The 66,315-nt window shown below is 44.9% G+C and overlaps 3 protein-coding genes, 1 long non-coding RNA gene and 1 pseudogene across 4 annotated transcripts; 3 read left to right on the forward strand and 2 right to left on the reverse strand.

Annotated features, from left to right (window-relative positions):
* Positions 1-29,669: 29,669 nt before the first annotated feature.
* Positions 29,670-31,268, forward strand: LOC120681844 (annotated as a pseudogene).
* A 700-nt stretch (positions 31,269-31,968) lies between these two features.
* Positions 31,969-35,617, forward strand: LOC120681845 (DNA-directed RNA polymerases II, IV and V subunit 9A-like). The gene is made up of 5 exons (XM_039963481.1): positions 31,969-32,272; positions 33,783-33,840; positions 33,942-34,017; positions 34,713-34,871; positions 35,306-35,617. Exons 2-5 carry the CDS (start codon positions 33,812-33,814, stop codon positions 35,384-35,386), a joined length of 345 nt encoding a protein of 114 aa, XP_039819415.1. The 5' UTR covers positions 31,969-32,272; positions 33,783-33,811; the 3' UTR covers positions 35,387-35,617.
* Positions 35,618-38,753: 3,136 nt separating this feature from the next.
* On the reverse strand, positions 38,754-39,296 carry LOC120680999 (vegetative cell wall protein gp1-like). The gene has a single exon (XM_039962560.1). The coding sequence runs from the start codon at positions 39,294-39,296 to the stop codon at positions 38,754-38,756; it is 543 nt and encodes a 180-aa protein (XP_039818494.1).
* Positions 39,297-39,613: 317 nt separating this feature from the next.
* LOC120681843 (transketolase, chloroplastic-like) lies at positions 39,614-43,407 on the forward strand. Its single transcript, XM_039963480.1, has 7 exons — positions 39,614-40,082; positions 40,584-40,674; positions 40,769-40,874; positions 40,969-41,251; positions 41,336-41,484; positions 41,872-42,025; positions 42,133-43,407. The coding sequence occupies exons 1-7, from the start codon at positions 39,660-39,662 to the stop codon at positions 43,087-43,089; spliced, it is 2,163 nt and encodes a 720-aa protein (XP_039819414.1). The 5' UTR covers positions 39,614-39,659; the 3' UTR covers positions 43,090-43,407.
* Positions 43,408-45,570: 2,163 nt separating this feature from the next.
* Positions 45,571-46,880, reverse strand: LOC120682714. The gene is made up of 3 exons (XR_005678569.1): positions 46,534-46,880; positions 46,315-46,453; positions 45,571-45,720 (listed from the first exon to the last, which is right to left on the reverse strand). It is a non-coding gene; the product is annotated as an uncharacterized LOC120682714 (long non-coding RNA).
* Positions 46,881-66,315: the final 19,435 nt, after the last annotated feature.

Genomic DNA, 66,315 nt, shown 5'->3' on the forward strand with positions numbered 1-66,315 from the left:
TTGTTCTAGAAGTAATCTGTCATTTTTGGTCTTCATATTTGGATATGTTACTAGTTAGAATGAGAAATAGATATGGTAAAAGTTTCACATGCAGTACTGGTAATATTAAAGTCCAAATGAATATGCATGTTCATATATAGTTTAATGCATGAGTAATTCACTTTCTAGAAATAATGCCTAAAAATTTTACTGAAGCATTTTTAGTCCATGACTAGGCTCTGGTAAAAATTTAAGAACCAAATCCCTAGTATAAGTCTCTATAGAATTAATCTTATTTAATAGCTTGTTAAATTTGTTCATTTTGTCACCTCTGGTGTATAAGCATATAAAATCCGGAAAAATTACAGTACTGATTAGATGCTATGTAGATGCTCCCGTAAAATTTTTAGAACCATAAACCATGTCATACGTTCTGTGCAAAAAGGTGAAGCAACTAGAGTAATCTACTTACATGAATAGTTATGGTAAATTGCTTTATGGTTAGATGCTGAATTTTACACCATAGATGTTAAAGTTTGGGATCTGTGTTACTTTAGTTTTTCATCACTAGCTCATGAGTAGATTTGTTGTTACAAAATAGTGAAAGCATGCTATGTTTTAATGATAAAAATGAAAACCAAACCACACAGCTCTTTTATGAAATAAAGTGAATTTAAGAACTACTCTATAAACGATTGCCCAGAAAATAAAGTTAACTAAGACCACCACAACAAACACATGCTATACTGGACTACAACTTTATAGTGAAGGAAAGAAATATGTTTATATCATGTTGTAACAATATCATTTCTGCATGCATATAGAAACGGTAAATCTACTCGACGGTGATTACGAATTGGTGCCCGCGAATACTACCACTCCGGAGAGTGTCTCTCTTATTATACTGACTTGAATCAAGACCCGAACCAATGTTCGGAAGAGCCCAAGGCTACCTTTGAACAGTGCCCAAGAAGGCAAGCCCCGGTGCATAATCCCATTATTTTACACATTATATTCACCTTACTATTTGTATATGTTGTAATAATTTTTATTGCGCATTTACGTTTTCTAGGAGTTGATCGAAAATCTTAGGTGCATGATCCCTAGGTACCTGTGTTTGTTATCCGGATCTTTTTCTCGACTAGTTGCCCCGCTAACTAGGTACGGTAAAAGTCGAGAGGTTTCCTGCCCTTCGCGAGTTATAGGAATTTACTGACTTTAATTCCTGCTGAAATATAAGGACAACGGGCGGGGTTGTGTAGTTGTGATACCCCGCTGGTGTAGTCGAAAATGGTTAAGGTCGCGGTGTGTGGCTCATTTCGTTAAGCGTTTGAAAGTACTAGCCACATGCCGAGAAATATGGTAATCGGTAAGCTGAAGTACCTGATTGGACCGGCGAGTGGAACGACCTTTCACCCTCTTAGTAGAAGTAGATTTTATTTTTGTCCGGACGTATGGGTGCAGAGACGTCGAGCTCTGTAGTCGGGGAGGGTGATCCAGATCCACGGACTGGAAAGAAAGGGGAAATGTTGTGTGGGTGACTTGGTTCCCATACGTGTGGTCTAGGTTCCCCTGGCCAGGTTGAAATTCGATTCAGAATCGTCCGCCTCTCACGGCATGATACTGCTTAATGTTTTCGGTCACACAGAGTAACAAGTGGAACATGATGATGATAATACTGCTGGTTGATTAAATGATTGCTCTACCATATTTGTGTAGAGTTAGATGCAAACTTAGAATGGTTAATCCAACTGGAAGATGGCTAAATAAAATCTGAAAATAAGGATCAACCTTTAGTGGCGTTTTTGGCAAAACAAACCCCACCAACCAAAAAGCATTGCATGTCTAGTTATCGGACTATGTTATATCCAGTGACGGGTCAGTCTTGCTGAGTATTAGTATACTCAGCCTTGCTTGTGGCACTGTTTTTCAGGTACTAACTTCGAAGATCTGGTTGCAAGTCTTACTTGGCCGTGTACTTTGACTCCCGGCTGGTCTGTTGAGTGGGATGGTCCTTCAGCTGGTGCTGACCACCCTCCCGTTGAGTGACGCTTTCGTACGAGCTTTATCGATGCGTCATGTTTTTCGCTAGTTATCTTTAATGCTTCTGCTGAACAATGAGACTTGAATAATTTGAGTAGATGGAACTCTGTAGTACTTTACTATTCTGAACCCTGTTTGTAATAAATTCATCTTCTGCTGCAATCACTCTGAGATGTATGAAATATTCTGTGTTGTAATCTCTGGGCTCACCTTCGTGTGAGTGTTGTCTGCTGATCCTGGAATAGCGTGGCTTTAATCGAGGCTTCACTCGAGGAACTACCGGTGCGTGCCGATTTGGGTCAGAGTTGCCTAGCAACAAAGATCAGTGCACCCGGGCCCAGTTAGTTTGGGTGGTTCCGCCACAGCTGGCATCAAAGCTCGCAGATAGCCTACCAGAGATGACAGCCTCGGTTTTCAAAACAATAAATTAAAACTTGACTTCAAAACTACTAAAGTTTTTGAAAGAGTTTAGGATCTCCAAGGACAAGTCTAGGACGTAAAGCCCTAGGGGATCTTATGGGTATAATCAGGTGGCTTATATTGTATGGCTAACTTCCAGCACATTACTTTTTAGTATTTAAATTCTGCAACTACATCATCGCCGCAGAGGTATGCTTACTCAGTCAGCTGAGGGAGTCTGACCTTCCCGTCGGTGATGCGAGCCAAACGCTGGAGCTCAAGCAGTGGCCTACTTGAGCTACTGCCCATATACCAACTTTGATTGATTATATGGGGAGTAATGGTTCGAAATTGGAATTCAATTCCCCGTCAAGGACGGTACTCAGTCAATACGTTGTTTCGATAACGTATGCTTAACATTGTCCATACGGCGGTAATTGTATGGATGCCGGTTCTATAGTGATCGGTAATGAATGGGAACACTTTCGTGAGTGCTGGCACGGAAGGTTCAATTTATGTATTGTCAATTTTCTACAGGTACGCTAACTCGAAATCGAATCCTAGGATATCTAGCTATATCGAGTAGCTACATAGTGAGAGACGTAATATGTATGCCACCAAAGTCATTTGCGTAAGACCAAGGTTACTTGGCAATTCTTTTCTTTGGTGAGGACGAATATGTTCTGCATTCATTCTCAAATCATCAGCAAAGAAACCTTTGGAAGAAATCGTAATCAAAAAGGTTAAAACACAATCTCAAGGATCATCTAGACAGTCTGCAAATTCTGGAAAAATTTGGCTTTCTCGAATTTTTAAGATATGAAGATTTGCTCAAATCAAGTTGGGTCAGTAAGATGAAATGAATCTACCTAAATCAACAAACTACTGTAAAAATTTGAGAATTTTTGACCAAGTATATTGTCCTTGGTGAAGAAAACACTATCTCTCTATTTGCTGAATTTCTTGGACATCCAGTGAGGAAAACTTTTAAGGAAAAGACCATCATAAGGTTTTAATTAGACTTAGTCTTGACTAGAAAAGTTGTGTACAATTACTTAATACATGTCCTAGAAAAATTTCAAAAAAATTTGGACCCCTCAATTTAGAGTGATGAAACTCTAAACTTGCTTCCGGTACAATTGAACTCTCATTGTCTAGTTTATACCCTACGGATTATTGCTGAAATTTTCACCCTTATAGATGACTCTTCTTAGCTGTGAGTTGAATAACAAAGTGGTCACAAAATTTTATGACCTAAATTCTCACAAATTTTCAGCTTCTTAATATTAGTATACTCCAAGTTATAGGCAAAACACTATTGCCCGGCCTGCTGAAAACAGCCAGAATAGAGAAGCAAAGACCGAATATTTCAACCATCTTAACCATTGTTTTAGCCTTGGGGTTGAATACCAAAGTTGTTCCAAATTTCCAAAGCTACATGCATACAAAATTTCAACTTCATTAGATGTATATAGTCGGAGTTATGGCCTAAATACAGAGACTCTGTTCAGAAAACCAGAGGTGTAATAATGGACAATTTCGACCATCTTACTCTTAGAATTAGCCTCTGAGTTGACTACCAAAACTGTAGCACGTGAAATTATCTAGTTGCTGTCAAAATTTCAGAAAGTTTCGATGAACCAAAAGAAAGTTACGAATTTCTTTGTAACGACTAACGCTGCACAAACTGGTTACACAGCTTTTGTTGTGTTCTATTGTGTTGCACACTTGCTCATTGCATCTTGGAAGCTATACGAATCATATCGCTGATGCTTGAACTCATATATTTCAGATGGTGAGAGCAACCCATAGTACTCTAGATAATTTTAGGTGCCAATGGTAGCAGATCGCAGCCACCACCACCCAGCCTTGAGGAATTACTTGCCACCCAAAATGAGTTGCTTCGACAACTTGTTCAGGGACAGCAAGCGATTTCTCATTTTCTGCAGCAACAACACTTTCAACTAGATGGGCACAAGGTCCACCAATCTCTAGTTGTAGACTATCAAGAGCTCCAGGAAGAGACACAAGAAATAAAGGATGTTCACTCGGACTCCCTAATGCCGCCATCACAACTTCCGATGAAACTTAAGGATGACCAAGTAAAGTGTCTGACCCCCAAGCATGGCTCAAGCAATATGGACTTGACTGGATGGGAAATTACATGCACAAAATTCGTTCCCCATGGTAAAAGGCAAACCCGCAATGCTATTGCTGCCAACACAGTCCTAAGAGCAAGAACTCGCTCGCCTGTCCGTGAAACCATGGACCCAGCTAGGTGCACTATACCCGAGAATGGTTCAGTAGATATGCCAGTGATGATATCCTTACGATGTAAACAGCACGGTGGTCTGAGTGAGACAAACCATTGTTTCATCTGTAGAAGTCCTACCCACTTCGCTCGAAGATGCCCTCAAGCCACACAGCAAAATCAGGACCAAGGTTCTAGCCAAACAAATAAAAGCATGCGCAAAAGATTACGGGATGAGCGCAAGAAACAGGCTGATCAGGTCGAACAAGGAAGGATCAATTTCACCACTCTTGAAGAAATTCATGATGGTACCCGTCATACCTTCCCTATTTCCAAGTCACCTGGCTCTCTAGTTAGCAGATCAAGGATGAGTAATGTGTTGATTTGATTTCTAAATTTAGGTCAACAGAAATATAAAGAACTTGCATAACTTTCTTGGTCAGTACACTGCATTGCAACATGTGCAATGCATGCCCACGCACATACTCAGCACACTTGTGTGTACCACATTATGTGCATAAACCATGTGTACCATCACACCATGAACCGCACATCCACTAGCTTACCTCAGGACAAATGCACCAATCCGTGTGCATATTTCTTAGGAGTATGGGTTGTTGTATCCGTATATTACATCGACACAAACTTATCTCCCATGGGTGCTTTAACTCATTTAACCACATATCTGCATTGCTACATTGCAATCTCCATCCTAGAAAGCAGTCAGATGTAAGCGGACCAGCAGGTACAGAAGAGAAACCCCAATTTTTAGACCTGGCCAACTACCTCAAAATAAGTTGAGCCTGTGGAACAAAATGTAGTAAAACAATTCTCTTTACTGCCGTAAAAATATGAAAATTTTTAGAAAAGTGTAACCCACAAAATTCAGTCTTTTGGTAAACCCCTATAATTCTATCAACTTGTAGCAATCTGTCCATATGAATTGTTCGACCCACTTAAAAGCTTTTCCTGAGAAAATGTTCAACATGAATGTTGTGGATAACTGAGTCTAGAAGCTACTGAAAAATTTTGAGAATTTTTTTTAAGTGTTTTGGTAGTTAAAGTCAAAATACTAGCCCTCTGTTCAGTCTGAAATCTGGGTCAACCTTTAGGCAAACACTTAATGATTTGACTATCTTAAGCTCTGTTTCTGAGTTGGAGTTAACTAGGGTAAATGATCAAAATTATCTTAGGCACCCCCAGTAAAAATTTGAGAATTTTTCGACCTTGGATTCCTCAGTTATGATCAATTCTATCAACTACCCAGAATCTGTCCTGAGAAAATCGTCAAGCACAAGCTCTTCTAAATAATGGAGAAGCCTAAATGTTTTACTACGATAAGGATATAATTTTATCGTTCGAATCTCCATAGTGGATAAAATGAATCATGATCTCTGAAAACCAATTCTTGATAGATCATCTCTCTCCAAAGCTTTTCAATCACTTGGGTATTAACAAAGTATATCAAGACCCTAGGCAAATTTCTCGCTAAGTATATCTCATAATGCTATACCGAGACCACTTATAAATACCCGTTACATTCCAATTTTTGCCGATTATGGAATTCATGATTGGTTTGCCAAGCACCTCTCCAAGGCCTGATTCCATATGAATCATTATCGACAACCGACCTTTTCTTCAATTACACACTATTCATACTACCAAGAAGTGTACTGGTATTCCTCTTGATCATATTGTGGTCTACATATCATACCACATACAATTAAATTCAATAGTGGTGCTCAACTCCTAGCACACTTTTTGGGAAATCCCTTGCAATCTTCTCCCGGTACCAAACTGATCTGAAGTTCAACTTATCATCCTCGAACCGACAGCCCAACTGAAAAGTGGACCGAATCTTAAAAGACATGCTAAGATCTTACATCATTCTTTATGACAACCATGAAGACAATTGCCCATTTTTAGCAGAGTTCTCACCCAGCTATCAAGCAAGTTTAAAAATGGCACGAATTAAAGCATCGTATGATCAAAGGTGTCAAACTCCACTGAGTTTGTCACAAACCAAAGACCACTAAATATTTGGACCATACTTGATCATTCGGCAGAATAACAACCAAAGATAATACAAGAAAATCTTAGAGCTGACCACTCTAGCCAAATGAGTTATTTGAATAAAAAGAAGAAAATCTTTGCAACTCGAAGTCGGTAATAATGTCTACCTTCTGGCACACACACTGTCCACACTTAGCGTATTCCCCTGAATCTCGGGACGAGATTCTTTTTAAGGGGGGTAGGCTGTGACACCTCTGGCGTCAGTTTAACCAAAGACAGGCAATTAACATAACTTCAAACACAAATGAGCTAAGAAAACTTAAATAAGAACCCTATATCTAGTTTTTGAAAACTTGTGTGTAAATATATGTGTGCATGTGTTTGAGTGCAATACGCTTGAAAAACAATATTTGGTACACTTTTAAACTTGACTTGACATGTGTGGTAATAAGACACTAAAATACATCTTTCATAATGATCTATAAACTTTCTATGCAAATCAAATTTAAACTGGAAAATCATCAGTTGAAATGATTAATGGAACCATTCATGATTTGTGAAGAGCTACTAATTCAAACAAATTAAATCAACAAGAGTTCTATTTCTAGTGTTAAGGAAGTTAAAAATAACTTTCAAACCAATACACTTATGCATAGGAAAATGAATATACATATTCACCATGTCATGTTAAACAAAAACCTAGTTGAAGCCTAGGAGTAAAAGTGCCAAAATTCACATGAAATGATAAGTACTTTAAATGGTAGTTTTTGAAATAATTAAATAACTCTCAAACTATTGCTCTAATGAAAAAGTGCATTACACAAAAGTTGTAGATCTCGAAAAACTGAGCAAAAGTGGTATTCAACACTTTTTCATTTGGAGCCAAGAAGAGGGAGAAAATTTGAAATTACAGAACTGCTTTTGGAACTTCGGTTTATTTACGAGACTGCCCCTGACCGTTTCTCCTACCTTCCTCCTCCCTGCGCTCGGCCTACGGCGGCGCCGTACGCCGCCGGCGCCACCTGGCCGCCCACGCGTCGCGCCTCCACCCAAAACCAGCCCCGCGCCCCTGGTTTTCCCAAACCCGCTACCTTCTGGCGCTACCTGAGCTCGACACGCGCCCCGCCGCGTCCTCTGCTCGCCACGCCGACTGCCCTCGCCGATCACTGCGCGCCCCTGCCCGAGCTGCACCAGGCGGCCCTCCCCCAGCTAGCGTGCGCCTAGCTTCTCCCTCCCTCGCTGCAACTAAAAGGGCAGCGCCCCACCTCGCGCGCGAGTACCAACCGGCGACCTCCAGTAACACACCTCGCCGCCCGCCATTGACGCCAGCGACGCCCCTGCACGCCGAGCTCCTCCCTCCGCCTCCCCATTCCACAATCCAAGCAGCCCACAACATTCTCCACCTTCCGTTGACCCTCTACAACCCAACCCCCATTGCCCAGGACCATCAGAGAGGCCACTTTGGCCGCCACCATTGCCGGACGCCGCCGGAGCTCCGTGGAGCCACCATCCCGGCCCGTTCCTCCCCAAATCGAACCCTCCACGAGCTTGGCCTCTCCCCACCGAAGCACCTCGGTCCGACTTCGCCCTCCCAGCATCGCCGGAGAAGCGCCGCCGCCGCCCAGTCCCGCCGTCGTCCGCCCCTCGCCGTGGAGAGCCCAGCTCCGACCCCCTCCGCTCCTCCCACGACCACCCAAGGGTAGCTCTCGAGCCCCTCTCCATTTTCCCCCACTTTCCCCTCGCCGCCGGCCAACCTCCTCGCCGGGAAACGCCGCTTCCGTTCCCTGCTCTGTTCTGAACTTCCGACGGGGACCTACAGTTAAAAGAAACAAAACCTCCAGGGTCCTAAGTGCAAAATGTACATGAACCTCAAAACAACAAACTTCAAAAATGCCTAGAAAATCGTATAAAAATCAAAAAAATGCAAACTAAAATGTTTTGGAATCCTTAGAACAAGAACTACAACTTTTGTTACAGTCATATGTTCATATTTTGCTTATATTTTAATCTAAGAGAAAGACTAGTTTAAATGGCACATAAATGTTCTGGGAGTTTGGTTCAGTAACTATGCTTTATTTTTGGATATGTTGAACTTGGTACTTGTAGAAGAACCTGGTAAAATTTTGAATGACTTGTGACATCATTAACTAGGTCAAAGTTCCAAGATTCCTAAATCTACTAGTGTTGCTCATGTATTAATGCTGTCAGAAATAATGAGCTTCTGTGTATCAAACTTTTTCCTTGTATGAATTTCACTAAAACCTTACTGTTTCAAACGTTTGAGGAATTTTAGATCAGTCTAACTATATATTTCATTTAATGCTTGTTAAGTAAGCTTTAATTATGATAAATAGATACTTTGCTTAGAAAAATCTAATAATATTTGTGGAACTCTCTTTTAGTCGTATACTTATGTCTGTAAAGTTTCAGCTTCATGTGATGAACAGAACTGTAGATGTAAAATATGCATGTTGTATCATGCTTAGTTTTGCTATTTTTGTTCTAGAAGTAATCTGTCATTTTTGGTCTTCATCTTTGGATATGTTACTAGTTAGAATGCGAAATAGCTATGATAAAAGTTTCACATGCAGTACTGGTCATATTAAAGTCCAAATGAATATGCATGTTCATATATATTTTAATGCATGAGTAATTCATATTCTAGACATAATGCCTGAAAAATTTACTGAAGCATGTTTAGTACATGACTAGGCTCTGGTAAAAATTTAAGAACCATATACCTAGTATAACTCTCTATAGAATTAATCTTATTTAATAGCTTGTTAAATTTGTTCATTTTGTCACCTCTAGTGTATAAGCATATAAAATCTAGAAAAATTACAGTATTGAGTAGATGCTTTGTAGATACTTCTGTAAAATTTTTAGAACCAGAAACCATGTTATACGTTCTGTACAAAAAGGTGAAGCAACTAGAGTAATCTACTTACAAGAATAGTTATGGTAAATTGCTTTATGGTTAGATGCTGAATTTTACACCATAGATGTTAAAGTTTGGGATCTGTGTTACTTTAGTTTTTCATCACTAGCACATGAGTAGATTTGTTGTTATGAAATAGTGAAAGCATGCTATGTTTTAATGATAAAAATAAAAACCAAACCACACAGCTCTTTTATGAAGTAAAGTGAATTTAAGAACTACTCTATAAACGATTACCCAGAAAATAAAGTTAACTAAGACCACCACAACAAACACATGCTATACTGGACTACAACTTTATAGTGAAGGAAAGAAATATGTTTATATCATGTTGTAACAATATCATTTCTGCATGCATATAGAAACGGTAAATCTACTCGACGGTGATTACGAATTGGTGCCCGCGAATACTACCACTCCGGAGACTGTCTCTCTTATTTATACTGACTTGAATCAAGACCCGAACCAATGTTCGGAAGAGCCCAAGGCTACCTTTGAACAGTGCCCAAGAAGGCAAGCCCCGGTGCATAATCCCATTATTTTACACATTATATTCACCTTACTATTTGTATATGTTGTAATAATTTTTATTGCGCATTTACGTTTTCTAGGAGTTGATCGAAAATCTTAGGTGCATGATCCCTAGGTACCTATGTTTGTTATCCGGATCTTTTTCTCGACTAGTTGCCCCGTTAACTAGGTACGGTAAAAGTCGAGAGGTTTCCTGCCTTTCTCGAGTTATAGGAATTTACTGACTTTAATTCCTGCTGAAATATAAGGACAACGGGTGGGGTTGTGTAGTTGTGATACCCCGCTGGTGTAGTCGAAAATGGTTAAGGTCGCGGTGTGTGGCTCATTTCGTTAAGCGTTTGAAAGTACTAGCCACATGCCGAGAAATATGGTAATCGGTAAGCTGAAGTACCTAATTGGACCGGCGAGTGGAACGACCTTTCACCCTCTTAGTAGAAGTAGGTTTTATTTTTGTCCGGACGTACGGGTGTAGAGACGTCGGGCTCTGTAGTCGGGGAGGGTGACCCGGATCCACGGACTAGAAAGAAAGGGGAAATGTTGTGTGGGTGACTTGGTTCCCATACGTGTGGTCTAGGTTCCCCTGGCCAGGTTGAAATTCGATTCAGAATCGTCCGCATCTCACGGCATGAGACTGCTTAATGTTTTCGGTCACACAGAGTAACAAGTGGAACATGATGATGATAATACTGCTGGTTGATTAAATGATTGCTCTACCATGTTTGTGTAGAGTTAGATGCAAACTTAGAATGGTTAATCCAACTGGAAGATGGCTAAATAAAATCTGAAAATAAGGATCAGCATTTAGTGGCGTTTTTGGCAAAACAAACCCTACCAACCAAAAAGCCTTGCATGTCTAGTTATCGGACTATGTTATATCCAGTGACGGGTCAGTCTTGCTGAGTATTAGTATACTCAGCCTTGCTTGTGGCACTGTTTTTCAGGTACTAACTTCGAAGATCTGGTTGCAAGTCTTACTTGGCCGTGTACTTTGCCTTCGGGTTGGTCCGTTGAGTGGGATGGTCCTTCAGCTGGTGCTGACCACCCTCCCGCTGAGTGACGCTTTCGTACGGGCTTTATCGATGCGTCACGTTTTTCGCTAGTTATCTTTAATGCTTCCGCTGAACAATGAGACTTGAATAATTTGAGTAGATGGAACTCTGTAGTACTTTACTATTCTGAACCCGGTTTGTAATAAATTCATCTTCCGCTGCAATCACTCTGAGATGTATGAAATATTCTGTGTTGTAATCTCTGGGCTCACCTTCGTGTGAGTGTTGTCTGCTGATCCTGGAATAGCGTGGCTTTAATCGAGGCTTCACTCGAGGAACTACCGGTGCGTGCCGATTTGGATCAGAGTTGCCTAGCAACAAAGATCAGTGCACCCGGGCCCAATTAGTTTGGGTGGTTCCGCCACAAGTCTCGTAGCCATGGTTCGTGCACAGTCCTTCTCTGGAAAGAATGACGAGTGTCCTTATGCTCACTTGCAAATCTTTGAAGAGAATTGCTCTCTTTTGATTATACCCGGTATGTCCCAAAACACCTTACGGTGGAAGCTATTCCCGTTCTCTCTGACGGGGGAAGCCAAGTTCTGGTACAACCGGACAGCAATGAGAGTCGGAGGAGATTGGATACAGCTGAAGGATGAATTCTGCATGTTCTTCTATCCTATCTCCAAAGTGATTGCCCATCGGAAACAACTGATCTCATTCGAGCAAGGCGATGAATCACTTGGAGTAGCCTAGGCTAGATTCATGTATTTAGTAGACTCCGGGCCACCACATCAGATGCCGTAGGAAATACTTATGCAATACTTCTTCTATGGCCTTAAACCGGAAAGTGCACATTTTATGAATGTGGCCTCCGAGGGATCCGTCATGTACAGGATAGTAGCCGAAGTTAGAACTATCCTAGAGAAGGTTCTGAATAGCACCGACTACACCGGTATCTATGACGATCCACCAGAGCCTTTAGAACAGCCCAGTGAGACACAGCAACTTTGAATCCTCTCCACCTCCACCATACATAGAGGAAATAACCGAACCACCAAAGTCCACAGATCATGAACCCTTCATCGAAGATATGCCCATGTTCGTACCCGATCTCTTCACAGAGGAAGAGTATTTGGAACTCGGCAATGCTGCAAGCCTGCCGAAGGAACATAAGTGTATTTGCTCAAGATCTGAGGCATTCATTCCCGAAGTTTCATCGCAGATAGAGGGTTTTTCTGCGATTATAAGTAAGGTATGGACAGAGGAAGCTGAGGCCAGCAGTAGCATCATTCAGATCTACTGCAATCCTAGAGTACTCCTCTGCACTATTGGGGACGTTGGACCACAAGAAACTTTTTACGACCCGAAGGTCGGGATGAACGTGATGTCCAAAACCTTGGCAGATCACATTTCATCTGAGCCCCTGACCTTCTCTCGTAAGCACCTGAAGTTCGACGGCCAAATCGTGGAAAGTAAGGGAATTCTCCATGCTGTGCCCCTAAAGATGGGACGTAACAAGGTTTTCCAGAACTTCCACATCTTCGATATCCCGGAAGGTGAAGAGTTCATCTTGATCGGTCAGCCAATAGAGCCCCTTGTCAACCCAAATGGAGATCGAGAAATGCTCGAGGTCAAGGTTGGCAAAGAGAAAGTCCCGGACAGCCTAGTTCGCTCATGCAACACCATTGCTGAGGCTAGGCCGGAGCAAGACCCATTGGAGGACGCAGTGAACATCAGACAAGAAGAGCTAACTCAGCCCATTCTTGAGGAAGATATCTCACACTTCGCCCAGGAAACAGATCCGGCCGGCAAAAGTAAGCTTCACGGAGAGGAAATTCCACAACCTCCTCTACCTGAGCTGAAGCCGCTGCCCCCTGGTTTGAAGTATGCATTCCTCCATGACAACAGAGCCATGCCAGTTGTCATCAGCAACAAGCTGACAGAGAGTGAAACTCGGCGGCTCGTTGCAGTCTTAGAGAAGTATCGGTCCGTCATCGGATATTCTCTCCAAGACTTGAAGGGGATCAGCCCCAACCTATGCACCCATCTCATTCTAATGGAGCTAGAACATAAGCGGTCACGAGAACATCAACGACGGCTTAATGATGCGATGAGGGAGGTAGTCAAGAAAGAGGTACTTAAGCTACTACATGCGGGCATCATATACCCCGTGCAAGACAGCGAGTGGGTCAGCCCAGTTCAAGTAGTCCCAAAGAAGGGAGGCATGACGGTAGTCCGTAATGAGAGGAACAAACTCATACCTCAACGGACAGTGACCGGATGGAGAATGTGTATCGATTACCGGATGCTTAACAAGGCAACCCGGAAAGATCACTTCCCTCTTCCCTTCATTGACGAGATGCTTGAACGATTGGCAAAGCACTCGTACTTTTGCTACCTCGATGGATACTCTGGTTATCATCAGATTCCTATCCATCCCGATGACCAGAGCAAGACTACCTTCACCTACCCCTATGGTACGTTCGCCTATCGACGAATGTCTTTCGGTCAATGCAACGCACCAGCATCATTCCAAAGGTGCATGATGGCAATCTTCTCCGACCTGATTGAGCACATCATGGAAGTATTCATGGATGACTTTTCCGTCTATGGCAAAGACTTCACTCAATGCCTTGAGAACTTGGAAAAGGTTCTCAAGAGGTGCCAAGAGATACACCTAGTTCTCAACTGGGAAAAGTGACACTTTATGGTCAGAGAGGGAATTGTTCTCGGACATAGAGTGTCTGAGCGAGGGATAGAAGTGGATCGGGCGAAAATCGATGTTATCGAACAGTTGCCACCCCCGACCAATGTCAAGGGAGTCAGAAGTTTCTTGGGTCATGCTGGTTTCTACAGGAGATTCATTAAGGACTTCTCCCGTATAGCCAGACCCTTGACGAACCTGCTGGCAAAGGATGCCCCGTTCAACTTTGACGAGGAATGCCTCGTGGCCTTCTATACCCTCAAGAAGGCACTCGTATCCGCACCCATCATTCAGCCTCCCGATTGGAAACTTCCTTTTGAGATCATGTGCGATTCAAGTGACTACGCTGTAGGCGCATTGCTTGGTCAATGTATAAGCAACACTATGCTATATCCTACGCAAGTAAGACATTGACCGGACCCCAACTCAACTATGCCACAACGGAAAAGGAACTCCTGGCAGTAGTATTCGCCATGGATAAGTTTAGATCCTACTTGGTCGGTGCTAAGGTGATTGTGTACACGGACCACGCAGCACTAAAGTACCTTCTAACCAAGAAGGACGCCAAGCCATGACTTATCTGTTGGATTCTGCTCCTACAAGAATTTGATCTGGAAATAAGAGACAAGAAAGGAGCAGATAATTGTGTGGCAGACCATCTCTCAAGAATGCAAGTACAAGGATCGGATCTCCCGATCAATGATTACTTGAGAGATGACACTTTCCTGAAGGTCACTTCATCCAGTCCATGGTACGCAAACCTAGTGAATTTCATGGTGACTGGATATATACCTCCAGGAGAAGACAACAAGAAACTGATTCACCTCAGCAGATTCCATTTATGGGATGACCCATATCTGTTCAAAGTCTGTGCTAATGGTTTACTCCACCGTTGTATCCCGTTATGTGAGACCCGCAAGATTCTAGAGCATTGTCACTCCTCACCCTATGGAGGACATTACGGAGCCTTCCGAACCCATGCAAAAGTTTGGCAAAGTGGATTTTTTTGGCCAAACATGTATGGAGACGCGAAAGAATTTGTGCGGCGTTGCCCAAGATGTCAAAAACACGGGAATATCAATTCCCGAGACGCAATGCCACTAAAGAGCAATCTTCAAGTGGATATCTTCGACGTTTGGGGAGTCGACTTCATGGGTCCTTTCCCAATGTCGGAACAATGCGAATACATCTTGGTGGCAGTGGACTACGTGTCCAAATGGGTCGAAGCACTTCCTTGTGTTGCGGCCGATTCAAGGAGCTCCAAGAAAATGTTCCAAGAAATCATATTTCCTTGCTTTGGAGTTCCAAGAGTCGTGATCAGCGATGGAGGCTCACACTTCATCGACAGAACCTTCAGGAAGTGCCTCAGCGAGCTAGGAGTGGACCACCAGGTTGCAACACCATACCATCCCCAAACAAGTGGTCAGGCAGAGACGTCCAATAAGCAAATCAAGAACATCCTGCAAAAGACGGTCAATGCCATGGGGAAGGGTTGGAAGAGCAAACTACCCGAGGCACTTTGGGCTTATAGAACAGCTTACAAAACGCCGATTGGTATGACACCGTATCAACTAGTCTATGGCAAGACATGCCATTTGCCAGTTGAACTCGAGTATGTCCCATTGGGCTATTAAGAGCTAGAATATGGACCTCCAATCAACCGGAATCAAGCGACAAATCCAACTTGCTGAATTGGATGAATGGAGGGAGAAGACCTACCACAGCTCTAAACTCTACAAAGAGCGTACAAAAAGATGGTATGATAAGCGTGCCAAGATCAAACAGTTCAAAGCGGGAGATAAGGTACTCCTTTTCAACTCCTGTGTTCGTCTGTTTGGTCATGGTAAACTTAGAAGCAAGTGGGAAGGCCCCTTCTTAGTGTTGAACGCCGCTGACCACGGCGCCATAACCCTCCAGAACGATGACGGGAATGTTTTTAAGGCCAATGGCCAGAGATTGAAAATATTCCTCGAGCCCGAAATTCCCGAGCTCGAAGAAGTAGATGTCTACGAGCTTACCGAGATAGAATAATCATCTACGGTCGTCGCCATACCTAAAACGTGCCCTATCTTAGGTTAGATTTCTCTTTCTCTTTCTTTCCATTTCTGGACCAAACCACCTAAATACCCGAGCAAGGAAAGGATCGAGAGGAGCATCCAGAAGCCCAGGGCCCACACCTGACAAGATGGGGCCGGCTGGCCTACCCTAGGCCGGCCGGCCTCGCTCTACGGCCGTTCGGCCTTATCTTTTCGTGCGACATTCCCCTAGGTGTTCGGAGTTTGATGAGACGATTTAAACCGAAAGGCTCCCGTCTCTTCCTTAGTTCACAGCCATTCACCAGATCTCACCCCGAACTACATTCCTTTCTCCAAGATCACTACCATGGCCTCGCAAACCTCTCCTAGAACTCCCAAATCCGAAGCCATGGACACACCCACTCCCAAAGCACCCTCCAAATCCAACCAAACCAGGGCTTCATCAAGCAGCGTCAGGATTCTAGAGCCGATGGAGATTGCCGCTTTCTCGCCATCGCCGCCGGCTGGCCAGGGGTGCCAGCCCCAGGCCGGCCGGCCTATGGGGGGCCGACCGACCTCACCCCGAGACCGCCAGTCTCCCGGTTTGGTGGAGAGCTCGGTCCAGGGCCCGATGTCGAGGGCCCTCGTGCGCTCCCACACGCGCAGTTTGACGCGACCTACCACATGGGTTCTTTCCCCTAGGAAGGTCATAACAAAGCACGCAGGGACGTCGTTGAGAGGGGCATGTGTTGCGCAGGTCGCTGCACTACTAATGGTGCAGCAGGACCTGTCCACGTGCTCCCCAGAGTACACTCCCGCTAGCTCTGGCCCTCCACGCCATCGCATGACCGGGGCAAAGGTCGGCAGGGGGAAGGCACTCACCCCTCCGTTGGATCGTACTGGCACGGATCTTCCGCCAAGTTCGGTGCATCGCCACATCCGGCCGCCACCGATCCGTGGACCAATCGAGGTCCACGCCTACACCGACTCCGATGATGAGGAGGAGGAGGAAAAGGAGCCCAACGATGTCGCTTCACTCCGTGAGCAGCTCGCTGCTCTCCGGCTTTGCCTCAACAACATGGATGAGCGCGTAGCCGAGATGGAGATAGATAGGATGGAGTTGGGGGATAGGGTGGATACCCTTCGCAAGGTGGTCTGTTCGAAGATCAAACACCTTGCGAAGGCGACCGGGAACGAGGATCTCTATAGATCCCCGCATCCCAAGTAGGTGTAGGTTTAGATTAGTTTTAGTTTGGGTGCTTTTATTTCCTTCATTTATTTACTTTGTAATCAATAGCACCCCCATTTCCCTTTGAATAAAATAAAGTCTCAAGTTCATTCCTTTTAATGTTTATGTGGTTGGTGCACATGTGTGTGCCAACCACAACCCCCTGCTCTCACGATTCACTATTACGCAGCAAAATCAAACGAGAAAGGTGAACACAAGATGCTAGAAAAAATCAGACGAATTCCAGAGGAAAAGCAAGCCGGGCGGCTTAAACCAGGCCGGTCGGCCTGAGATTTTCGGAAAAATCACCAAAACATCCTCACTGGAGCAGAACAGACCAAGCCTGAACCTGTGCAAAAAGGGCCACCAATGATGGCCACAGGCCAAGGCCAGCCGGCCTCTCCTAGGCCGGCCGGCCCCACCTATTGGCCATTCCCCGGCCCCCTTCGCGTGCTCACAGTTTGCCACTTCTACTCTCTGTTCCTTCCTGGTTTCGTGCAAATCCATTCAAATTCATGCCAACTAAAATCAAATAAAGTATTTGAATGAAACGACTAGGAAGAGTTGAAATCTTTTCACAACCACGGTATGCTAAGATTTATTTCCTATGCAAGTACCGAAATGCCTTCAGAACTCATGTTTAGGATCACTTGATTGCTTGCTTATTGCTTTCTACGATATAATGACATGGAGTTATGTTAGATCTTGACTCAAGGTCTTGGATGTTTTCAATTTGAAAATACAAAACCAGGCAAAACTCATATGCCCAACTTTACCAGTACCCATTCCAGGGCCATACTTATGAAATCCAAACACATAGCTATCCTATGCAATGTTGCAAAACATGCTACACCCCCTAAAAAGAAAGAAAAGAATGAATGGCATTCATGCCTTGTCTCAAAAAGAGAGAGAGAGAGAGAGAGAGAGAGAGAGAGAGAGAGAGAGAGAGAGAGAGAGAGAAGAAGAAGAAGAAGAAGAAGAAGAAGAAGAAGAAGAAGAAGAAGAAGAAGAAGGGGGAGGTGTATAGTGCTTTACACAAAACAACCCATGGGACTATATCCTCATCTATCACTTGCACTTGACCCATGAGATGAGCATCTAGATTGCTAAGAGACACCAGATTTGATCTTGCAATATAAATGTTATGGATATGCAACATCCTTCACTTAGCTCCACATACTCTTTGGCAAAGCAAATTTTGGGAGGATTAATGATGTATGAACAAAATTGAGTGAATGAGTGACTTGAGCAAAAAGAGTATGCCTTGGATTTATTTAAAAACAAAAATCTTCCAAGTACTACGAGACAAGAGCTAGTCATTATCTTCATCGATTTATTCTGGGGATCAATAGGTGAACATGAAGGTGTTAGCCACCCAGAATCCAAGGTATGAAAAGAAAGCTCTGAAATAATTCTTATGCATACCTGCATTAGTGAACCCCAGACTTTGCTTGATCCTCAGGAATCTATATCGACTACTTTTGCTCGGGGACTACTTTTGCTCGGGACGAGCAAAGTCTAGGTGCGGGGGTGTGTTGGCGGTCGATTTCAATGATTTTTACCGCCAACATTCATTTGAATTTCATGCTTTTGGAACCATATTACTATAATTTTTACTAACATTAACAAGTTCCACAAGTTTTGATGATTGTTTGAAGCCAGGATCAGCATGTGCAAAATTGGGCCAAAAAGGGGTGAACCCCAGGCCGGCCGGCCTACCCCTACCACACTTTGCCATGAGACTTCGTGGAGAGTTACTTGAGCCCAAGGTCGAGTCATACCAAGGTGGGTTTGGCAAAACTGACAAGATAAAGTAGAAAGGCCTGAACCAAGCTAAGTTGAGGTCAAATCCAGTGACAACCCGAAGAACTAGATCCCAACGCAACTTGTGATGCATTGTAGGCCTGGAGGACAACATGTTGGTGCAACAGGAGGCTGAACCGAGCCAGAGCCAAGCCGGCCAGCCTAGTAGAGGCCGGCCGGCCTCTAACCATGATTGTTGAAGCTACGCAACTGCTACCGACCTCAGGAGGAGATCCAGAGTGTCCCTGCAAAAGGCGGTGGCCACGCGGCCACATCCCCAGGCCGGCCGGCCTCCCTAGGCCGGCCGGCCCCACCTGGCAGCCCCTGCTGCTCTCCCTTGGCGTGGAAGACAAGCTCAACGAACTTACCTGTGTGCAACTGACGCTCAGCCCATTACCGACCTCAGAGTAGTATAAATAGAGCACCACACCCCTCTTGTAACACACACCATTCCATAGAGAAGAGAGTCTCTTGTACACTTGTGTTGAGTAGAAAGAGAGCGGGGTGAGTGCTCTAGTGAAAGCCGAGCTGAAAGGAGCGGACTCGAGTTCTCTCGGTCTTACTCCACTATTGTATCCACCTCGGAGGAATTTATTCGAGTAAGTTCCTTGTCTCAACTTCAGTTTCTCGCTAGCTTTACTTTCTGTCTTAGTTACTTGTTAAGTACTTACTTTGATCTGCGGGATCCTGAGTCTGCATAAGTAGCAAGTTCTGCTTATTTAAGGTTGCTTTCTATCTAAGTACATGGTAGGAGCAAGTAGCTCGTGAGCTGTGGGCGTGGTGTCCAGGCTTGGTAGTTATCTTAGGTTGTGTTCCACCCCACGAAACCATTGTGGTAGTCAGTAGGTGGTGACAGCCCTATCCGTCCTTTGTAGTCCACCACGTTCGGGTGTTTTCATAGTAGTAGTGCAGGTTCCCGTTGGACTCCCCTCTCATCCCCTTCTGAAGTCCTTCCTCTTCCAGCCGCCGAAGCAGATCAAGTCAGTAGTTAGCTCGTCAACTAGTCAGAGTAGTAGGTTATCTGGAGTTAGGCCCTCTTCCCTTTATCTTCTTCTCGCTGGTTGTGTCCGGTTGAAGATCTCTAAGTTTGGTCGAAGTTTTACCATTCTTTGGATTCGATATCCCAGGTATACTCCCTGGTGAAAGCTACAATCGGTCTCTGTGCGCTTACGGAGTAATTCGTTAGGCTAAGGAGTGCCAATAGTATGCAGCCCCAGATAACATGCGGTAGCTCGTAAATCCATTTACCACCTTTCTTGGTGTTCTCATCATAAACTCTTTTCTTAAGGCCATCAAGAATTAAGCCATTGATGCTCAACACGGCCATTACCACGGGGGTGTGCCACCGATACGTACTTGACATCAATGCAGGTGTTTTCACAGAATTCCCAGAATGAACCGGAGGTGAAGTTTGAGCCAAGGTCTGTAATGATCGTGTGGGGAAAACCAAACTGATGCAAGATGTCGCTGATGAAGTCAACTGCTCTGTCAGCTGAGATCTTGGTGATTGGCTTGTATTGGATCCATTTTGTAAACTTGTCGACTGCTACCAAGATGTGAGAAAATCCTCCTAGTGCTGTTGTTAGAGGTCCAATCATGTCTAAGCTCCAACAAGCGAAAGGCCAAGATGGAGGAATCGTGATCAGGTTGTGAGCTGGGAGATGTGCTTGCTTGCCGAACAATTGGCATCCTGGATATCATCAAGCAAGGTCCTCTGCATCAGACAAGGCCGTTGGCCAAAAGAAACCTGATCTATAAGCTTTGCCAACTAATGTTCTTGAAGCCGTATGGTTGCCACAGGAGCCGTCGTGAATTTCCCGGAGGATTGCACGGCCATCTTTGGTGGAAACACATTTCATGAGAATTCCAGAGGCTGATCTCTTGTATAGATTATCTCCTACGATGACGTAGCCTTTGTAGTGTCGGACGATGCGAGCTGCTTCGGTGCCCTTCGGGTCAATACCCGATGGGAGCTTGAATTTTTTGATGAAGTCGATGAAGGGCATAAGCCAATCTTCTTTGTTCATCAAAACTTCCCGAGTAGATGACGTAGTGTCTGGTTCGATGTCTAGTTGACCTGATAACAGACGGGTGGTGTAGTTCGTGAAAAAATACCCCAGCAGGTACATTAGCATGCTCGGATCCAAGTTTGGAAAGGACATCGGCTCCCACATTGTTGTCACGAATTACGTGGTGGATCTCCAATCCAAAGAACTTGTTCTCAAGCTTCCAGATTTCAGCAACATATGCGTCCATTGTCTCCTTGTTGGTGTCCCATTCCGTGTTTACTTGTTGTACGACTAGTAAAGAATCGCCATACACAAGTAGTCGCTTGATGCCGAGGGAGATTGTCAGGCGCAACCCGTGCAGCAATGCCTCGTACTCTGCTTCGTTGTTGGAGACTTTGAATAATATCTGGAACACATACTTGAGTTGTTCTCCTTTGGAGGAGATGAAGAGCACTCCTGCTCCACCACCTTCAAGCTTGAGAGAGCCGTTGAAGTACATGATCGAGTGTTCTGGTCTGTTGGCGGGTGCGGGGATTTGATTTTCTCGCCATTCTGCCAGAAAGTCAACAAGTACTTGGGACTTGATGGCGATTCTTGGCTTAAAACTGATTTCCAGAGCACCCAGTTCCACTTCCCACTTAGATATTCGTCCAATGGCATCCCGATTGTGGAGTATATCTGCCAATGGGAAGCTAGTGAAAACTGAAATCTGGTAGCCGTCAAAGTAGTGGCGAAGCTTCCTGGAAGTGATGAGTATTACATAAAGTAGCTTTTGAATTGGTGGATACCGAACCTTTGATTCAGATAGCACTTCGCTGACGAAGTAAACCGGCCTCTGCACGCCGTAGGCATGGTCTTCTTCCGGACATTCTACCACAATAGCTATGCTGACGACATGCGCAGTCGCCGCAATGTAGAGCAACAAGTTCTCGCCTGGTAGTGGAGCTGTGAGAATTGGCGAGGCCTGGAGATGATTCTTCAGATCCTCTAGTGCTTCCGCTGCCTCTGGTGTCCATTGGAACTTGTCTTGTCGTTTAAAGAGCTTGAAGAAGGGGAGGCCCCGTTCTCCAAGTCTGGAGAGGAATCTGTTCAAGGTTGCCATGCATCATGTGAGCTTCTGGTTATCCTTGATTGTTGCTACGGCTTGCATAGCCATGATGGCGTTGATTTTTTTTTTGGATTAGCTTCGATTCCACGATGGCTGACAATGAAACCGAGTAGTTTCCCAGAAGGTACGCCGAAGACATATTTTGTCAGGTTGAGCTTCCATCTTGCAAGTCTGATCACCTAGTCCGTCTCGGGTGTGCGTGGCAGGCGCATGAGGTGGAGAGTAGCTTCAACCATGGTTGCAATCGGGGAGTTGAAGACTGGGTCTGCAACAGCGTTGAAAGCTCCTTGCAGATCACGAGCCCCCCGGGCACGTGCGGCGGCCCCTGCCTGCACCGCTCGTGTTGCCGGTTCTTCCTTCTCCTGGCATCTCGTGCAGCTTCATCTTCATCTGGAGGCGCATTAGCTGTGACCCTGTTCTCTGACATCTGATCGAGGGTTTCATTTGGATCATGGAGAACTTCATTGCCTCCAGTGGCCATGAAGATCTGTCTGTTTGGGGAATAGCTGTCGAGACTGGAGCTGTAATCTGCCAGGACAGTGTAACCCGATCCCTCATCTTGGATAGGAGAGAGTGGCCTGCCATGCTGATAGGGCAGATCATCGATGTTGGCCACAAGGCGTAAGGAGTCGAGTAGTTCTGTGGGCAAAAAGCCTCTCCAGGAACTAATCTGGCCTTGTGACGTGGAGTTTGTCATTAGATCTAGACATTTTTCAAAGAGTTTCTCGATGTCCTCATCTGAGTCTGGGTAGGAGTAAAAAAAAGGCGCCTCCCGATGAGCAGTGGCATCCATGTTTCTGATGCAATGTAGGTGATCTAGGCCTTCCTCCCTTAGAGAAGAGAAAGCGGATCTAATCGACTTTTCGTAAACAGAAGCCGTGTTGCGTAACCCGAACGTAGGTTGGGTGAGCAGAATCTTAGATTGAGTAGATTCCGATCTAAGACTACTTGGAGAACGAATTGAACTCGCGTCAAAAATGAGTTTTTCTTCGATCTCCTTAGGGAGATCAGGGAGCAGCATCTCGACGGTGATGTTGGCGTGGTCACTGGTGACGCTGCACTTGTTCGCCAGAGTCGCCTCCAGCTCCCTAGGGTTGCTCAGGTAGCTATCGAAGCCGCCTGAGCCATTGGCGACGCAGACCCAGGAGCCAAAGATGAAGGTGGTGCCTTGATTAGGCACTGCATAGTTGAAGGTGAAACTGGCCATCGAGTTTGCCGAATTGATCTTGATGAAGACCCCTACCTGGCACGCCAGCTGTCGGTGTTTAGCCGCCAAGCTCTCTGAGGGATACCCCGAGGAGATTGATTGTAGGCAGGGACACGCCGAGATCTGGAACGCGATGGTGCAAGGAACACAAAGATTTAGATAGGTTCGGGCCGCCGGAGCGTAATACCCTACGTCCTGTGTAGTGGTTTGTATTGCCTTGAGGAGGTTGTATGTTTTGAAGAGGTCCCTGCCCACCATTATATAGTCTAGGGGACAAGGTTACTTGAAAAGTCCTAGTCGAGTACTATAGGAATCCTTCCCAATGCCTATCGGGCAGTTTCCTTCTATTCGACTAGTCCTACTTCTGTACGAGTAGTTACAATATGGTAAGGTATATCCCATGCGCTATTTCTTACTCTAGAATATTCTATGCCTGTGAGCAGTCCCGCTGCCCCGGGTCTAACAGATGAGGCAAGGAGAAATATGAAAGAGAGATGAAGAAGCAAGAGCAAGAAAGGCTTGCTCATTTCATGTGCTTCATATACCATGAGATGGGTCATTTAGCTTCATCATGTCTCAACAAAGAAAAGCTCAAGTTGAAGAAAGAAGAAGAGAGGCTAAAGCATGTAAAATGTTTCAAGTGCTGCACTTGGGGTCACCTCACCTCAATGTGCCCAACAAAGCAATTGGTAAAGCAACAAGTGGAGCCTCAACCAAAGCCACAAATCAAGCTCCAAGATCAAATTCAAGTCAACCATGAAGATGGTGCTGACATGGGGAAGAAGAAAAAGATAACAAGAAGAGGAGAAAGAAGAAGGCATCAAATGCAAAATCAAGATGCCAATATAGTGAGCAAGAATCAAAAAGTGAAGAATGATCATGCTCATATGAAGTGCTTCAAGTGTGAAGATATAGGTCACTTTGCCTCGAAGTGTCCCAACAAGCTCGAGAAGAAGGCTCAAGCAACCCAAGTGAGGCAAGGCAATGAGAAGCACCATATGAGCAAGGAAGAAAAGGCTCAATCCAAGAGAAAATGCTACTCATGCCGGGAAAGGGGACACATGGCTAATTAATGTCCCCTAGGTAACGATTCTAAGCCTATTTTAGTTGATGATAATATTGTGCTTAGAAAGGATGGTAAGTACCTCATTGGTTGCTATTGCAAAATATCCCGCTATCCATACTAAGGCATTACCTAAGTATTTTGCTCCTAACTTGAGAGGACCCAACCTAGTTTGGGTACCATCAAAACGTGGATGAATGTGTGTAGGTACCATGGCATTGGAGGCTTGATTCAGTGAAATTCATATTGATCAGTATATGATGAGTCAAGTAGTTGAAGCTTAATGCATATCCATCCCAATGCCAAGAAAAAAACAAGTGAAGTTCAAATGTTACAACATACAAGTGTAATATTCAAATATTGGACAGTTCATTGGATATATTTGAAGCCTTGCAAATAAGTTGAGTTGAAGCTTACAAAATTGATCATGAGCTACCAAGTTACTTCATTGATTGCTTGCATGCTGTTGTTGGAAGTTTTGACAATCTTCATGAATAATGATCATAGTTTGAAACTCAAGTTTGTGGAACATCACTAAGATTCTAGACAGTCTGGACAGTATAGGGAGGACTGTCCATGTGTAAAAGGCGGACAGTCCACAGGAGTTTTAAAAATGCAGTCAGAATATATGCAGAAACTTTGTTGGCAGAAAATATGTGAGGCGGACGGTCCGCCTGTGGACCGCAGATAGTCCGCAAAGAGATAGATTGCTTGGACCGACTAATTCAGTTATGGCCACGAGAAGATTGCCGAATCAATCAGTGATACCGGGGAAAGGAGAACGGCTTTGGAATGACTGACTCATTCGATCATGTCCATGGAAGCCATCACCGAATCAGTCAGTGATGCATGTTGAGGTCAAAGGTTTGACTGGAGGACGATCCGCCAACAGACCGCGGACTGTCCGCCCATGCGCAGTTTTGTGTGACCAAGCAGCCTGAGTCTTATCTGCTCCTCCCTACCTTTCTCCTCCACCAAACCCGACCACAACTTATCCAAACCCTCTCTTTAGGATTTGAGGTTGTGATCTACTTTTGGACCATGGATTCATAAAATTGGTTGGTAGAACTAGTTGCTAGTAATGAGGAGATGATATGATTAAAGATGGTTTTAAATTTGGCTCAATTTGGAGATGAATAGTTCAAGTATGGAAATCTGTCCTATATTGCAAGATCTGAGTAAGCTGAGATCAAGCAATCAAATCTATTTGAATTGGCTTGAGAAATATTTTTCATGCTCTACACATATAGTACTAAGTGCTGTGCAAAACTCATGGTCTCTGGATAAGTGAAACTTCATTGGGAAGTGAATCTTGTCAACACAAATGCAGTAGTTTTCAGCATGGAGCAGTGGTGGAAGAATTGATAGCTGGTAGTTCATATGAAGTCAAATAAAGCTCAAATTTTTTACAGCTGCTAGAAGACTTAGTGAATCACATCTCCACCAAATTTCATGGTCATTAGATTTGTACATTGGAAGTTATGAAGTTTTCATTCAATGGTACAGAATCTGTCAAACAAGTGAAAAATACTAGAATTATCAAGAGTTACTCGATTGAAAGGATCTCAAGCTGGAAACAAATCATAAATGGTTGAGAGTCATAAGTTTGGTTTTGAATTAAGCTAGAAGCATGACTTGAGAAGAGGTACAAGGACATTTGATTGTGGAGTGTTTTTGGCACACATTTGGTACTCAAAATGAGGATCAAACCAAACATGAGATGAACATTGTGTTTAATTTCAAGAGATGATTGAAGATCAAATATAAGATGAAAATTTGGACTCAAAGAAGAATTCAAGTTCATACACCAAATTGAGTTCATCCTTGAAGGATCAATCAATCAAAGCAATTTTAATTGGGCATCAACAGTGGTTCTTTGGAGAGACCGTCTTTGCCCATGTGTGGGATGCCGCCCAATGTGTGGAAAAACCGAGCATGTGGCTTGGAAGGCTAAACAATGATGGTGTTCTAAAGAACATTTGAGGTACTTGATTGAAGAAATCAACAGATTGATCTAAGCGCAAGCAACAATCCAAAAAGGAATGCAAGCATTGAAGAAAAGATATACAATAGGTTTCAATTAATGGTTCTCCAACAAGTGGTTCAAATGAAAGAAGCAAGCCAACCACAACAAGAAAGTGCACTTGAACATCATAAGTGGTATTCAAACCACATCAATGAAGAATGGATTTCAAATATTGATATTAGTCTTCACCAAGCTTATAATTGAATTCACATTGCTATTAAGGAGCGTATAATTGCTCAAAAAAAGGAGCGTATAATTGGAATCTTATGACTATTCTCTGCTCCAAGATAGCAAAGGTATCATTGAATGTGCATGAACATTTCATCCCTTACTAGTATGTGGATAGTGCACATACAACATGCTTAATATGATCATGCATAACTAATGAAAAGTTTAAATTCATAGCCTACCACTATTGCTTGAAATGGTTGATTGAAACTAGTGGTAGAATATGAGTTTGTTCATGAGCTAGTAAACCCAAATACTTGATCTATTTTGGATTGCAAACAAATGACAAGTACAACCTTAATAAGATAACCGCTATAGGCATGTGAAGAAGCTTAAAGAGGGTTCAAATCAGATTTGGAAGCTTATGCAAATCATATAGTTCAAGTCAAAAGAGAAGGAAGCTAATGAAAACAATCTAGTTCAAGAAGAAGATTACAATGCAAATTTCAAGTGATCCTCAACCTCAAGTGATCAAATCAAGTCAAGTTTCCTCACCTACAAGAGCTCAAGATTATCTAGTGATATGACCTATGCTATGATAAAGGAGGAGGTACCATCAAGTTCCTTCAATTGGTATCTATCAATTGGTATCTCAAGTGCAATACACATAGTGTCATTCCAACATACGGTGGTGTCCATCAAAAATAGAAAACTCAAGTGCCAACATCTACACCCTAGTGCTACTCCTTGTCATAAGTTGATGCATACCATTCGTGGAAATTGATGACAAAGGGGGAGAGATTAGTACAAAGATGTGATTCTTGCACCAAGGGGGAAAGAATGGTACAAAGATGAAAATACACCAGGAGGGGTATGATCAAGAAAAGATGAAGATGGATATAGAAGGATTCAGTCTTGGATTCAATCTTGCTAGCTTTGACGAATAGAAGGGGATCAAAGAGAAGCACACAAGTAGGGGCAACAAGCTCATTAATACATGTTTGATGCATTTGTTTATGCATTACATATTTACATTTGCTTGCTTTCATTGCATTTATTTTAAATTCTTACATGCTTGTGTGCAAAAGTTTGCTAGAACTAAGGTATGGATGATGGTTGTTCTAATTGGTAATTTAGAACTTAGTCTTAGTATAACAAGTGGTAACTAGAACCTTGTTCATAATAATGATCTCACGTGGTATCTAGTCTCACTTGTTTCCAGCAAGCCTTGATGCTAAGGATGAATTAACATGTGGTATACACACTACAAAGGTACATTTCTATCTTGTATACCTTAGCATCACTTAGTAGTGCTAACACTTCCACAAATTTCATATTTATGCATGTGTGCAAGCTTGAAACCAAACCTTTTGAGCACACATGTAGGGGGAGTTATCACTACCAAGTTGGGTTTTATGATGCTTATCCAAATCCTAACAAGTGGTATTAATGCTGGGTAAGTAACATAAAATCCAAACCAAGTTAGCAATTTACACTTATGTGAAGTGCTAGCTTGGAATGAGCTTAATTTCCATATCTTTGGAAAGTTGTCATCAATTATCAAAAAGGTGGACATTTAAAGGACTTTGTTTGGTTTTGGTAATTGAGTGACAATTTAGGTGCACTAATATGTGTTTATGTGAGACACATAAGTAATTAGTCCACAGGTACACTAGTGTGAGCAACTATAGCCATGGAGTTGGAAATGGCTCGAATGTGTTGAAATGCTCACCTAGGTGACAAATGGAGGAGCTCATTGCATATGAGACATGACATGGAGTCATGTGGCTAGGCGGAGAAGATCGGACAAGGTTGAGCGTTGATGGACTGGTTGCAAGTGTGAAGGGTAGGTTGGAGGCTTTGAAGCGACAAACCGCACGTGACGGGGAAGCTTGAGCAAAGACTTGGCGCTGATGGATGAAGGCAACGGTGAAGAGCTAGCAAGGTCAAGATCGATGAACCAAAAGTCACATGATGATATGAAATGGATAATATCATTCATGGAAGATCAAACCAAGTGTTGATCTATGGTGATGATTAAAAGGCTTGATGGAGGTTGGAGATTGTGTAGAATCAGCATCAAAGGAGATGGAATGGAATGAGCAAGGCAAAGTTATATGATAGGGCTTTCTATTTTTATAGGTCATAAGGTGATTAGTGGATGAGATATGACCGGATTAATATGATAGATAAGCCGTACTATCAAGAGGGGTCAATATGCATTTGCTTGATGGTTCTATAGTACCATTTTTTCTCAAACACTTGCATTGCATGCATGAGGGCTAACTTGGTTTGGAAAATGGCATCTCGTATTTCAAAATGTGTGCTGACATGGCTATGCAGACAGTTCGGCTCAGAGGAGCAGACGGTCCTCTACCTTGGCAAAATTCTTGGACAAAAACTTGATGTTTCTGGTTGGAGCTGAAAAGATAATGGCGGACGATCCGCCCAGGGGGAGCGGATGGTCCGCCACCTAACAAATCTGTTCCAGGACCACCGATTGATTCGATGGTGGTCTTCGTAGTAGGACCGATCTAATCGGTCACATCAGTTTTCTTCCTTGGATTCTCAGGGTTATCGATTGATTCAGTGTTCCCTAGGCGCCTTGACCGATTGAATCGGTCAGTCCACGGTGTGCGAAAATTTTGAAGGGTGGACGGTCCGCCAGCTAACAATTGGTTCTAGTGCGCAGCAAAGTTAGTACTGCGGACGGGCCGCCCCAGGGGAGCGGACGGTCCGCACGTCACTTCAAATTTAGTCAGAGACGTTTCTCGTCTCTGAGTGCTCGGGGTTTTGTACAGCAGACGGTCCGGCCTATGGGCGCGGACAGTCCGCCAGGGCTAAAACAATAGACTCTGACACGCATTTGTTGCACTTCTAGCCATTGGGTTTGAATGGCGGACGGTCCGGTTTTTGTAATGCAGACAGTCCGCGATAACTCTGTTTTGATGGGATTTGAGTGTAACGGTTGGATTTCGAGGGGCTGGCTATATATACTCCTTGCTCAGTCATGGGCGAGCGTGCTTGGCACTTTGAAAAGCTTTTTTGACATTCTTGAGCCAGCCACTTCCTTTCTCCCACTCACTTTGCTTAGAGGTTGCATTCTTGGGAGTGTGAGAGCATCCTAGTGCATTGCATCAAGAGTCTGAACTTTGTGGCACTAGGGAGTCTGAGCTTTGTGGCACTTGAAGCAATCTTCGATGGCTTCATGAGCCTTTCCATGTTCCAGATGAGGTGAAGAGGTACAATTTACTGAGCAATGTTGCTAAAATCGAACTGCACAACATTCATGAAAGTTACTATAAATAGGTATTTGAGGCCAGTTCCATGATTTTGAAAAAAGGAAGGTGATATATAATAAACAAACAGTACATGAAGGGGGCAGAAGGAATTCTCGCTATGCTATGTAACCACCACCTAAGAAACACCTGTACCCATGCTTTGCTTCTTTTTCCCAAATGAAATCATTAAGATAATCAGTGCATATGTCTAGAATATTATACCTGTATTTTTTCTTATATGCTTGATTGCTTATAATGTTTTAAGTGTTAAGATGTAGGAATAAGCTCAAAGTAGCACAGTGTAATTCAACTTAGTTTGTTTTGCACAGAAGTTTAATTAGATAAATTATCATTCACAGGCACTGGAGTCATCATCCTTATGAAGGTGCTTCTCTTGAAGATGAATGGAATGCAAAGTTTGCAGAATATGAAAAGAAATACCATCAGGAGGCAGCTGAGCTAAAGAGCAAAATGTCTGGGGAACTGCCTTCAGGTTGGGACAACGCTCTTCCAGTAAGTTTTCTTCTGATGCTCAACTGTCATGTCTAATCAATATTTCACTAACCATGAATGGTAGATACATTTACATTTAATTGTTTTAATTGTTTGTCTCATTGCAGACCTATACTCCTGAAAGCTCTCCCGATGCTACTAGGAACTTATCTCAGCAGTCCTTGAATTCACTTGCGAAAGTAATATTTGGATTTCTTGGAGGTAGTGCTGATCTTGCAACATCGAATATGACATTGCTTAAGATGTTTGGTGACTTCCAGAGGGATACTCCTGAAGAGAGAAACATTCGTTTCGGTGTGAGAGAGCACGGGATTGGTTCCATTTGTAATGGCATTGCAGTTCATAGCCCTGGCCTGATACCATATTGTGCTACATTCTTTGTGTTCACTGACTACATGAGAGCTGCCATCCTCCTTTCTGGTTTAAGTGAATCTGGAGTGATCTTCGTGATGACTCATGACTCCAGTGGCCTTGGAGAAGATGGGCCAACCCATCAGCCTGTTGAGCAGTTATTCAGCTTCCAAGCAATGCCTAACATTTTAATGCTTCGGCCTGCTGATGGAAATGAGACATCTGGGGCTTACAAGATTGCGGTTCTTAATAGGAAAAGGCCCTCTATCATTGCCCTCTCATGACAGAAGCTTCCACAGCTGAAAGGAACATCGGTTGATGCTGTTTCTAAAGGAGGATATATTATTTCCGATAACTCATCAGGCAACAAACCAGATCTTCTTCTCATTGGCACAGGTTCCGAGCTTGAGATTGCAGAAAAAGCAGCAGATGAGCTGAGGAAACAGAGGAGGACCGTACGAGTTGTTTCACTTGTTTGCTGGGAATTGTTTGAAGAGCAGACGGAGAAGTACAAGAAGTGTTCTCCCAAGTGAGGTTACTTCTAGGATTAGCATTGAGGCTGGGGTCACATTTGGATGAAGCTAGGATTTTCTCCATTGCCTTTATATATCTGTTGATATTAGTGTCGAAGTAGTTTTAGCTTTGTATAATCTCGGTACCCCCTTCTATATTAAAAATATAAGATATTTTAGTTTGTTCTAAATCAAAATAGTCTAATTTTAACTAATTTTATAGAAAGAAGCAATAATATTGTAAATGTTAAATAGAAATAATTACATACAATTATAAATATATTTTCATTTATAAAATATATTTTCATAATTTACAGTTCGTTGGACGGACGGACGTCAAAGGAGCAAACGAATAAACACGTGCATGCTCCTTTCCCTCATCCTTTCACTCTGAACCAAAAACTGGAAAGGAAAAAAGAATAATAAATAAAACATGGCCTTGGGGTTGGGTCCGAAAGAAACAAAAGCTGCACCTGACATCTGTCACCGTGGCGGTGCCTCGGCAGACTCTTCTCCCGTTCTCGCGCCACCGCCCCGCTCCTCCGACCACCGGGGGCGGGCCCTTTCGAATTCAATCCATTATTTTTAATTAAAAATTTATATATATAGTATATTCTATATATATATTTAAAAAATAAAAATAACAACAAACAGGAGTCTCAATCCCTCTTTTGGTCTAGAAAACCTCGGCAGCCCAACTCTCTCACCGACCATTGGCCCATGTACCCACCCACGGCCCAAATACTCTCATCAGACCGGTCCCCTGGCCAAGTACCCCTCCCAGCAGCCTCCCGACGCCTCCTGCCCTCCTGCCGATTCCCCCCGCCCGACGCCCAACCTGCCGCCCCCGTCTGCCCCGCCGCCGGCCGCCCGCGCTCGTCGCCACTGGGGCTCGCCACCCCCCCCCTCCCCCCTCCCCCCACCGCACGCAGGCCGCAGAGCTCGCAGCTCGCGCAGGGCCGCAGGCAGGCTCCGGCCGCCAGCCACCAGCCGCGCGCGGCGCGCCCACTCCGCACAGCGCGCAGGCCGCAGGGGCGCCGCCGCGCTGCGCAGGCTGCAGGCGCAGGCCGCCCAGGGGGCAGGGCGCACGCGCACCGAGCAAGAGCCAAGAAGCCAGCCGCCAGTCTGCTACTGAACCAAGGTGAGCAGGAGATTGAAAAATTTATTCATATTTCGTGAAACTATGTCATTGCAATTTGTGATTACTTATGGATTTGTGAAAAAAATTAGCAGCAATGTAGATATGTAGTTACGAATTTTTTTTTTCTGAAACTTGAATACTTGTACATGTATTATCGTGCACTAGCGAGAAGTACCTAATAGGGGCTAGAGAAGTACACAACTGGCTACTACTCTACTTGTTCTCTTTCTCTTATAACAGTAACCTATTCGGTTCTTCATGGTTGTGGACTTGTGGTCCACCTTGATTGCAAGGTTTCTGTTTGGTTTTCTAGCTTTATAGTTGTAGTAGGCAGAGGCATCTTTATAAAAAGAAAACAAAAGGAATGAATAAGGGTTGCTCTTCTTCCTCTTTTTTTAAGTTTATTATCATTTTAAAATTTAGTTATGCTTTTCGACTCGTATATTGGTCTAAAAATATCATATAAGATAGAAGAAAAGACTTCATAGATACAATTAGCAGTACTTCTATACAATTAGTCAATTTGTACTGATTGATGCTATACTCAATTATACATGCCAAGTACCAGGACTAAGGCTGTTAAAAAAATTACCCTTGTGAGTTTTTGAATACCCATGTTCAAAATCCTGGGCCTGCCCCTACCGACCACCGGCCCGCCCGCCCGCCCGCCTTTCCGGTTCCCTCGCCTTGGAGGCCCCTGTTCCTCCCTCTCCCTGTCCCGACAAGCGATCCACGAGTTGGAGGTACTGCTCCATGCGACCGACTGTCCGTGCCTCACCCCTTCCGCCCGTCCCACTCCTTCCTCCTCCTCTCTGGGTTTGATGCCCTAGGTGGCGGTTCCAGGTTTTGATCTCGCCGGCCAGGTCTTGGGTAGGAATTGAGACCGTGTCTCCTGGAGACTACCAGACTAGATTGGAACTTTTTATGGTTTTCACAGCGAGGCCGGATCGATTGGCGCCCACACATTGTACTGGTTTTTTCTAGTTCTTTATTTTTTTTTAGCTGATTGTGATACTGATATCAGGGGATCAGCTCAGTTCCATTTTTTATAATAATGAAAAACATCAGTGCATGTGCAGCATTGCTCAATGACTAGTATTACCCACTTAGTACTGATGGGGGGCTAGGTAGGCTTCAATCAACTGTTGGCATATTGAGGCAGTAGTTAGTGGGGATGAAACGCCAGTATTCTTAGGAGGTCGTAGTAAGGGGAAATTTTGCCCTTTCTAGATGCAGTGAATTTGATAAATATTTCTTTTAATTATCAGATACCGCATCTTAAGCAAACTCATAGATTTAGAAGTTTATTTCTCTGTTGTAGGTGTAGCTATTATTTTTTTAAATTATCGTCGAATCTACTAGTTGGGCTTCGACATGGCAGCGTGATGTGATTTGTATTATACTGTGCCACGAATAAATCTGATGGTAATTCACCTGAGGGATGCATGATAAGTTTAGCTGTTTGGTTTCTACCATTTGACAATCTGAAATCTTTCTTGTTTCTGTTCAGGGCTTCAAGAAGGCGCTGCTTCTGCAAGCATGAGTGCCATGAAGTTTTGCCGCGAGTGGTATGCCCCCTTCTACATCGATCCTCTTCCTATCTCTCTCTTTCACTGTCTTGATCATTGCCTCAAATAATATAATTAACTAATGATGGATGAACGTGCAGCAACAACATCCTGTACCCCAAGGAGGACAGGGACAGGCGCACCCTCTTCTTTGCATGTCGCAACTGCGAGCACCAGGTACAACCCGTCAGCCTGTATATTTGCTCCACCAACAATCTGCTTGCTAGATACCCTAGGTTAAGTTACCATCTCATCAGTCCATTTCTGCAAGAATGGCCCCCTCTTCGTGGGAAGTAGTTACTACTTGAGCCACGAAGGATGCTCTTTGACCGATATCTACATAAACACATATTACATCTTGCCCGTTTTGATTGAGAATTGTATCTATGGCTACTGCTGTTTTGCCAGTCTGTCTGTCCCCAATAATTAACTCTCGCTGTTCGCACAGAACTTGCATGATTGGGTGGAATGAGCATGCAGTACAATGCTCATGGGGGGTGGCTTGGTTGTTTCCCTTTCCCTAAATTCTAGGATTTTGGCCATACCAATGCCATGTGTCCTTAAGTGCAACCTTTGGCTACCGAATTCCATCATGCACTGCATCTATCCAGGGCAAAAGCTAAACATAACTGGAACGGCAATATGATTCTTATGCGTTTATCAAAAAACTCATCCCTGCTTCTGTTTTATTTATTCTGCACCTGTCCTCATTGCAGAAAGAAAAAACGCACTGAAAATTCTAGTACTCTACGTCTTTCAATGTTGGTTGCTCTGCTTTAGTGAATAGGGAATTGAAGAATTTGCAATTCCTCAAACCTCCTTTCTTCCGGCTACAAGTTAAGAATAACATTACTAATCCTGGTTTGATTCAGGAGGTCTCTGACAATAACTGCGTCTATCGGAACGAGGTGCACCACACTGCTGGGGAGCGAACACAGGTCTTGCAGGATGTTGCTTCTGACCCAACTCTTCCCAGAACCAAGACCGTCCGCTGCACTCTGTGTGGGCACGGAGAGGCTGTTTTCTTCCAGGTCTTTTTTCTTCTTGTTTTGCCTCGGCTCATTTCCATGTGATGCTATCAGAATGACTTGTTAAATAAAACAGTATACCAAAATGCATCACTTTGTTAACGTTGCAGTTGGATATTGCACCCCTCATTTTTTTGCTGTTTCTGTCTTGTGCTGAGGCCTTCATCTATATCCCTGACATCAACATGTCTTATGCAACAAGTCAGCAGTCAGATCCCAAAAAAATGTGGCCTTAAGATATAATTGTTATGTGCCCGAATAAGGGTCCCCTTTTGTGCAGTAATGCTATTGAATGCCACTAGAGCGTACCGTTCATGTTTCATTCTCTATTCTTCAGAACTAATGCATCTACAGTTGAGCGATGTTTGTATTTAACTGATCCTGCTTGAATGTTTTGAGAAAATATTGAACCTGTTGCTGTTTTTAATCTTTTTCAGGCTACGGCAAGAGGGGAGGAGGGGATGACCCTGTTCTTTGTGTGTTGCAGCCCTGATTGCGGTCACCGGTGGAGGGAATGATGCGCAGAATACATATCTGTGGATTCTGTGCCCTTAATGTAGCATGCTTTGGAACTTCTTCTAATCGCTATCCCCGTTAGAGTTTGAAACTGAACTTGTAGAACTTGGCCTGTGATTTTCTTGGAACATACTTACAAGTCTTCACTTATCCTAGGGTTAATGAGAGAATGCTTATCCATTATTACTTCTATGTGATATGTAGCTGCACGGCATGGTTGCATTGTACTTTGAGATCATGCACTGCATAATTGTGATGCGATCCTGGGTCGTAAGAACAAACAAATTGATCCTTCTTAGAGAAGAAATCAAATATTTTTTCATCAATACTACAAATTGTAGTGAGTGTTGAGATGAATTCACCAGTACGTTACCATCCAGAAATCCCATGGGACTTGCCAGGACAGGCTTCTTCTAGGAGCAATGTAGCCAGCCGCACTAACACCAAGCATCGCAATGGTAGATGAAACCAAAGGCTTGCTGTAATGCTGTTTGATATATATATATATATATATATATATATATATATATATATATATATAAGAATTGGTTACATGACCTGTCATGTTACTGTTAATTATTTTGGTGGGCCTCACTGGTTCGTGTGCTGAAAACTCAGAGCTCAATCTCTTTGCCCATTGGTTTCATATAGAAGAACTGTGAAAACAAGAAAACATAAACGCTAACTTTCTGCTACGGCATTAAGCGTTTTGGTGGATTTAAGATAATGGACAGTCATGTAGCTTAACAATGGATTTGCTTGGTAACTGAAGCACGAACTCGAATTCTTCCATGTCACAGTACACACAATGGTAACAGACTGAAATCGAATAACTGAACATATGTACACTGTTTGCAAGTTAAAAGTTATTCACTCCATCTCTCAGCTTTACAAAAACTCACCAATTCATAAGTTTGCCTGTATGTATGCATATTGTTGAACAACAACAAGAGTATAGGAGCGGCAAGCTAAGGTTTTTAAGCAGATCTTGGGGTTCAAGCCAAAATAGGCATCAACAAACAAATTGCCTGTTTGTCAAATTCTATAGAACAAGGCAAAAAAAATCATGATTTTTTTGCCTTATTCAAATATTATCAAGATCTGAATTGTGTAGAACCTGTTGATCACATTGACCAAAAATTGCTGTTATCAAAGAGCATGAACAAACAAAACTGTATATCGTACCTTGGATTAAAACATGGATCGTCTTGGTGGTAATACTCACGTGCAATGCCTTTGCACGTTTCTTTTCCTTTTCTTCATCAGTCATATTGATGTATCTTTTTCTTCTCTTTTCAAGCATGTGCTCCCGGGATCATTATTTGTAGCACCTGCCCCACAATCATGCATGCATCAACAAGAGGACGAGGACGATCCATTAACAGGTGGTGCATGGTCAGTACATTAACATACCTGATGATTCGTGGACTCCACCATGGTCGCATCTAGATCTGTTTGAACAAATTTAGATATTTGTAATGTCAACGAGAGGAGGAGGACGATCCATAAATTTATGATGAGGTGTCACCGGCTCCAATGGTGTGCGTGGATCGCTGGCTGCGATAGGGTTCCTTGGACGCTATAATTCCTGCAGAATAGGACGATGCCATAGTCACTGTCGGAGAAGAAGACTTCCCAATCTGTATGCGTGCTTGACGGGCTCAAGGAAGGAAACAACGAAGACGGCCGCAAGGAAGGAAAAAAAGGAAATTGTGCGGCTGCTGGGCGTGAATTCATATCATGGGTACAGGGGCGCGTAAAGTTTTTGGCCGTGGAAAAAGAACTGTCGAAATGATAGAAACATTTTCCAACATACTGTTTTTTCTTCTCTCAGAAAACTTTCTATCACTTTGATACTATCAGATGTGGTTCATGCGAGGGTTAAAGGGATGTTTTAGGTGGAAAGTGTTATCAATTATTTTGATTCTTTATAATGTAAATGTAGATAGATGTAACATCCTAAAATATCAAATTTAAAGTTTGTCCACAAGTAAAAAGGGTTGAGAATAAATTAAGACTCTCTATTCGTTGCCCACCTCATTCTACCTCCACCTCTCCACTCTGAGCTGATCAAAATCATCTTTTCATAAGAACAGTAAGATATGAGAAAGACTTTCTACCTATCAGCTATCACCGTTGATTTCTCTTTTATTGTTATTACTCCCTCCGTCCCTAAATAACTATTGTGGTTGGTGTGCATGCCACAAGTTTGACTCGACGTGCAACATTTATATCTCCAAATAAATTTATTAAAAATTAGATTCAAAGATCTTTCTAATGATACTAATTATGTATCATAACTACTAATATTTTTTAATATATATTTAGTCAAAGTTGTTTCTTGGGAAACAAAAACGACAGATATTTAAGCACAGAGGGAGTAGTTACTATGAAACTGAACATACTTTTTTTTCCGCGAACGTGTCTTAGCACGTATTTCATTAAGAGGGAAGCATATTACAAACAACACTTGATGCTGGCCAAACAGGAGTTGACCGGCACAAGCACACAAAGAAGTAACAACAGAGAAAAAACTGAAAAGATGCCAACGAAAACAAACGGCCACAGAACTAGCAGAACGACGACCACAGAACAGAAGAGAAGACCTCACCAACCCGCCATGACCCACCAAACGACCTAACACAGATGAACATACACGAAGAACAACATCACCAAGGCCGCCAACTGAGACCATAGAGGGTGGCCAAACATCCACCAGAAGAAGCAGCTCCACAGCGGCGAAGCATCCGCCGAAGACGACCAATAAGCAGCGCAAACACGGCGGCAAAGCATCCGCCAACACGGCGGCAAAGTATCCGCCAGAGTAGGAGTAACAAGGGCGGCAAAGTATCCGCCGGACCGAGCAAATCAGGGGCGGCAAAAGCATCCGCCATCACAACGATGGCAAAGCATCCGTCAAGATAGTCGCAGCACAAGCAGACCATGGTGATGAAGCATCAATGGAGCACAGGTAGGTAACACCCAAAACGCCGACCACCCTAAGCGAGAAGAAATCCCAAGACGATGCCCTCAACAGGGACCATGACGCCCCAGGCGCCAACGTCGTCAGTCCGAGCACCGGACATGGTTTTCACCAGGGAACCAATCTCCATGCCAGGGCGGATCGCCGCGACAGCGGTCTAAACCCAAAGACCGGCGGAGATGCGGAGACCAAGACCAGCAGAGGAGGCATGGAGGTGTCCATGGCGACGCCCCCAACAGGGACATGACGCACAAGACGCCATCGTCGCCAGTCCGCAGCACGGACATGGTTTTCACCAGGAGTAAGAACCTCCATGCCAAGCTGAGCCGGTATCCAGGCCCCACATGGGCAGCGCAAGCAGCGGCGTGACCTCAGCCCACCGACCACTAGAGGGGCGGCGGCGGGGCCACGGGCCCCCGGCCACCCAAGCTTCGGGAGGGCAGCGACCACGACAGCCGCAGAGCCACGAAGCCGCGCACGGCGCAGCCACAGAACCGGCGCATCCACAGGCCCGTCGCGCCCGGGGGGGCGGCGGCAAGGGGACCGGCAGATCCGGGCCAGGGAGCGCCAGATCCGACGGCCACGGTCGGCGGCGAAGCCGCAGGAGCCCCTGGTCGAGCGGAGCCACGGCAGCCGGCCACCGGGGTGGGCGCGAGCACCACGACCGGCGGGGGCGATAGATCCGGCCGGGGGACCCACGGATCCGCCGAGAGGAAGGACGGCGACGGTGAAGGAATGGCGAGGTCTGGAGGCCAGTCGGAGGTAGACGTGGGGAAGAGGAAGGAGAGGGCGAAGGAGTGCGAGATGAGCCGACTTCGGCACAGCCGCGGGCCGCCACCGCCGCCCGAACGGTCGCCGACAGCGGCGGCGGCCACCTGAGGGGGCGACGGGCCTGGGAGAGCGACGGAGGGGGGACCATAACTGAGCATACTTGAAATATGAAAAGTGATACATCTTCTGTTTAGTAAACATGCATGTCAATTTTAGTACGCCTAGTACTAAAATTCTAATACACCTAGTACTATATGAACAAATGAAGCTCCTACGAGTATTTAGAAATGGAGTGTGCCCAAAAAAAAATCTATAATCAAAACGCACAGAGAAAACACGTCAGACGGAACGCGGATTGAGTTGTTTCCGTGCCGGGCCCACCACATTTCGTCAGCTACGCTGTCCCAAGACCAGGTGTCACGCCAGCTCTGCACTCCGACTGCGACTCGCCCTCTTCGTTAAACGAGACCGCGACGCGCGTCCGAGTCTCCGAGAATCATCCGCTCCCGCTGCCCGCAACCATGGCGGCACCACCGACCCCCAAAACCTCCGCCGCCGCGTCGCCCGGCTCCGGCTGCGGCGGCGTCCGCCTCCTCCGCTCTTCCGCCCACTCCCGCCTCCCGTTCGCCTCCGCGGCCAGGCCCGGCGGCCGGCCGGCCACCGCGCTGCGCGCCAGGGCCCTGCCGGCGCCGCCCGAGCTGGTGGAGCAGTCGGTGAACACGATCCGGTTCCTGGCAGTGGACGCCGTGGAGAAGGCGCAGTCGGGCCACCCGGGCCTCCCCATGGGGTGCGCGCCGCTGGGCCACATCCTGTTCGACGAGTTCCTCCGCTTCAACCCGAAGAACCCCGCCTGGTTCGACCGCGACCGCTTCGTCCTCTCCGCCGGCCACGGGTGCATGCTCCAGTACGCGCTGCTCCACCTCGCCGGGTACGACGGCGTCACGGTGAGCTCTTGAAGGAAACCGCGACCCTGTCTTATTTTAGAGGTTTTGGTGGGGGTCCAGAAAATTTGTAAATCGAGATCGATTGGTTGGTACAGACTGGTGTTGGTGATTTTTGGGCTGCAAAATTGAAATGGCTATTTACAAATGGGACTAATCATTGCGGAGTGTACTGATCCTCGACTGGCAATCAGCTGGACGCTAATCCCTGCCAGACTTCTATGTAGGGGAACGTTTATTTGAGGAGAATTTGTGAATCGAAACTAGTAAGACCGTAGACTTTAGACCTTGCGAATTGAAATAAGTTGGCCTCGAAATTTGAAGTGCATAAAGAATTTATTCGAATAATACTACGGTGAAAGGGGCACAAAGCTCTAGTTGCCCGTCTGAAATAAGAGCACAAAGCTTTGCAGTGATGTTGATGCATGAATATGGTACTCTGTTCCATATCCCATAAACATCTTGCTCTTCTTTTGATTTTAATAATCATGTTTGACGTTGCAGATAGATGACCTGAAAGCTTTTCGACAGTGGAGAAGCAGAACTCCTGGCCATCCAGAGAATTTCGAAACACCTGGAGTTGAAGTCACCACTGGTTTGCCTGCTGAAACGTTTTAAATTTCGTTTTGCCTACTTTGCTTTTGTTTTGTAAACGATATTGATTTCTGAGCTTTTCTGATGTCATATAGGTCCTCTGGGACAAGGCTTCGCAAATGCTGTTGGACTAGCACTTGCTGAGAAACATCTTGCCGCTCGTTTCAACAAGACTGATCTGAAAATCGTGGACCATTACACGTAAATTACTAGCATGATAATTGTAGGAGTAGATACTTTTGTAAAGCACGTTTTGGGCCAGTGGTAATATGGTGTTGTTACTTGATGCTCCTAGGTATGTAATCCTTGGGGATGGTTGCCAGATGGAAGGTGTTTCGAATGAAGCAGCCTCTCTTGCTGGTCATTGGGGCCTTGGAAAATTGATTGCTTTCTATGATGATAACCACATATCAATTGACGGCAATACAGATATTGCGTTCACTGAAGATGTGCTTGCCCGTTATGAGGCGCTTGGGTGGCATACAATCTGGGTGAAGAATGGAAACATGGGGTATGATGACATTCGTGCTGCAATCAAGGAAGCAAAGGGAGTTAAAGATAAGCCAACTCTTATCAAGGTAACCGTCAGTTTGATTATAATGTTTGTTTTATTCATTTACTCATCATTGTTGGTGCAGCTTCATAAGAATGGCACTTTATAGGTGACAACCACAATTGGTTTTGGATCTCCAAACAAGGCAAACACATATAGCGTTCATGGGAGTGCTTTAGGATCCAAAGAAGTAGAGGAAACTAGAAGCAATCTTCAATGGCTTCATGAGCCTTTCCATGTTCCAGATGAGGTGAAGAGGTACAGTTTACTGAGCAATGTTGCTAAAATCGAACTGCACAACATTCATGAAAGTTACTATAAATAGGTATTCGAGGCCAGTTCCATTATTTTGAAAAAGGAAGGTGATATGTAATAAACAAACAGTACATGAAGGGGTCAGAAGGAATTCTCGCTATGCTATGTAACCACCACCTAAGAAACACCTGTACCCATGCTTTGCTTCTTTTTCCCAAATGAAATCATTAAGATCATCAGTGCATATGTCTAGAATATTCTACCTGTATTTGTTCTTATATGCTTGATTGCTTATAACGTAAGATGTAGGAATAAGGTCAAAGTAACACAGTGTAATTCAACTTAGTTTGTTTTGCACAGAAGTTTAATTAGATAAGTTATCAATCGCAGGCACTGGAGTCATCATACTGATGAAGGTGCTTCTCTTGAAGCTGAATGGAATGCAAAGTTTGCAGAATATGAAAAGAAATACCATCAGGAGGCTGCTGAGTTAAAGAGCATAATGTCAGGGGAACTGCCTTCAGGTTGGGACAACGCTCTTCCAGTAAGTTTTCTTCTGATGCTCAACTGTCATGTCTAATCAATATTTCATTAACCATGAATGGTAGATACATTTACATTTAATTGTTTTAATTGTTTGTCTTATTGCAGACCTATACTCCTGAAAACTCTCCTGATGCTACTAGGAACTTATCTCAGCAGTGCTTGAATTCACTTGCGAAAGTAATACCTGGTTTTCTTGGAGGTAGTGCTGATCTTGCAACATCGAATATGACATTGCTTAAGATGTTTGGTGACTTCCAGAGGGATACTCCTGAAGAGAGAAACATTCGTTTCGGTGTGAGAGAGCACGGGATGGGTGCCATTTGTAATGGCATTGCAGTTCATAGCCCTGGCCTGATACCATATTGTTCTACATTCTTTGTGTTCACTGACTACATGAGAGCTGCCATCCGCCTTTCTGGTTTAAGTGAATCTGGAGTGGTCTTCGTGATGACTCATGACTCCATTGGCCTTGGAGAAGATGGGCCAACCCATCAGCCTGTTGAGCAGTTATTCAGCTTCCGAGCAATGCCTAACATTTTAATGCTTCGGCCTGCTGATGGAAATGAGACATCTGGGGCTTACAAGATTGCGGTTCTTGATAGGAAAAGGCCCTCTATCATTGCCCTCTCACGACAGAAGCTTCCACAGCTGAAAGGAACATCAGTTGATGCTGTTTCTAAAGGAGGGTATATTATTTCCGATAACTCATCAGGCTACAAACCAGATCTTCTTCTCATTGGCACAGGTTCCGAGCTTGAGATTGCAGAAAAAGCAGCAGATGAGCTGAGGAAACAGGGGAGGACCGTACGAGTTGTTTCACTTGTTTGCTGGGAATTGTTTGAAGAGCAGACAGAGAAGTACAAGGAAAGTGTTCTCCCAAGTGATGTTACTTCTAGGATTAGCATTGAGGCTGGGGTCACATTTGGATGGGAGAAATATATCGGACAGAAAGGCAAAGCTATCGGCATTGACTGTTTCGGTGTAAGTGCTCCAGCTGGGAAAATATACAAGGAACTTGGTTTGACGGTGGAAAATGTCATTGCAGCAGCCAAGGCCCTATGAATGATCATTTTGTGTTACTGAGCATATTCCTGTTTTGAAAGGTATGTTTGCGTCTTAGTCTTGAGATTTCAACAATGTCGCTGCTTCTAAGCACTATATATAGTGATGTGGTTATATATGAACTTTAAGGATCTTCTCTACGAGCTGCAAGCTGTGTGTTAACACACCTAATAATGTGTTTTGTATAGATTGTCTGGCAAATTTGTGTATTGCTCCTAGTAGCACGGGAGTTTCAGCATATCCAGAGAAACTCATATATATATGGCATGCACATTACTGATGTCATGAAATAAAATGCTGGTGATGTTATCTGCTGCATTGTTGTCCACATCTGAGAAATTGTGGTATTCACTACACTGCTAGAAACAGAGCATTCGTCCCTGGCATTAGTACCGGCTGCATATTGAGCCAGTACTAACGCATGTAGTTAGTACCGATCGGAAAGAAAAGTGCTCTGGGGAGCCATTTAGTACCGGTTGGAGCCACCAACCGGTACTAAATTGCCTAGATGCAACTTAGTACTAGCTGGTGGTTCTAATCGGTATTAAATTGCTTCATCTAGTACCGGTTGGAAACATCAGGCGGTACTAAATATGCAGACATGTTAAAAAGCCACAGCTTCTTCCTCCCCAAGCCCAAGCAGCTCATTTGTTCCTCATCCTCCCTTCTTCATCCATGGAGCCATAGGGGAGGTGCAACCTGATTTCTCTATTTTTCCTTGAGATTTCACTCATCCAAGTGTTCTAAAGGTTGGCAACTTCATTCTCCCTTCTCTCATGGTTAGTATGCTATGTCTTATGCTTTGTAGCTAGAGAAATTTGTGATTTCTTAGAATGAGGAAGAATAAGAATAGAGAGATTTTTTATTTATACATGTATTTTTCTTAGGGATTTCACTAATCCAAGTGTTGTAAAGGTTAGCAACTCTACCCTCCCTACATTCATGGTTAGTGCTAATTATTATATGCTTTATAGCTAGAGATATTTACGATTTTTGAATGAGGGAGAATGGAGAGATTTTGTATTTATACATGTTTTATAGTTAAATTTTTTTATTGATTCTAGCTAAATATTCCTTATAGTTAGCTTGAACAAGATCAGCTCTGAGTAATTCCTCAGCTTTGAACATATTAATCTGCTCATCAAAATCCTCTACCTTCCTAAAAACAGCATTGGAAGTAGAGTTTAAAACAGTAAGGCTTAGTTTGGGAGCAAAGGGCTATTAGCCCCTTGGAACAAAACCCACGAGGGGGATTTTTATGGCATTTTGAATCCCCACAGTTTCCCAGGGTACCGTTTCCCCCTCCCCCGCTGCTGTTTGGAAGCAATGAAAAAAAAAACACGGAGAAATTCCAAAATTTTACTGAAAATCCAATAAAAATCTAGACTCCTAGCACGTGCTTAACATGCGCACATGTTAATCAACACAGGTAACGTTCGATTTGCTACCAGCAGCCCAATTGCTTCTAACACAAGACCATGTATCGGAAAATTGGAAAATCAAGTAAAAAATCAGAAAAATAAAAAAACCATGACAAAATTGTCATCGATTTAGATTAATACTAGAAATCATGAAAGATGGTAAAAGTAGTTCAAATCTCAATGAGCACTCAATTTGCTGTGATTGACTAACCATATACTTCTTTGTTTAAAAGAAAATAAGCATACATTTTGCTGATGCAAATTACCCAAACAAACATTCGTACAGGTTGTTGTTCTCTTCATCCTCGCGTCCACACTGATAAATGATAACTTGTCTTCTTCTAATACTGTCCCCTAAAAATCACCAGGAAGAAGGGTTTGAATACTTTCTCTCTTACGACTTATGCCACTAGTGTTTATCATCTTGCTAGTTCATCTGCATAGCAAGAATATCAGCCTCTGAAGAATTGTCAATACCAAAGTTCAGCTAGGCGCTAGGCGGAATCTAGGCGATGACCCATTGCCTAGCGCCTACGTTTTATATATATACTAATATACATATATTATCTTCTAAAAGAAAAAAATAAACAGCTGAATAGTGGGCTCAGATAGGTAAAAAGGATGATTTAGGGAGATAGGAAGGCCCAAGAGACAACCTGTCCAATCCATAGAAAGGTCCAAGAGAGAGGCAACCTGTCCAAACCCTATCCATCTCCCAACTCCCGCATCCTTCGTGAGGCTCAGCCGCTGCCGCCGTCGATTCCTCTCCCTCTCCCTCTCCGACATCTCTCTCTCCTCTGCTGGGCGCCCGCACCTGCGCCTACGCCAGCTGCTGCCCGTGCAAGCCCCTGCCGCCGCCCGCAGCTCCCCCCCCCCCGGGCGACCTCCGCCAGGCGCTCCTCCACCCCCACTGGCTCCGCCGACGAGCTGCCGCCGCCTAGAAGAGCGACTACGGCCAAATCGACGCGGCAGGGCCAAATCGACGCGGCAGGGCTTCGACTAGCGCCTAATCGCGCCTAGGCGCCGCGGAATCGCCGCCTAGCCGAACCATGGTCAATACAGGTACTTGGTAACTGCTAAATGATGTGTCATCTCAATCAACCAGTGCGCTACCACTCGTGCTGCCACCAATGGCCAAAGGTGCCACTGCACCGATGCCATGCACACATGGTCATGCAATGTCATAGGCTCTGCTTGACATCTCTAGGCTCTGCATGGTATGAACTTAATCAGTGCATCGATGATCGAACTAAATTTTCTAGTACAATGAACATCCAGGATAAATAACGCAGGTTTGAACAATGTTTGAGATCATAAACTCATGACAAAACAATATGTCTACAGTCTGGAATTGAAATATAGACATGAAGCAAACACTTCTTTTTTCGAAACAAGGTTCACCTAGCTTTTATTAAAAGTATGTTTTTTACAAACCGTAAGAACAGAGCTGGTGCACACCAGCTAACTATAGCGCAGAAAATACTCTACAGTAGCATAGGCTACACAAGTTTTGCAAGGCTCATTGCCTGCACAACACAACAACAATTTGTATTGGGATATAAGGTAAAAGAATATATATTACAACTATAGATAATTTGTATTGGGATATAAGGTAAAAGAATACTCTTTCCTGCTTGTTGTTATGTGAAACCCATATATGTCAATCTGCCCCCATCTAATCAAGTTTTAGGGTAGGGAAAGTAAAAAAAAAAACAAGTTACGGTTCAAGCTCCATGAACATGAATCACAAGCAGCAATTTGAAAAGCAAACAAACAATGTGACTCAAGGGAGCAGCAAGCTTACCTTGTGGATCTTGACGATCCACCGGCCGCGCTCAAGTGCTACAGCTGGACAAGATACTTGAATCGCCCACGCCCAGGACCAAATCCAGCAGGTCGTCTCCGCTAGTGGATGCAGGCCTGCAATTCTTCCTCTCCAATATCTACAAGAACCGGGAGGTGATGTGAGAAGAAACCCAAGCGGCCAAGGAGATGCGAGCGCAGGCGAAGGTGCCGGACTCACCAAGCAGAGGAGGATGTGCAGGCTCGCAAGGGAGGCACAGCAAAGGCCATGATAGAGGGGCGGAGGGTGGATCCACGACAGCGGCGGCGGGGATCTCATTCATGGCGGAGTTCGAGAGGAGATGCAGACGAAGGCCGAAGTGCTGGCGTCGGGGGTGGGGGTCTTGCTCGCGGACACGACAGCGGAGGGTGAGGTCGCTTGGGAGACGGAGGGGGAGGTCGCTTGGGAGGCGGCGGCAGCGGCGGTCTCACCCATGCATCCCGACTCAGGAGTGAAGACCGTGACGACGAGAAGCGAGGGGTCGAGGAACCGGGGAAGAAGCGCTCCTGGCCTCACGTATCATGGATATCTTCCCCGTGGAAAACGCAGGGAAGCAGGCTGCAATTCCTCGCCCCATGGGCTTCCAAGGCCGTGCCAGATTGCCCCCAGGGGAGCTTGCCCCGCGGGTTTCACACCCCGGGAAATCACGGGGATCCCGGTGGGGAAACGGGCTTCCAAACTAGCTCTAAAGGGATTATTGGAAGTCATACTTGCAGTAGTTTTGTCCCTGTCCTTAGCTCTCTGCATGGCTTTAGTTGCAATGGGGATCCCATCCCTTGGAATTGTTGACCTTGCTCTGGTAGCAACGACCACCCTCCTCTGGATGGATTTGCTTTTCTTCTTGTTTACCGGTGAAACCCAACCCTGAGAATTTTCATCTTCTGTAGACAGCTCCAGCTGATTGTTGTCCATGAGGTCTTCCTCCTGTGTGAGTTGTGCAGATTCCTCATCCACGGCATCCACTTTAAGAGCAGGCCATTTTGCAGCATCTAACAGATGTGGCCCCTGTGCATTATGAACCAAGATTTTACCAGCAGGAATTTCAGTTGTTTCAGTACCACCCCATGGGGCATCCAACACATCCTCAGATGGATTGGTCGAATCAGACACATCTCCCCCAGACTCGAAGAATCCCTGAACAGCCACCTCCTTGATTGGTTCCCGTGTGGCAGCGTCAATCAGGTAAACCCCAGAATCCAAATGCTCCTGAGCACCAAGCTTACTGGGTGGGTCCTGCCAATCCTGGGAAAGTTCAATTCCTTATCAGGAGGAACTTGCTCAGAGGAATCCACATGCTTAAGATCCCCATCAGGAGTACCATCCTTGGTCAAATCTAAATACTCTTTGTGTTTTGATTATAGATTTTTCTTTGGCACACTCCATATCTAAATACTCGTAAGAGCTTCATTTGTTCATATAGTACTAGGTGTACTACAATTTTAGTACTAGGTGTACTAAAATTGACATGCATGTTTTACTAAACAAAAGATGTATCACTTGTTCATATTTCAAGTATGTTTAGCTTCGTAGTAACAAATCTATACTATAAAAATTGAAACATCTCCTATACTCAGCATGTCGGGTTATAAATATTATCTGGTGGTGGTTGATGATTTTTCTCACTACTCTTGGACTTTTTCTTTGTGCGCCAAGTCTGAGACCTTTCCCACCCTCCTTCACTTCTTTGTCTGGGTGTCCACTCAGTTCGGCCTCACCATTAAGGCCGTCCAGTGTGACAACGGGCGGGAGTTCGATAACTCCACTTCCTGTTCATTCTTCCTCTCTCGAGGTGTTCAGCTGCGTATGTCTTGCCCATATACCTCTCCTCAGAACGGCAAGGCTGAGCGGATGATTCGCACGACGAACGACGTCGTGCGCACCCTTCTGATCTAGGCCTCTATGCCCCCGCGCTTCTGGGCTGAGAGCCTCCACACCGCCACCTACTTGCTTAACCGTCTTCCGTCCACTGCTTCTCCTACTCCCACTCCACACCACGCTCTTTTCAGTAACCCTCCTCGCTACGACCACCTTCGGGTCTTCGGGTGTGCGTGTTACCCTAACACCTCCGCCACCGCTTCTCACAAGCTGGCGCCCCGCTCGACTCATCGTGTGTTCCTTGGGTACTCTCCTGACCACAAGGGGTACCAATGCTTTGACCTCATCTCTCGTCGGGTCCTGATCTCCCGACATGTCGTGTTTGACGAGTCGGATTTTCCCTACTCCACACCTTCTCCTGACCCCGAACTGGATTCACTGTTTTCGACTGACCCGGTGGTTCAGCCACCGTTACCTGTCTGTCATTTCCCTGCAGGTTTTTCCGATGCACCGGCACCGCTTCCGGTGACCCCTGCTGCGCCGAGCGCGGCCCCGGTGCCCGCGGTCGCGCCACATGCGGCCCCCGGACCTCCTGTCGTGCCGTGCGCGGCCCCGGGGTCTCCTGATGTGCCACGCGCGGCCCCGGTGCCTCCCCATGCACCTGCACGGTACGCTCAGTCGGTGCGGGTGTACCAGCATCATTCGGCGCCGGCGCCGGTGCCGGCCCCGCCGCGGTATGCTCAGCCGGTGCAGGTGTACCGGCGTCGTTCGGCGCCGACACCGGCGCCGCCTCCGGCTCCGGAGGCTTCTGCGACGCCTACACCAGAGCTATCGCCGCCGCCGCCTCCTCCACCGCCACTCTCTCGAGTCGAGCCGACGGTGTACCACCCGCCAGTCGTCCATCGGGATCCTCGGCATATCCATCTCATGGTGACTCGGCGGATGGCGTCTCAGGCCGCGACTCTCTCCGCCACCGAGGGGGAGCCGCGGGTCTCTCCGGTACCCTCCTCTGTCCGCGACGCCTTGACGGATCCTCACTGGCGTCGCGTGATGGAAGAGGAGTACGCGGCTCTTCTTGCTAACCAGACGTGGGACCTCGTGCCGCCTCCGTCTGGTGGCAATGTGGTCGCAGGCAAGTGGATCTGGACACATAAGCGTCGGGCTGACGGCACACTGGAGCGCTACAAGGCTCGCTGGGTTCTCCGGGATTTCACCCAGCGGCCTGGTGTGGACTATGATGAGACCTTCAGTCCTGTGATGAAGCCTGCTACTGTGCGCACGGTCCTCTCGCTTGCACTCTCTTGCTCTTGGCCTGAGCACCAGCTGGATGTGAAGAATGCATTTCTTCACGGCACTTTGTCAGAGACAGTCTACTGCTCTTAGCCAGCGGGATTTGTGGACTCCAGTCGTCCGGACATGGTCTGCCGGCTCAACAAGTCTCTATAGTCTGAAGCGGGCTCCTCGGGCTTGGTATTCTCGGTTCGCTACATTCTTGCTGACATTGGGGTTCACCGAGGCCAAGTCTGACACGTCTCTCTTCATCTACCGCCATGGGGATGAGACTACCTATCTGCTGCTCTATGTTATGACATTGTGCTCACAGCTTCTAGTCAGCAGTTGCTTCAGCGCGCCATCTCCTCTCTGCAGCAGGAGTTTACTATGAAGGATCTTGGTCAGCTCCACCACTTTTTGGGCGTCACTGTTGAGCCTTGCCCGTCTGGTCTTCTCCTTCACCAGCGGCAGTACGCGCTTGACATTCTAGAGCGGGCTGGGATGACTGATTGCAAGTCCTGCTCCACTCCTGTCGACACTTAGGCGAAGCTGTCTGCTGACTTGGGGGATCCAGTGGCTGATCCTACTGCCTACCGGTGTCTGGCCGACGCCTTGCAGTACCTCACCTTCACCAGGCCGGACCTCACCTACGCTGTTCAGCAGGTCTGTCTCCATATGCACGATCCCCAGGAGTCACACCTTGCTGCGCTGAAGCGTCTCCTCTGCTACGTCCGAGGCATTGTGGACCTCGACCTAGTTCTTCACCGCTCGTCCTCTGCTGAGTTGGTTGTCTACACCGACGCTGACTGGGCTGGCTGTCTGGACATTCGCCGCTTCACTTCCGGCTACGCCGTCTTCCTGGGTGGCAACCTGGTCTCCTGGTCGTCCAAGCGGCAGCCGGTTGTCTCCCACTCCAGTGCCGAGGCGGAGTACCGTGGTGTCGCTAACGGCGTGGCGGAGGCGTCCTGGCTACGACAACTCTTGGCGGAGCTCCACAGCCCGCTCGCCAAGAGCACGCTCGTCTACTGCGACAACGTCAGCGTCGTGTATCTCTCCACCAATCCCGTTCAGCATCAGCGGACGAAGCATGTGCAGATCGACTTACACTTCGTGCGTGACAGGATCGCCATCGGCGATGTTCGGGTACTCCATGTCCCGACCACCTCCCAGTTTGCCGACATCTTCACCAAGAGACTACCCTCCTCGACCTTCTCGGAGTTTCGCTCCAGTCTCAACATAGCAGGTGGCTAGTTGTGGCTGCGGGGGGTATTTGCCCTTTGTACTTTCTTGTTGTCCAGTCTTGAACACCGCTGCGCCGGTAGTTCAGACTGCGGGGAGTGTTGGTGTATATTGAGCCTATGTATAGAGGCCCATCTAGAGGCCTATGTATAGGAACTATATATCCCACCCTTCTAGGGTTTGGAGGAATACAAGGCAATTATTTTCTCCAACAGTAACAACAAACTAGAGAGATACATGGGGGAGATTTGAATTAGTACTTCGTGCTTATTTCACAGATTCTTTTCCTGAAAGTGTGGTTACAAAATAAATATCAATATATCTGTCTTTGAACAGACATTGCCCAGTTGAATTACAATGTCGGCGGACATACAACTGAAGTCATAAATGGTATAATCAAAGTCCCACTTCTGGCCGAGCGTGGCAATGCCGTGCTGTTATTTTCTTTTCTCAGGAATTTTAGTTGTTTCAGTACCAGCCCATGGGGCATCCAACACATCCTCAGATGGATTGGCCGAATCAGACACATCTCCCCCAGACTCGAAGAATCCCTGAACAGCCACCTCCTTGATTGGTTTCTGAGTGGCAGCATCAATCAGGTCAACCCCAGAATCCAAATGCTCATGAGCACCAAGCTTACTGGGTGGGTCCTGCCAATCCTGGGAAAAGTTCAAATTTCTTATCAGGAGGAATCAGCTCAGAGGAATCCACATGCTCAAGATCCCCATTAGGAGCACCATCCTTCATCAAATCTAAATACTCTATGTGTTTTTACTATAGATTTTTTTTGGCACACTCCATATCTAAATACTCATAAGAGCTTCATTTGTTCATATAGTACTAGGTGTACTACAATTTTAGTACTAGGTGTACTAAAATTGACATACATTGTTTTACTAAACAAAAGATGTATCACTTGTTCATATTTCAAGTATGTTCAGTTTCGTAGTAACAAATCTATACTATAAAAATTGAAACAATTGAAACCCTTTCTCGCCAAAATTAGGCCCACCATACCCCTCGCGGAGGTCCCACTTGTCAGCCCAAAGGTTTGACGAAAGAGGGTGTAGACCCACGAAATTGATAGAAGGAAAATGTTTCCACCAAAATCCTAATACTTTTTGCACCAAACACTTTTACCTACCCACCTTTGTACCCACTTGTTACTTTCCATTGTATAGAGATGAGGCAACCATAATTTTTGGTAAGACATCCTAAAATCTCTCCTTTTATTTTCTTATTGTTGCGAGCTGATTAACCCTCTTTTGTTTATCTTCCTTTTGTGTTGTGTGCTGGTTGATTGAGTGCCAAACCTTCCATTTGTGTTGTGCGCTGGTTGATCGAGGGCTTTTGTGCTCCGTCAGGTGCGCCGCTCCCACGCTCGATCGAGATTGGCTCGCGGGCAGCCATCACACTATTGCCGGGCCGCCTTCGCGAGCGCCCACTGCAACATGCTGTCATCGCGATGGCCGGCTACCCCAGGCAAGTGCCGACCTTCGTCTTTGATCTTGGATTCATTAAATCAGCGGTGAGGATGCCACCCCTCCCCCCGTTGCACCTTGGCCATGGTGCATGTTTTCTCCATGGCGTCCAGGGATTTGTCTAGGGATGTTTGTTTTTTGTTTTGCTAACTGCCGTCGAGATCGCTGACCTTCATCTTTGTTCTTTATTTCATTAAATCAGGACACTTTCATTAAATCAGGGCATTGTCAGGATCCACCTGTGTTTCCCATCAGATCCTGACCCCCAAGTTGCATGTTGTATCAAGGTATTTATTTTCTCCATGACGTAGGACATCAAGCAACATCGATCGTCTAGGGACTTTATTTAACAATGTTTTTTTATTTGCTTGCATGCGTCAGGCGATGAATTCTTAGAGCATATATCGGCAAGCTTTTTGGCACCAATCCCCAGGGTATAATTTTTTTAGTGAAATTAGATGTGTAATTATATGTGCCCAGGGTATCATTCGTGGAGAAGTTCACTGCATATGTGATGCCTATGAACTTAAGGGTGGTGGTGAATCGGAATGTCGTGACCAGCCGGGGTCCAGAAATAGCAATTGAGTTTGCTTTCGCTTTGGTAGAGCGTCTATATGGCAAAGAGAAGATGGAGGAGGTTGATGGGCCTTTGGTAAACTGCAAGTCATAAAACTCTTATGTTTCTCTTTGTTGTGTTATTTCATCACGCAATAAATAATATTTTTTAGTAGTAGTTCGATGCAATCCAATTACTTTTAAACCTTTTGACTTTAAACACGTGTCTGTGGCACGTACATATCCACTAGTAATAATAAAAGAGAAATCAACGGTGATAGCTGATAGGTAGAAAGTCTTTCTCATATCTTACTATTCTTATGAAAAGATGACTTTGATCAGCTCAGAGTGGAGAGGTGGAGGTAGAATGAGGTGGGCAACGAATAAAGAGTCTTAATTTATTCTTAGCTCTTTTACTTATGGACAAAATTTAAATTTGATATGTTAGGATGTTATATCTATCTACATCTACACTATAAAGAATCAAAACAATTGATAACACTTTCCACCTAAAAAACATCTCTTTACCCCTCACATGAACCAGATCTGACAGTATCTACATCTAATTAAGAAAAGAGAGTTGAAAAACCACACTTCATGCAAGTTATTTGAAAAACTTAGGGTAGGGCCAAAGAAGGGATAGAAGATAAAAACGGGATTAAAGAAGAGAGTTTGAACTTTTCAGGACCAAAAAAGGAATTCTTGTTTCTTTCAGAACCATACAAGGATTTTACCCTTCCATTAATCGTTCATGCCATGTGGTGTTGAGCTATAGTTTTTTTGAGGAAATATGCACACTTGTATCATCTGGGATTCGAATTGCTTACTTCAAGCCTCGCATGTAACTTTTTTACCACCACACTACACAGTTATATGCTATTTTTTTATATTAATTTTGAAATGCTAATATTAACTCTGAAATGTATTTTTAGGGATGAGTGAGGCCATCACCCTTCCCCGAAAATGCTAATATTTAGGGGCTAGTGATGGCATCACCCGCTCCTAAAAATGCTTTTTTAATGGCGGGTGACAGCATCACTCGCCCCTAAAAATAGGGCTCATTTGTAGGGGCGTGTGATGACATCACCTGTCCCTAACTATATTTTTCTAGGGGCGGATTAGCTACTACAATAATCTAGCTCCCTTTGTAGTAACGGGTGATATTTTGGTCCGTCCTTGAAAAAATTGAGATATTGCTAAACAAAAAAGAGATGTTGCTGCAAATCATTTTTATAGTAGTGTTTTTTGTCATTTCCTCTCTGCTTCGCCTCCGTCTTCGACTCCCCGCTCTCCCACATTCCCACGCCAGCAGCGCCTGCCTCCTCCACCTCCAATGGTTCATAGTTTTTCACCACAGTAGCAACTAGTGACATGTCTTGCACTTTGGGATGTAAACGGATCGAACACGGACGGGTACCTACGGATACGAATACAGATAGTTACTATTCATCTCGGGTATGGATAGTGTCAAATTTATCGGATAAGATATAAATAGATATTGCATCATAGAAGTCTAAATTTTATTTTCAAATTTGGATACAACGTCGGATACTGAATGTCGTGGTGTGGTAAACCACAGCCGGGTGTGTAGCGAAAATGGACTCACATGCCATATTTCAATATAATGTTTTGGTGTTTGATGACACACATAACACTTGAACTAATATATGTGTTAAGATGATCATTATCAGGATTATAGGTCCAAGGGATGAAAAGATACAAAACCTCGAAGAAATCAGGTCGAAAGGACCAATACAGAGGTAAATTGTACTCACCGGTTAAACCGACGTGAGGCAAATTACACTCACCGGTGCAATGGGCTCAGTGGAGACCAAGTCAGCAGAGTGCACCGGTTGAACCGACGACGGGAAAAATGAAGGCGTCGGTGCAATGGACCCAGAAGCTGAGGCTAGGGTTTAGCACCGGTTAAACCGACGATGTTCAAAATTGAGCGTCGGTGCAGTTGTCCAGAGACTCCACTTTTCGGGGGTTTCTGAGCTTGCACTCATCGGTTAAACCGACGGAGATTTCAAGAGCGTCGGTCGATTGATCAAGTAGCCATTGGAAGACTATAACGGCTAGAAGAAGGGAAAGTACACTCACCGGTTAAACCGGTGTTGACAAAACTGGAGCGTCGGTTTAACCGGCGTTAAGGAATTTTGTCAGCCTTTCCCAACGGCTCTTTTGGGGTGTGTGGGCTATATATACCCCCAAGGCCGGGTCATTTGAGGGTGCTAGAGTTGCTGAAAGCTTACTACACTTGAAGAACATCTTCAACCACCATAGAGCTTCATTGTACATCATATAGGCTTAAGCACACTTGTGAGAGTGCTTAGTGCTTGATTAGGCTTAGTTCTTGAGAGAACTAGCTTGAGTGAAAGTCTTGCTGTGGCAAGCATCTTGTGTAACTCGTCGTGTGACCCTCCGACTTGGTGTGGAGAGGCAACGACACTTTAGTGCGGGGAAGGAGACCCCTCTTGGTGAGAAGCTCCAATAGTGAAGACGGTGCCGTTGGTGACGCTTCGAGAGAGACGGTGGCGGTGGCCTTGTCTTGGTGACTTGGGGTCACTTAGCCTTTGCTTGCCAGGAGCCTTGGTGGCGAACGCAAGACGGTGATCAAGCGAAGAGACTCGGCATCACACTTGTTCGTGTTGGACAAGTGGCCGTGGACGTAGGGAGGGACTTGGTGTCCTAACCGAACCACATTAAATTGTGTGTCTTGATGTCTTCACGGAAGTTTGCATATTCTCTCCCTTACCTCTTTACTTACCATATTACATTTTAGCATTATTCTATCTTGCGTTCCTTTACTTTCCTAGTTAGTTTGATTAGGATTGGCTATAGGTTGCAAGTCTTTTAGGGGTAAGTAGAGAGTAGCATAGATAAACCTTAGTCATAACTAGCATGTGTAGGACGTGTTAGGTTTATCTCATGCAAATAGATTGAGCCCTAGGATAGAAAGCGATTAGCAACCCTATTCACCCCCTCTCCCTCTAGGGTCGGACACCCCGGTGATCCTTACAATTGGTATCAGAGCCTGGTCTCACACCTCTTACGAGGATTAGCCAATTCCATTGGTAAATTTGTGAGAAAGCTCGTAGGAGATCCGTCGACTTCACCGTCGAGAAGTATAATGTCCGGGGAAGGGATGAGTACCGATAGGGCTCCGTTTTTCGATGGCACGGGTTTTCCACGATGGAAAGTGCTTATGCAAGCACATCTCCAAGCCCGTGGGCTTGATGTTTGGTGTGTCACCGAATTAGGCATGAAAAATGAGAATAAGGCCGAGAGACAATATGATGCCATTGCAAAATCAATTCTATTGTCTTCTCTATGTGATAGTGTTTTTAATCGTGTATTTGCTAATGAAAATGTTCATAATCTATGGAAGCAAATTGTCGAGAATCATGAGGGCACAAAGGATGTTGCCAATCAAAAATATCATATTCTCGGCGAGTAGCTTAGTAGCTTTAAGCAACTTCCAAGTGAGAATGCTCATGACATGTACTCACGATTAAATACGCTTGTCAATGAAATCAATGCCTTAGGTCTCAATCAAGTTAAAGATGAAGAAATTAACCGCAAGATCCTCCGAAGCCTTCGCAAGCCCGACTACGACATCATCAACACACTCTTGCAAAAAGAAGACTTGGTCAAGCTTACACCCAACCAAGTCATCAATCAAATCATTGCCCATGAGTATAGTATAGGAATGACAAAGAAGGAGCAAGAGTCCACCTCTTCTTCAAGCCGCAAAAGTCTTGCCGCCAAGCATTCATGCAAAAATCAACCAAGGCGACAAGACTCATCAAGCTCAAGTGAAGAAGAAGAAGAGGATGAGAGTAATGATGAATCAAGCTCAAGCGATGAAGAATATCCAATGGCCGTGCTATACCATCACCGCAAGATTGCCGAGCATGTACATGAGCTCTATGAGCTTGGGTACAAAACACTCATTAGAGGGAGTGCGGTTGGGATGGAGAAGATGGCGAAGAAAAAGAACAAATCAAGATCTCAAGCTCTCTCCGCCATCTACAAGCCCAAGAAAAGTGGTGAAAGCTCAAGTCACAAGAAAAATTCCAAGAGCTCCACCACCCATCGCCCTCGGAGATTATCACCACCTCCCATGTGTCTTATGGCACTAGGTAATAACGATGTAAGTGATGACTCCTCCAATGATGAATCCGATGTTGAAACCGATGAAATTAGTGAGATGATGACACGCCTCCATAATCAATAAGAATATCTCACTAAACAAAATGAAGAAATCAAAGCTCTCAAGACTAAAGAAAAACTTCATGCTTCATTTGTCTCAAGATATGAGAACTTGCTAAATAAATTCAATTTGTTAGACAATGAGCATAAAGAACTTAAAATTAAATATGAGAATCTTGAATCTAAAAGTGAATCATCATCAGATAAATCTTTTTCTTGCAATATTCCTTGTGCTATTCCCATTGACAAGATAGATGCGTCTACCGCTTGTGATCTAACCCCTTGCAATGAGGATGTGATTGTAGAAACATGTGATGATCTCATTGCTAAGGAAAATGATGAGCTTAAACAAGAGGTAGAAAGGCTAATGGCAGACTTGAGGCGGCTCAAAGGAAAGTACACTCAAGAGCAAGTCCAACCTTCTCAAGATAACACCTCCGCGGGCGTGAAGAAGCTTGAGAAGGGAGAAACCGTGACTTGCTTCAAGTGTTGCAAAGAAGGCCACAAGTCCTACCAATGCAAGGAGAAAGAGGGCAAGGCAAAGGGCAAAGAAAATGGCAAGCCCAAGAACTTGAACAAGAGCAAGAAGGAACACAAGAAGGCTAAGGAGATCAAGAAAAACACATCTCCATACTTGAAGGCTTCATACATGTACACCAAGCCCACCCACAAGAACAAGCAAAAGAGCAACCACTACATACTTGAAAAGAAGAAAAATGGCAAGGTGGTAGCTCATGTCATGGGGTGGAGAACATATGGATGGAACCGGCCTATTTGGGTGCCCAAGGATATTATTCATACCATGTATGGCTCTCAAAAGGTTTGGGTCCCTAAGACTTAGGCACCAAACAAGTGCGACGGGGAATTTGGAGGCTTGGCAAGGTTTGGGATGCATGAGTAGGGATGCATCATGCAAAGTTGAAGTAAAGCAAAGTTATGGATTAAAGATTAGTGACCCAAATTCCCCTCCCCTACATATGAGGTAATGAGCAAGGTAAAAGGATGATCTCAATTTCATTTGATATCCTTCATGCATCATTGTAACTCAATGCCTCTCTAGGATTGCATGATCTTATCTTTACTATTAGTATCATTCATTTGATATGCATTCCTAGAAATTTCATATGGTAGGTTGTCTATGCTTCATCATATCTTGTTACAACCTACATGAGCTTAATTGTTTCCCTCACATGGCATATGTCGTCCATAGCATATCTTGCAATTTGATCTCTCTTACTCATGGTAAAAATATTTTTGATATCAATTGCTTGCTTATGGTGCCATGATTAGCAAGTTATAAAGTTAAATCCCCATTATGTGAATTACATGTGCTTACATTTGTTTAAAGTGATTCAAACACTAATGCACACTTTTAGGGGGGGGCTAACTCTATAACTTGTGTTTGTGTGACTAATATGCTTTACAAGTGCTATTTGTTGTAGTCACCTAGAGCTATCTCCATGAGTTCAATTTCTTTTGAACACTACCCCTACAAGTCACAATTGGCATCACAATTGGTGTCAAGATAAGAGGCGCCACAAGCTTTGAAAAAGGGGGAGCTTGTTCAAACAAATGGAGATATGCCGAATTTAGTTGGTGTGACACTCTATCACTAGTGAATTTCTTTTGCTACTAATGCTCCTTGTTGCTAGTGGTTATGAAGCTTTTAGATGTTTGATGACAAAGGGGGAGAAATGTACCCTAAAAGCAAGCAAATAGTTGGGAGTAAATGATGCCATTAACAAGGGGGAGGAACGGAAAATGCAATGCAAAAGGATGCATGGTGATAGGGGGAGGTACTTAGTCAATGTGGGGGAGAAGTGCAATTTGATGATCCCATGGACTAAGGTACAAAAAATTTTCATTGCTCATATGGTTCAAACCACACACAAGACATTGTTCTACAATTGGTATCAATTTCAAATACCAGTGGCTTTTTAAATGAGCATTGAAATGTCATCCAAGCAAGCTAAGTAGTTTCTAACTTTTCAAATTGGTATCAATTTCATATTCTTGCAATTCATCTTTCTTGTTTTGGTTGTGTTGTCATCAATCACCAAAAAGGGGGAGATTGTAGCGAAAATGGCCTCACATGCCATATTTCAATATAATGTTTTGGTGTTTGATGACACACACAACACTTGGACTAATATATGTATTAAGATGATCATTATCAGGATTATAGGTCCAAGGGATGAAAAGATACAAAACCTCGAAGAAATCAGGTCGAAAGGACCAATACAGAGGTAAATTGTACTCACCGGTTAAACCGACGTGACGCAAATTACACTCACCGGTGCAATGGGCTCAGTGGAGACCAAGTCAGCAGAGTGCACCGGTTGAACCGACGACGGGAAAAATGAAGGCGTCGGTGCAATGGACCCAGAAGCTGAGGCTAGGGTTTAGCACCGGTTAAACCGACGATGCTCAAAATTGAGCGTCGGTGCAGTTGTCCAGAGACTCCACTTTTCGGGGGTTTCTGAGCTTGCACTCATCGGTTAAACCGACGGGGATTTCAAGAGCGTCGGTCGATTGATCAAGTAGCCATTGGAAGACTATAACGGCTAGAAGAAGGGAAAGTACACTCACCGGTTAAACCGGTGTTGACAAAACTGGAGCGTCGGTTTAACCGGCGTTAAGGAATTTTGTCAGCCTTTCCCAACGGCTCTTTTGGGTGTGTGGGCTATATATACCCCCAAGGCCGGGTCATTTGAGGGTGCTGGAGTTGCTGAAAGCTTACTACACTTGAAGAACACCTTCAACCACCATAGAGCTTCATTGTACATTATATAGGCTTAAGCACACTTGTGAGAGTGCTTAGTGCTTGATTAGGCTTAGTTCTTGATAGAACTAGCTTGAGTGAAAGTCTTGCTGTGGCAAGCATCTTGTAAACTCGTCGTGTGACCCTCCGACTTGGTGTGGAGAGGCAACGACACTTTATGCGGGGAAGGAGACCCCTCTTGGTGAGAAGCTCCAATAGTGAAGACGGTGCCGTTGGTGACGCTTCGAGAGAGACGGTGGCGGTGGCCTTGTCTTGGTGACTTGGGGTCACTTAGCCTTTGCTTGCCGGGAGCCTTAGTGGCGAACGCAAGACAGTGATCAAGCGAAGAGACTCGGCATCACACTTGTTCGTGTTGGACAAGTGGCCGTGGACGTAGGGAGGGACTTGGTGTCCTAACCGAACAACGTTAAATCGTGTGTCTTGGTGTCTTCACGGGAGTTTGCATATTCTCTCCCTTACCTCTTTACTTACCATATTACGTTTCCGCATTTACTATATCTTGCGTGCCTTTACTTTCCTAGTTAGTTTGATTAGAATTGGCTATAGGTTGCAAGTCTTTTAGGGGTAAGTAGAGAGTAGCATAGATAAACCTTAGTCATAACTAGCATGTGTAGGACGTGTTAGGTTTATCTCATGCAAATAGATTGAGCCCTAGGATAGAAAGCGATTAGCAACCCTATTCACCCCCTCCCCCTCTAGGGTTACCGGAATACCCCTACCTTTCCTGAAAAGTGTGTGTGGTAACTTGCTCATTTGTATTCCTTTGCTCATATAATCAGTTTGTGAGTTTCTCCGGAAAAAAAAAACAGAAACGAAAAAAAATAGGGAAACAGAAAGGAGATTACCTCATTTGGGCGCATCACGCAGGACTCCCAGGTGTGCGCACCTGCTGCTCCTTGTTCTTCCCTCTTGTGTTTTTCCTTTGCCCCGTATCCTTGCTCAACTCTTGCACCTTGTTTCCAGCAGCTTTGATTATGTGTTTGGCACTATAATTCAACCTTGCATTATTGTTTGATTGTGCTAACCCTTGAATTGAGTGCAGCCTACCCAGAACCCCACATAGTTCTACGACGAGCAGACTTTGTTTCTCCAGGCAATCGCTCCTCCAATCTTTCGCCGGTTCTACCTGTTGGTTGCAGATCACCCCTGTGTGCTTGGTAAGAACGGATAAGAATTTGATAACAGCACTACTGTGAGCGCCTTGTGAACCGTTCCACCCTTGTTGTCGTAGGCTTTGTTTTTGTGTTTGCGCTAACTATGGCAGGAGACGAAGGCATGACGGATGAAAAACCGCAGGACATGCGGACACGAGTTGATGGACTGGCCGCGGACATGAAGACGATGCATGAACGGCTTGACTCGACGATCACGTCATCGACCGAGAGGTTCGATCAGCTCGACCTCGCTCAGATGGCCGCTAAGACCACGCTCGACACCATCGTGGCACGGCTCGACACATTGTCCACATCGATCACAGAGTTACAGAAAGATTATGGCGGTGACACGGAACAGGAAGAGGGTACTCGCAGCGGTCGTGCCCGCCGTGTGGTACGTCATCAACCTAATGACTCATTTGCTAAGATTAAATTTAAAATTCCGTCTTTTAATGGCAAATATGATCCTGCTGCATATCTTGATTGGGAACTAGAGGTCGACCAGAAATTTTCATGCCATGATATTCCTGTTAATTCTCAAGTTAAAGCTGCTATTAGTGAATTTACTGATTTTGCTTTAATTTAGTGGCGTGAATATAAACAAAAACATCCCACTCCCACCACTTGGACTCAATTAAAAGCTGCCATGCGACACAGATTTGTCCCTTCATATTATGCACGAGATTTGCTTGAAAAAATGCAGTGCTTTCGACAAGGTCAACAGTCTGTTGAGGACTATTATCAGGAGTTACAAAAAGGTATGATTCATTGTGGTTTGTTTGAGACAGACGACGCTGCTATGGCTCGTTTTCGCGGTGGTTTGAACCGCGAAATTCAGGACATCCTTGATTATAAAGAATATTTTGATATGACCACATTGTTTGCATATGCTTGCAAAGCTGAACGTGAAGTGCAGGGACGCCGTTCGAAGACATATCCTAACTCTTTTGCAGGAAGAAGGCCGGCAACCAGCTCAGCGCCTGCTCTACCTGCTGTCATCCACGACCAGCAGTACACCACGCGAGGGGTCGGCCAAACCTGCAGCACCCTCTCCCACAGGCGCTTGTTCCTTCCACAGGACGTACACGGGATATTCAGTGCCATCGTTGCAAAGGATTTGGGCACATGATTCGGGACTGCCCAAACAAGCGTACCTTGCTTGTCCGTGACAATGGTGAGTACTCTTCTGAAAGTGATTCCGAAGAACCTCGACATGCTATGCTTGCCACTGACCATGCAGCTAATGAGGAGGTACATGTCACCCCGGGCGATGCAGATAGGTATGAAAATCTTGTTGTGCAGCAGTGTTCTTAGTACACAGGTCGCCCAGCCCGAGAAAAATCAGCGACACACTCTGTTCCATACAAAGGGCGTTGTGCAGGAGCGGTCGATTCGCATCATCATCGACAGCGGCAGCTGCAACAACTTGGCGAGTACCGCGCTGGTCGAGAAGTTGTCATTACCCACTCGTAAGCATCCAAATCCATATCACATTCAGTGGCTTAATGATGGTGGAAAAATTAGAGTAACACGGTCGGTGCGTGTCCCTTTCTCCATGGATGCTTATTCTGATTTTGTCGATTGTGATGTTATACCCATGGAAGCATGCTCTTTGTTACTTGGTAGACTTTGGCAATACTATACTGATAGCTTGCATCATGGTCGTTCGAATCATTATTCTTTCATGTTTAAGGGTCAGAAAATAATTATACATCCAATGACACCTGAACAAATTGTTAAAGATGATCTTGCTCGAGCTGCTAGGAATGCTAAACAACTTGAACCATCACCATCGCCCTCTAATTCTGAAATCAAGTTGAATGCTCCTGTTTTACTTGCTACACGTGCTGATTTTGATTATCTCCGCGATGCTCATTTGCCCTGCTATGCACTTGTATGTTCTAGTGTGCTCGTTTCACTCGATGATGCACCGTCTTTGGATATTCCCCCTGTGGTTGCTAACCTTTTGCAGGAGTACGCTGATGTCTTTCCCAAGGATTTGCCACCGGGTCTTCCACCACTCCGTGGTATTGAGCACCAGATCGATCTCATTCCAGGCGCACAGCTTCCGAACCGCGCACCGTACCGTACAAATCCGGATGAGACGAAGGAGATCCAGCTGCCAGGTACAGGCGTTGCTCGACAAGGGTTACATCTGTGAGTCTCTTAGCCCTTGCTCAGTTTCTGTGTTACTTGTTCCAAAGAAAGATGGATCATGGCGTATGTGTGTAGACTGTCGTGCTATTAATAACATAACCATTCGTTATCGATATCCTATACCACGCCTTGATGATATGCTAGATGAGCTTAGTGGTGCCATTATTTTCACTAAGATTTGATTTGCGTAGTGGTTACCACCAGATTAGAATGAAACTGGGTGATGAATGGAAAACGGCTTTTAAAACGAAATTTGGGTTATATGAATGGTTGGTTATGCCGTTTGGATTGACTAATGCTCCCAGTACCTTTATGCGCTTAATGAATGAAGTTCTAAGGCCTTTCATAGGATTGTTCGTTGTTGTCTATTTTGATGATATCCTGATTTACAGCAAGTCTATACAAGAACATTTAGAACATCTGCGTGCTTGTTTTTGATGCGTTGCGTGCTGCTCACTTGTTTGGCAACATAGAAAAATGCATCTTTTGCACACAACGTGTCTCGTTTCTTGGCTATGTTGTTACTCCACAGGGCATTGAGGTGGACAGCAGCAAAATCGATGCCATTCGGGAATGGCCTACACCGACGACGGTCACAAAGATTCGGAGCTTTCTTGGACTTGCAGGATTCTACCGTCGGTTTGTCCGTGATTTCAGCTCCATTGCAGCCCCTTTGCACGAGCTTACAAAGAAAGGTGCGCCATTTGCTTGGGGCGACTCGCAGGAGGTAGCGTTCAACACTTTGAAAGATAAGTTAACACATGCTCCCCTCTTGCAATTGCCTGATTTTAATAAAGTGTTTGAGCTTGAATGTGATGCTAGCGGTATTGGGCTAGGTGCTGTTTTGTTACAAGAAGGAAAACCGGTTGCTTATTTTAGTGAGAAATTAAACGGTGCTAGTCTGAGATATTCTACTTATGATAAGGAGCTTTATGCTTTAGTTCGCACTTTGCAAACATGGCAGCACTATCTTTGGCATCGCGAGTTTATAATCCATTCTGATCATGAGGCTTTGAAACATATTCGTACCCAAACAAATCTGAACCGTCGTCATGCTAATTGGGTAGAATTCATTGAGTCCTTTCCTTACATCATTAAACACAAGAACGGGAAGGAAAATGTCATTGCCGATGCTTTGTCTCGTAGATATACCATGCTCTCACAGCTAGATTTTAAAATCTTTGGCTTGCAAACTGTGAAAGATCAATATGTCGATGATGCTGATTTTAAAGATATCTTAGCTCATTGTATGAATGGCAAACCATGGGGCAAATTTCACATGCAGGATGGGTTCCTAGTTTCGCGCTAACAAGCTATGTGTTCCAGCAAGCTCGGTTCGTCTTTTGTTGTTACAGGAAGCACACGGAGGCGGTCTCATGGGACACTTTGGCATCTACAAGACGCATGAGGTGCTGGCCGCCCACTTCTTTTGGCCCCGGATGCGACGTGATGTCGAGCGCCTTGTTGCCCGCTGCACTACTTGTCAGAAAGCTAAGTCACGACTGAATAACCATGGTTTGTATATGCCTTTGCCTGTCCCTACTTCCCCTTGGCTTGATATTTCTATGGACTTTATTTTGGGATTGCCTAGAACTAAGAAGGGGAGGGATAGCATTTTCGTGGTTGTTGATAGATTCTCCAAAATGGCTCATTTTATACCATGTCATAAGACTAATGATGCTAGCAGTGTTGCTGAATTGTTCTTTCGAGAGATTATTCGTTTGCATGGTATTCCGAATACAATAGTCTCTGATCGTGATGCTAAGTTTCTCAATCATTTTTGGAGATCACTTTGGAATAAATTGGGAACTAAATTGCTGTTTAGCACAACTTGTCACCCTCAGACTGATGGACAAACTGAGGTGGTTAATAGAACTTTGTCAACCATGCTTAGGGCTGTTTTAGACAAAAATTTGAAACATTGGGAAGATTGTTTGCCTCATATTGAATTTGCGTACAATCGTGCAACACATTCTTCTACAAAGATGTGACCTTTTCAGATTGTTTATGGTTACATTCCTCGGGCGCCTATTGATTTGTTTTCGCTTGATGCTGAGGGCGCCCCACATATAGATGTTGTTGCACATGTTGAACACATGCTTAACCTCCATGAACAAACACAACAAAACATTGCTGATACTAATGCTAAGTATCAGGTTGCTGGTAGTAAAGGAAGAAAACATGTTACTTTTGAACCAGGTGATATGGTTTGGTTGCATTTGCGAAAGGATCGTTTTCCTACTTTGCGTCGTTCTAAATTGATGCCTCGTGCTGCTGGTCCTTTTAAGGTGCTAACCAAGATTAATGATAATGCTTATGTTCTTGACCTACCTGCGGAGTTTGGTGTTTCCACTAGTTTTAATGTTGCAGATTTGAAACCATATGCGGGCGAGGATGAGGAGTTGCCGTCGAGGATGACTTCAGTTCAAGAAGGGGAGGATGATGAGGACACCACGAGTACGTCTACACCAGCAGCACTTTCTCTAGCGCCTCCAGATGCACCTCCACTCCAGGCGCCACCTTCTGGGCCAATCACTCGGGTCCGTGCAAGAGAACTGAACTTTGTCATGCTACTTAAGAATGAAGGCCCAGAAGAATAGACGCTGGCCCAACAGAGGCCCTTGTGTGGGTGCCTAGGGCTGCGCCCTCCCCCTTTGCCCTGGACGCCAGGGGCGGCGCCCCCATCTCCTGGCCGCCCTTCCCTAGGGGCTGCGCCCCCTCTCCCTCTATTTAAAGAGAGGTTTCTTTTCAATTCAGACTTGAGTTTTGTTTTACATCTAGCTTTAGCTACTCTAGAACATGCGCAAATCAGCGCTGTCCTCGTGTATTCAGAACTCCACCTTCGAGAGATAATCAGATTGCTCGCATCCTTTTCTTGTTCGTTCTTCGATTGCAAACAGGAAACGATCTTCGTGATCAGGCTGATCTTGCATCAACAAGGTCGGTAACCACAGGGAGTTGGTTCAGCGATTGCATTGGCGCTTCGGGTTCGCTCGTCATAGTCGGATCGTGAGGGTCATCTTCCGCCAAGTCGAATTTATCCCCACTCACCGAAAGATCGGGCACTCCGGCTCTATCAGGGTCCCCGACAGGTGGGCCCAATCAATGTAGTATAAACTAACGTATTGTTCATACATTATGGCGTTGCAGGCGGAGAAGATCTCATTCCTGGATTTACTTGCCTGCCCGCGGGAATCCTCCGTCCAGCATATCCAGGCGCTATCTTGTCGAGACGGTGCCAGGCGTAGCTTGCGGTGTCGCGTGCAGTGTAGCTGAACGGGCCGTGTAGCTT

Source organism: Panicum virgatum, chromosome 7N (assembly GCF_016808335.1).
Source record: "Panicum virgatum strain AP13 chromosome 7N, P.virgatum_v5, whole genome shotgun sequence".
Classification (NCBI taxonomy): Eukaryota; Viridiplantae; Streptophyta; class Magnoliopsida; order Poales; family Poaceae; genus Panicum; species Panicum virgatum.

Bases quoted from the DNA above. Each gene is read 5' to 3' on its own strand.
- LOC120681845 (XM_039963481.1), top strand. From the start codon at position 33,812: ATGAGTGCCATGAAGTTTTGCCGCGAGTG. The intron at 33,841-33,941 runs GTATGCCCCCTT...ATGAACGTGCAG, and splicing joins ATGAAGTTTTGCCGCGAGTG to CAACAACATCCTGTACCCCA. The intron at 34,018-34,712 runs GTACAACCCGTC...GGTTTGATTCAG, and splicing joins GTCGCAACTGCGAGCACCAG to GAGGTCTCTGACAATAACTG.
- LOC120680999 (XM_039962560.1), bottom strand. From the start codon at position 39,296: ATGCTCAGTTATGGTCCCCCCTCCGTCGCTCTCCCAGGCCCGTCGCCC.
- LOC120681843 (XM_039963480.1), top strand. From the start codon at position 39,660: ATGGCGGCACCACCGACCCCCAAAACCTCCGCCGCCGCGTCGCCCGGC. The intron at 40,675-40,768 runs GTTTGCCTGCTG...GATGTCATATAG, and splicing joins TGGAGTTGAAGTCACCACTG to GTCCTCTGGGACAAGGCTTC. The intron at 41,485-41,871 runs GTACAGTTTACT...TATCAATCGCAG, and splicing joins GTTCCAGATGAGGTGAAGAG to GCACTGGAGTCATCATACTG.